This window comes from Hyperoodon ampullatus (assembly GCF_949752795.1).
Source record: "Hyperoodon ampullatus genome assembly, chromosome: 14".
In the NCBI taxonomy this organism is placed as follows: Eukaryota; Metazoa; Chordata; class Mammalia; order Artiodactyla; family Ziphiidae; genus Hyperoodon; species Hyperoodon ampullatus.
In genome coordinates this window covers 66,561,717-66,633,280 of record NC_136927.1, presented here as the reverse complement: position 1 = coordinate 66,633,280, position 71,564 = coordinate 66,561,717, and the positions used below count along the sequence as shown (strand labels likewise).

The following is a 71,564-nucleotide window of genomic DNA, read 5'->3' as shown; positions in this document are numbered from 1 at the left end:
TACTGGCATATCACTAGATTCATCCCCAGGAGTTCAATTGAAAGTTCTGAGCTTCTTCTAGAGCTGGGATGACAGAGGGCTTAAAAGCACAGACTTGGGACCCACAGATCTGGGTTCAAGTCCCATCTCTGCCCCTTTGTGGATATGTGACCTTGAGCAGGCCATTTCTCTGAGCCTCACTAGGTCAACCTGCAAAATGGGCTAAAGATAATGCTCCTCTCAGAAGGCTCACGTGAGGATGAAATGAAGTAACGTATGCCCAGTATGTCTGAGCCTTTTTCATACCCTACCCGCTCTCTTGGAGGAGTGGGGGCAGCTGGGACACAGCTTGGCTCTATGAGCACAGATGCAGCCTTCCACCTGGAGCCACCACTGGCTCGGCTCCGCGGCTGAGGTTCTCAGGAGGTCGTTCAGGAGGATGTGGCCAGCACAGTGGTTTCATGATTGAGCGCTGGAAGAGTTCGTTATTTTCAACCACCCCCTGGGCCTTCACTCAGGCTGTAAAACCCTACCAGGAATGCTTGCCCCACATCTCTAGCTGCCCAGCCCTCCCTGTCCATCAGGGTCCTAAGTAAGTGCCACCTCCTCCAGGACATGCTTCCTGACAAACCTCTGATGGAGACACACCCCAAGCCATTCAAGGTGCATCTGTCCCCACCCACAGGGCAGGGACTATGGCCTGGCCCGTGCCTGGCACAGGGCAGGCACTGCCCAGTTGGCCAGAGAGAGCACTCGGCCTAGGGATCCACATACAAGAGTTCCAACTCTTCCATTCATCGACTCTGTGACCCCACCCTCTCTGAGCCTCAGTTTACTCATCAGTAAAGTGGGAGCAACAATCCTACCACCTTCCGGGATTATGTAGATGCAAGAGTTGACAGTCTGGCCTGGTGGATCAGTAAGTGACTCTTGGTGCATTATTGTGCTTAAAAGATAGTTAGTCAGGAATAAAGACACAGACCTACTTGAGAAAGGACTTGAGGATATGGGGAGGGGGAAGGGTAAGCTGTGACAAAGCGAGAGAGAGGCATGGACATATATACACTACCAAACGTAAGGTAGATAGATAGTGGGAAGCAGCCGCATAGTACAGGGAGATCAGCTCGGTGCTTTGTGACCGCCTGGAGGGGTGGGATAGGGAGGGTGGGAGGGAGGGAGACGCAAGAGGGAAGGGATGTGGGAACAGATGTATATGTATGACTGATTCACTTTGTTATAAAGCAGAAACTAATAATAATTAAAAAAAAGAGATAGTAAAACAGAAACTCATTGCTTAATACCTGTAAATCATTCATCATCATTAATGGACAGCAAACACTTATTGACCACCGATGGTATACACAGTTTGAGCCGGGCCTGGAACGCCAAGAGGGATAATTTCCCAACCCAAAACACCCAGCAGATGACAGATGTTATTGATGTCAACACTGTGGAGACGGTGAGCACCAGCTGTATACAGTTCTCTGTCTCTGGAAACCTCCTCTCCCCTCCTTCCCCCCACCTGGGTCAAAGCCACAACTGAGGGCAGGATGGAGCGTGGGAGGTGAGGCCTGGCCTGCCACAACTGGCAGCAAACCTGTAGCAAGAGCTTTCTCGTGCCACGGGATCAGGGGCACCGCCTGCGCCTCACCCAGGGCCCTGGTGGCTCTGGCTCCCACCCACCCTGAGCCCAGCTCATCCTTGGAAAGCAACTGGGAAGCTGACCCATCACAGGCACTCGGTGGGAAATTCCAGACCAGCCCTGTCCTTCCCCAGATGGTTTGCTGTGAGTTGTCTATTCGAAGAACTGGGCTCAGGGCTACAGGGTAAGGTGGAAAAGTGGGCAGGCTCTGGCCTGAGGCTGTGGAGTGGGCTTGGCACCTCTCATGGCACTGCACTTTACAGTTTACACAGAGATGCCCAGTGCCTCAGTGCATCAGCCTGATCTGGCCCTTGCCAACTGCTCAGGCTTCGCTTGTGAGCCCTGGTCCCCTTCCCTCCTAGTCAAGCCTGCTTCCCTGCTGTCACTCCATCACAGAAGCTTATTCCGCCCTGGGGCCTCTGCACTGGTCCTCCTGCCTGGAATGCTCTCCAGCCACCAGCCCCTGGCTAAGCCTTACTCTTCCTTCCTCTGCTCAGTCAATATTTATAGAGCATCTACCACGTGCTAGGGTCTGTGCTCTATGCGAGGGATACAGCAGTGAACAAACCAGATCTGGTGTCTGCCTTGGAGTTGCTCACAGCCTGGAGGGGCAGGGAAGGGTGACAGTGTCCTAGGCACAAGCATCGGGGGCTGGTGGGGCCCGGAGGAAGGGGTTCTAACTCAGCACGTGTGTTGGCGTAGGAGGGCTGGTGAAAGAAGGAGGTCATCTATGGCAAGTATAGAAGCCGGAGGAAGCAGTTGCAGGTGAAAATGGGACGAAAGAGAAGGTGTTCTGGGTGGGGGAACAGCATGAGCAAAGACACAGAGGCCAAAAACACGCTGTGTTTGGAACCACGTGATGGGCGGGCTGGGGTGAGGGAAGGGAGGCGGGAAGGGAGGCCGAGGGGAGGTCTGAAGATCCTTGAATGCCAGGCTTGGCTTCTGTCCTGGAGGCAGTGGGGAGCCACGGAGAGTTGTGAACAGAGAAGGGCCTGGGGAGACGTGCTGTCACTGAGTGGGGGGCAGATTGAGGGGCAGGGAGGAGCAGTCTGGAGGCCTTTGGGCTGATGGCAACCACAGCTGAGGACCAGCAGAGGTGGAGCCCCTGGCTTACATCGGTGTGTGTGCACGGGCACCTACCTGTGACCCAAGGAGCAAGGCCAAACTGGCCCAAAGGCCTAAGACACAGGGCGCCAGGGAAGCCTCCCCAGCCCCATGAGAGTCGAAAGCAGCTGGGAGCAAATGAGCAGGTGCTTCCTCAGAGGCCAGCCTCCGGCAGGGGTGGTCAGCCACCAGCACGTTCCTCCAGCATCCTTCCACCTCCAGGGAAAGGATGGAGACAGTGGGCAACTGAGCAGGTGGAGCCCAAGTGATGACAAGCCAATGACAGTGTTGACCTCTGAGTGTCGCCACACACACTCACCTTCTGGGGCTGTACGGCCAACTCACAGATGGGAAACGTGCTGTTCAAACATTTTTCTCAGCTGGGAGTCTGGGGACAAAACAGGGGGGTGTCACAGGAGGAAAAGCCCTGTCCACGTGAAAATGGGGGAGACACCTGGCTGCCCCCCCAAGAAACTCAACCGTTCATCACATCACTCCCCTCAGGCCACAGTAGAGGCCCAGAGAGGGACAGACACTCTCCCAAGGTCACACAGAGAGTCACCGGCAAGCAGAGCCAGCCCCCCTCCAGCCCAGGCCTCCTTCCGCCATATCTCAGAATGTTTGTGAGAAAGGATAAAAGGAGCCAGGGCCCTTGATCTGCCAGGCCTGGCAGGAGGGCAGAGGGCAGGGCGGAAATCTGCAGCCAGAGCTGTGACCCTACAGATCAGAGGGGGTTAGAAACCTGCTGAGCAGAGAGGAGACAAGTCTGCAACAGGAGGTCTTCAAAGAATGCTTGTAAAAATAATCATCGTCACAACAGCCCACAGTCACCTTGTGCAGAGCTTCCTGGGCAGGGCCCTGTTCTGGGGTCCGTGTGTAGCAAGGTGTTTGTTCTTCACAGCACTACAATGTAGGAGCTATTGTTATCCCCATTGTACAGATGGAGAAAACCGAGGCTCAGCAAGACTATGTGCCGCGGCAAGGGAGGGCAGGACCTCAATTTCAAGCCTTCCTGAGTCTGGAGCTCAGGCTCTGCGGTCCTGTCCTGCCCAGACCTTGGACGTCTTTCACATCCAACAGGGAGAGGCAAGACCCACAGAGCCTGACCCAACCTCTGATCCCTCCCACCCTGAGCCTCTGCTTCCACCTCATGGAATGTCTCCATCTCCCACATTTCCCAGGCCTGTTGGGGAGATGGAATGTAGCAGTGTTTTGTGGGAGTACTTGAAAAGTAGATACTAAAGAAGAAAAAAATGCGAATACTATACTCTGCTCTCAAGGAGGGGTGTGTAACTCCCGGCTGCTTAGGTGTGGGCTGCTCACAGCGACTTTCTTCCTTCCCAAGAGGACAGCATGGGTGGGTGGAGGGGTAACTTTACCTTGGAGAGACCTGACAAACACTGCCTCCGCCAGGTGGTCAAGGTCGACACCAACAGGGATAAGTCACTGTGATAATATGTACCCTTGATATGATGTGGTGAGCATAGCACTTCACCTCTGTTGTCTTCCTCCCCAGAGCCCATAATCCCAGTGTAATCACGAGAAAAACATCAGACACATTCCAGTAGAAAGATACTCTACAGAATAGCTGACCAGTTCTCCTCAAAACTGTCAAGGTCATCAAAAACAAGGAAAGTCTGAGAAATTGTCATAACCAAGAGGAGCCTAAGGATACACGATGATTAAATGTAATGTGGCATCCTGGGTGGGATCCTGGAACAAAAGAAGGACGTTAGGGGAAAACTAAGGAACTCTGAATAAAGTATGGCCATTAATTAATAATAATACATCGATATTGGTTCATTAGTTGTAACAAATGAACCATATTGATGTAAGATGTTAGTTATAGGGGAAATTGGTTGGGGGGTATATGCCGTATCATGTTCTAGAGCAAAGGACAGAATTTTAGGACAGACAGGAAGCCAAGAGAGCTGTTGCTAAACATTTCCTTTTTTAAAAATTAATTAATTAATTTTTTTTTTTTTTTTTTTGGCTGCATTGGGTCTTAGTTGCAGCACGCGGGATCTTTCGTTGTGGTGTGCGGGCTTCTGTCTAGTTGTGATGCTCAGGATTCTCTCTACTTGTGGCATGCGGGTTTTTTCTTCTCTAGTTGTGGCACGAGTGCTCCAGAGCGCATGGGCTGTATAGTTTGCGGCACGTGGGCTCTCTGTTTGAGGTGCGAGGGCTCAGTAGTTGTGGCACGTGGGCTTAGTTGCCCCACGGCATGTGGGATCTTAGTTCCCCGGCCAGGGATTGAGCCCGCGTCCCCTGCATTGGAAAGCTGATTCTTAACCACTGGGCCACCAGGAAAGTCCCTAAACATTTCCTTTTAAAGCTTGGGAAACTGAGGACTGGGGAATGAAGAGATTCACCCAAGGTCATATGCAAGTTTATGACAGCTTGAACTAGGATCAAGGGTTCTCAATGTCACAAGTATTTATCAAATGCCTGCTGTATACAAGACACCAGTCTAGGTCCTCATGATGATGAAGGCAGGTTGAGAGGTTCAAAGATTTGTCCACGGGGCTTCCCTGGTGGCGCAGTGGTTGAGAGTCCGCCTGCCGATGCAGGGGACACGGGTTCGTGCCCCGGTCCGGGAAGATCCCACATGCCGCGGAGTGGCTGGGCCCGTGAGCCATGGCCGCTGAGCCTGCGCGTCCGGAGCCTGTGCTCCGCAACGGGAGAGGCCGCAACAGTGAGAGGCCCGCGTACCGCAAAAAAAAAAAAAAAAAGATTTGTCCATGGGTCAGTACCTCCCCTGAGCCTGGTGTCCAGGGACACAGACCCTGCCCATTGGGGGCTCTCAAACCAGAAGGGGAAACAGGTGCTGAAACACCCTGAGCAGGAGAGCCAGAGAGCTATGAGCTTCCATGTCCAGAAGATGCAGCCCCACCATCTGCAACCCATGTGATCTTGCTAAGCCTCACTGTGCTGCTGGATGAAAAGGAGCTGGTGATGGAACCTTCTCTCAGTGATGCTGAGAGAATCCAATAAGGTGTCAGAGCTGTGAGGCATCCAGCACAGCGCCTTGGGCACTGTAAGCACTCAATAAACAATGATTCTTTTTTTTATTTTTAAGGGCAGTCTGAGTGCTGGAGAGCTCAGAGAGGGAGCGATTTGTCAATCTGCTTTGGTGGGGATTTCCTGGGGGGCTTCCTAGATGAAGGACATTTGGGCTGGGTCTTGAAGAATGGAAAGGCGTTTGCCAGGCTGAGAGGATGTGGAAGCTGCAGCCCCGGCCTCCAGAGTTCACCAGCTGGTCTGGCAGAGAAAGAGATGCATCGGGCCACTCTCCAAGGGCATTCCCACTCCAGGGGACTTCCCCATTTTTTAGCCTTGATGCCTCCTTCCCAGCCTCCTTGGGCTTTGGGGTTCACCGTTGCCTGAGTCAAGGACAGAGGCAACAGGGGATGGGCAAGGGCGGGGGCGGGCACTGGAGCCGAACAACTCCAGGACTGTCTGGAAATGAAACCCAGCCCTGCCTCCCACTCACCAGCTGAGTGTCGCTTATACAACTTCCTCCTTCTGTTCCTGTTCAGGAATTACCCGGCCAGGGCTCCGTGCTGGTTGGGGGACTGCCCCAGATGCTGGGCCTGGAGCCTCCTGGGGTCTGCTCTGGTCTCTCAAAGACTCATAGACACTTGGTCTCGTGTCCCATTCCTGCCCTCCAACGTACACTTTCTCCTTCCCCGCTGCGTACATCTGCCCTTGCAGTATCGTCCACCATCTCCCCTCAGCTTGTGCAAACCCCGCTTGCCCTCCTCGGCCCATCCGCCACTCCTCCCGGAAGCCTTCCGCAGAGACCCCTCTTGGTCCTTGTATCCTCTCTACTCATTCATGCCTCCTGCATGCCAGGCCCTGTGCCGGGGTCGGGGACGGATGTAGCAGTGAGCAAGACTGAAACGGACCCTGTCCTTTGGAGCTGGGGCCTCTACCCTCTATGTCCTGTGCATCCTGCATGCTTTGTCCACCCTCTGGGTAGGGAATCAGAAGTCTGGTGCAGCCTCTACACAGTGTGGTCTTAGGCAAGTCCCTTCCCCTCTCTGGCCAGTGTTGTTTCCATAGCTGAGGGAAGAGGTTCAATGTCATGTCCCTTAAGGGACAGGCAGGAGGGATGGAAAGGATCGCCCCCACCCACCATGCCGACTCCAATACAAAGCTTCCCTCTAAGTGGAACAGGTGAAAGCATACACAGGACTTCAATTCATCAGAATATCTGAGTGGAAACGAACGTGGGAGCCCGGGAAAGGGGACTTACCAGGTGGCCAACATCATGGTTAAGAGCAACTATGGAGACAGGGCTTTGAATCCTGCCTGGATAGCTCTGTGGCCTTTGGCAAGGCACTTGACCCCTCTCACGCTCACTGGTCTATCTGTAAACTGGGGATAACTGTACACATCTCCTTTGGTTGTTCAGTGATCAGCGTGACACACACGTGCTAGACGCTCAGTAAATGGATATTGTTGTTGTTGTTATTTTTATTATTATTTCTGGTGTAGCCAACTTAAAGTTCCATTAGAAAAGTGGAAAACTGTGACAGTCTTAAAATTAACAATGTACATCTATATGTTTTGCCCTGGGAAGAGTTCATGCTATACTAGTAAATGTAAATGTTATAGTATTGGGCTTCCCTGGTGGCGCAGTGGTTGCGAGTCCGCCTGCCGAGGCAGGGGACACGGGTTCGTGCCCTGGTCTGGGAAGATCCCACATGCCGCGGAGCGGCTGGGCCCGTGAGCCATGGCCACTGGGCCTGCGCGTCCGGAGCCTGTGCTCTGCAACGGGAGAGGCCACAACAGTGAGAGGCCCGCGTACCGCAAAAAAAAAAAAAAAAAAAAAAAAATGTTATAGTATTAACACTGTAACCCATTTCTGTTTTTAAAAAAATGTGGGAGTAGGGCTTCCCTGGTGGCGCAGTGGTTGAGAGTCCGCCTGCCGATGCAGGGGACGCGGGTTCGTGCCCCGGTCCGGGAAGATCCCACATGCTGCGCAGCGGCTGGGCCCGTGAGCCATGGTCGCTGAGCCTGCGCGTCCGGAGCCTGTGCTCCGCAACGGGAGAGGCTACAACAGTGAGAGGCCCGCGTACCGCAAAAAAAAAAAAAATGTGAGTAGGGAAAACAAAAGCAATAAACACTACCATGTTTCTAGCAGTTGTCCCAGGGAAGTGGGGAGGGGGAGACTCACAGATGAGCTTAATAGTTTTTTCTTTTGTGCTTGTCTTTATTCTTTAAGTTTTTGAAAATGAGGTCATGATACGGGGGCAATAGAAAGGGATAGAGATTACTTGTGACTCTGATCTGCTCCCTAACTGCTCTGGAGGCCCAATGCAAGGCCTGGTCATGGACTCCACAGCTCAGGGCTCCCGGGGGGCCAAAGTCCACGAGGGTGAGCTGGCCATGCACTTGGCCACCAACCCTCACCCCACCCCCTGCCCCAGGTGCCTCTGCCTGGGATCCTGGCCCTGCCTGATGAGAAAGAGAGAGACTCCCAGGGGAAGTGCCCACTTCTCTTCCATGACATCCTGGGGCTCTGCTCTTCCCCTTTCCCTCAACCTTGGCTCAGCCTGTTTACGTCCGCACACCCTTCCAGGATGGGGCAGAGGCAGGTAATGAGGAGGGGGGCTCCTCTGCCTGGCGCCTGGCTTTGGGGCCGAAGACACAGCCAGTAGTAGCCCAGGAGGAGCCCACAGTCTGGTGGCTCCCGCTCGACTTTATCTTAGTCGGGTTCTCCCAAAGCAGAGCCTGAGACCAGTACTCATTAGGGAAGTGATCCCAGAAGCTGCAGTGAGGGGACAGGAAGAGACAGGGGAGGAGAGAGGCCAGTAAAGGAGGCTTATCCAGGTCACTGCCAGAGGCGACGGGAGCTCCATTCCTCCGGGACCTCAAATGAGTTTCAACATGCCTCCCACAAATGCCCATCCTACGGGGCCTTTGGTCCCAACTCCTGACCCTCTTTGGCTTCGGGATTCCCGCAGGGCTGTTGACTCCCTCACATTCCATAACCAAGCCTGCTCCCTGCCCCCAGAGAGCCAGAGGGCGACGATCTGAGAAGGGACCACCCACCCAGCCCCACCCCAGTCCCCCTCCCACAGCCTGGCCTCTCTCTAGAGCTTGGGGTCCATCTGTCCGTCATCCTCCAGACCTTTCCCCAGGACACTCTCCCAACCCCCATTCTGGCATCCTGGATACTCTACTTACCCTAAGCAGAGCACGCCCTCTGTTCCCTGAGGCCGGCCCCCATCCTGGGTCCCCAGCTTAGGAATAGCTCTTCCACCTTCTCAGAAACGCAGCACCTTCAGCCTCCCCAGACACCCACACACCCAAGACCGACTACCTCTACCACGCCCTCCTTAACCGCCCCGTCCGTGGGTCCCTCCGCCATGCTCAGGTGGGGCCTGGTGCATCCAGACACCTGCCTGGCCTCCTCCTGATCTCCCGGCCTCTGGTCTCCCCATCCCTGACTCATCCGCTAAAAGCCTTTATGTTCCTCTTTCCAGGACACAGCTCTTGTCCTTCAGGGGCTCCCCTGTGGCCTCAGGCCAAAGCCCATAAAGAAGGCCACAGAGGGCGGGACGGACAGCCTCTCCACTGCTGTCTGCATCTTCCCCCAGGGCTGAATTCCTGGTCACTCCCCACCAGCAGCACTGTCTCACCTTTGCTCTTTGCTCCACTTGGGATGTACCTCGCCCCACCTCTCCTCCCTGGTTAATCCTGTACATTCTTTGGCCCCTCCTCTGACCCCCCACCCCCCCACCCCCAGTCTGGGTCAAAGCTTCATGGACGCCCTCTGCACTTCTCACAAGGAATGTCAATTTTACCCATCCATTTGCCCCACTGCAGGCCAAGAACTCCAAGGGGGTATAGTTTGGACCTGGGTCATCCTTGTGCCACAGCACTGCCCCCACCAGGGCTTGACTCTGAATAGGCCCCATGCTTGTTGGGACAGGAATCTCAGGCCTGGATTCCCCAGGTCCACTGGAACAGTGCAAGGCCAGTCCCAGCCCCTGCCTGAGGCTAGCGCATTCCATCAGTCTTCCAGAACAAGAACTGAGTCAGCCACCCTTCCCCAGGACACAGCCTGCGTCTGGCCTCACCTTCTCCCCACACCCCTGCTGGCTCAGGGAGGGACTCAGGGGGTTTGGGATCCTAGCAGGAGCCAGGAAGGAAGCCAGCCCCTGTGCTGGCCCAGGCCTCAGCGCCCCCTGGGACCATGGTCCCTGGCTGAGACCTCTCCCATCCAGATGGTTGGATCTGGGGAAGTCACCTCCCCCCAACCCCAATTTGAACCAGGCCTCTTGCTGCCTCTTGCGATTTGTGGTCTATCCTCGACTTTCACCACAGCTACCTCCCAATAATTAAACATATTTAATCATCCAATAGGTAAACGAGCTCCCTGGCCCTTGAGCTAGCTCCCCTGCTGTCTTCTCATTCCTGGAGGTTCTGGAATCTGTATTTCCAGGACCTTGGTGCAGGGCCATTTGACTCAGTTCAACTCAGCAAACACTGTGGAGCACTGTGTGCAGCAGGTGATAGGGCCAGCCTCCCTCCCGCCTGCACCTTGGGCCAGGGTGAGGGGGAGGAGTCCATCACCAGCCAGACCCCTCTACCTGCCAGGCACAGGAAACTGAAGGCCCAGAGAGGCTGAGAAACTTCCCCAAGGTCACCGAGCCCAGGGGTGGAGATCTGGTTAAGGTCTTGGGAGTTGATGAAATATTTACCATCTTGTGGGTACACACTGGCTGATAAAATACACACAGCTCCCACCTTCGTGAAGTTCACAGGTTGGTGTGAGGGGTGGTGGATAAACCAGAGAACAAACCTGTTGATTCAGAAAGGCAGACTGTGCTACCTGCTAGGATGGGAGGAAGCCCGGGATGTGATGGGGAAGAGTGGGGACCACTGAGGACAGGAGGTCAGGGAGGGCTTCTCGGAGGAAATGAATTTTAGCTGAAGTTTGAAGGATAAAAAGAGTGGCCATACAAGGATCTGGGGGGAAGAGCTTTCAGGCAAAATCCCCGAGGTGAGAATGGGCTTCTCTGGGTGGAACAGTGGTGCGGTGGGGGCAATGGCGGGAGAGAATAGTGGGAGGTGAAGCTGGAGCCTGGAGCAGGGCCTGGAGCCTCCTGGGCTGTGGTGAGGGCATTGAACTTTACTTAAATGCACTGGGAAGCCTGTAGATGTTAAGCAAGAGGGGTGACAAGATTTGATGTATGTTTTCCCTCTGGCAGCTGCCTGGAGGGGGATTAAAGGGAGGCAGGTAGAAGCAGGGAGGTCAGCAAGGAGGCTGGGACACCTCCAGGAGGGGGTGAAGGAGGCTTAGCCCGGGCAGGGGAGGTGGCGGGGAGAGCATGATTCAAGTGCATTTGAAGGAAGCACCCACCGTCCTTGCTTGGATCGGGAGCGTGGGAGCACACAGAGGGCGGAATCGAGATTAATTCCCAGGCTTTTGGTTTGAGTGGAGGGAGTTGCCATTTGCTGAGATGGGTAGGAGCCCGCTGAGGGCAAAAAGTCACGAGTTCAGTTTTGGCTGAATTCTGTTGGAGAAACCTTTTAGGTATCCATGGTAATGTTGAAAAAATTAATACTTCAGCCAATACTTACTGAACACAGTCTGCATCAGACACATTTAATCCCTTCATCAACCCCTCAGAATAGGTGCCATTATTATGCCCATTTCACTGATGAGGAAACTGAGGCTTGGAGTAGGATGTTGTATATAGGATGAGAAGAAAGCCAGGCAGAGCCCCAAGGAGTGCTCACATCTAAAAGACTGCAGGAGGAGGCCTCCGAAGGGAGTTCTGGGCTTCCTAGAAGGGGGTTCTCCTGGGTCAGCCTGATGTCACCAGGGGTCACATAAGAGAAGGCAGGGACAACAAAGTCTCCAGGGTATTGAGCCACAGAGCAGCTAGAGCTGCCCCTGGGCAGCACGGTGGCCAAGGAGTCGGGTGGGGGATGGCGGGATCACAAGAGGTCAGGAAGGAATGGGAGGGGAGGAGGTGGACAGAGCAAGTGTCCCCACACTTTCCAGCATCTAAGCCTGGCTGGGAAGGGCAGAGAGAGACGGGAGCAGCTAACAGGGGTCTGAGGGTCCTGGGATGCTGCCCTGGTCATCTGGGTTCAGGGACTCCAGCCATTTGCCAGAGAGATGGAGACCTCAGAATACCTTCCTTTTTGATATTGTCCAGCCAGTGGTGTGCCTCAGTCCTGTGTTAGCACGGAGAGCTCTCTCCCGCCTGCAGCAATTCTCCAGTGGACCGAGGACAGGGCATGGGGTCAGGGGAGGCAAGAGTGACTCACTTTCACCTCTCTCAACCCCGGCCGTTCCCACACAAACCGGGACTTGGTCGGAGCCGAGAGGTCTGTAGGGCGTGGCGCCCTGATGCTCCCCGGGGGCTGTGGGCCTGTAGGAGACCAGGAGGGCCAAGGCCTCAAATGCCAGAACAAGAAGTCTCTCCTGGCTGCTGGACCAGGTGCCCTCCATGCTCAGAAACTAACATCAACACTTTCCCCACCTCAGAAGTCCAGAGTGGGGTGACCACGACCCTCAGCTGAGTGAGCCATCCCCCGCAAGTGTGCTCTGGGGAGACTTAGGCCCACAGTGGGGAAGGGGCTTGCCTAATGCCTCTTTCCGTTTGTCATCTCCTCCTTCATCAGTGCCACCAGATGTTAATCCTCTGGCATTGTCACCTCCCCCTGGAAGCCTTCCTTGACTCTCCTCCATCCCCAAAGCCCCTCAGGCATAACATCACCAGGTTTGCCACAGTCTATCGGATTGTCTGTGTGTCCATCTGGCCCCACAGATTGAAGGCAGAGGCCACATCTGATCCATCTTGGTGTCCCCAGTGCCCAGCTCAGGGTCTGGACAGAGCGAAGGTGTGGGTGTGTTTGTTGAATGGATCTCATCTGAACTGAACTGAACTGAACTGATTGTTGGACAGGCCTTGATCCTTCTCTGGCTCCCGGGCAGAGAACTACATTGCAGGTTAAGCATCTCTACCAAGCGGCTGTGTAGATGCACAGTGCCCCTGAATGATAGGAAACCAAAAGGGACATCAGGCTTCCCGTCCTCATTTTCCAGAGGAGGAAGCTGAAGCTCAGAGCAATGAAGGCACAATCCACGGGCTGGCGATCAGAGTGGATGAATCACACTCAGATGGCCTTGGCCCTGTTCCACGGCTCCCCTCCCGGAAATGTTAAAGCTTAGGTTTCCTCATCTGCAAAACCAGGCTGGACACAGCAGTCTCTGAATGCTCAGCCACGGTCCAGTTCTATGAACTCACAGGCGCCACAGTGGGGGGAGGAGGGATCACTTAAGAGGCTGTTTATCATCTTGTTGTACCCCCTTGAGCTCTTGGAGCAAAACATTCCCAAGAAGCAGGGTGATTCATTCACGGCACCATTTGCCAGGTCCAGAGAAAAGGCGGACCATGAAATACATGCTGCAACTTTTAAAGAGGAGACAAAGAAATTTCAAGATGAAGTTTCTCTTTAGTGGACAGAAACCAAGCTGGGACATATATATTTTTCCTCCCAGAGATTCAAGTTTTTGGGGGAAGAAACTATCATGGTTTGAGCCAAATTCTCCCAAAATGCAAGGTGGTAAACTTAACGAACACCAGGGACAACATTGCTTCATAAACAGCGCGATGGACTGAACCTGACAACAGCCGCTCTTAGGGTTGACTGATTGGTTGTGGGTTAAAACCAAATCAGAGTGGCTGTTTTTGTTGTTCTTGGTGCTAATCCATTCCAGAACTCTGACTGTCAAGGGGAAGATGAGAAACTCATGCTTGCTGCTCTTAAATTAAGCAGAGGGGAGCTTGCTGCATGTGTTGGAGAGTTTGGACATCTTGCAACCCAAGAAGACATGGAGGGAGGTAACAGGTGAGTCTGGTAAGGGGACCTAGGAGGGAGCAGGGTTTAACTGCAGGGAGACTGAATGGTGAGCTTCCACCCCTCACAGAAAACCACGGGAACTACTCCAGCAGTGCAAAGACAGACGGAGAACTCGATCTCTCATTTTGAAGTCGCAGGATCTCTACGCCCCGAGTGTGGGTCTCTTACAATATGAATGTTATACTCAACTCTTTAAAAATTGTACTTTTCGCTCCCAAGCCCCCGCTGGGCAGAAGTGGGAGTGAACTTGACCACTTTGCCCAAGCGAGGATGCGTGATGCACTAAGAAAGTTCCAGAAATTTGGGTTCTCGTTTGATTCTGATGCCAAAGAGCTAAGTGGCCTCTCTGGGACTCAGTTTCCCCATCTGTAAAATCACGGGGCAGAGAATGGGTAGAGGAGACCCCAGAGGCATGGGCTTTGGGGTCATACTACCTGGGTTCTAACCTCATTTTTCTAGCTGTGTGTTCTGAGGCAAGTTACTTAAACCTCCTGAGCCTCAATTTTCTCATCTGTAAAGCAGAGACAATAACATCTACCTGTGGGAATTGCTGACAAGTTAAATAACATGTGTACAAAGCACATAGCTTAGTGCTAGGCCCACAGGAAAATTTTTTATTAAGGTGTGATTTACACAGAGTGAAATGCTCAGATCTTAAGCATTCAATTTTGATGATTGCATATCAAGATACAGGACATTTCAATCAGCCCAGAAAGTTTTCTCATGCCCCTTCCTAGGCAATCCCTCTCCCAGAAACAACCACTGATCTGATCTCTATCACCACAGGTTAGTTTTGCCTGTTTTAGAATTCCATATGAATAGAACCAGACAGTATATATTGTATTTGTGTGTTTGTGGGTATGTCTGGCTTCGTTCCCTCAACATAACAGTTTTGAGATTCATTCATATTATCGTGTGTATGAGTAGGATGCGTCCTTTATGGTGTGCAGTATTTCACCATATAAACGCACTACAGCTCATCCACTCTGCTGTTGATGGGCATCTGGGCTATGTCCAGTTTTTGCCTATTGTGAGGAAAGCTGCTATGAACCTTCTAGCTAGAATTTAGTCAAGACTTTCAAGGAGAAATATTTTCTTTTCTCTTGGGTAAATACCTAGGAGTGGAATGCTGGGTCATAGGGTAGATATATATTGTACTTTTTAAAGAAACTCCCGAGAAAAAAGACCAGAAGACCCTCGGCTCCCCCACCGGGTCGCACGGCTCGCAGCCGCCATGGCAATGAGGCAGACGCCGCTCACCTGCTCGGGCCACACGCGGCCCGTGGTGGATCTGGCCTTCAGTGGCATCACGCCTTACGGCTATTTCCTGATCAGCGCTTGCAAAGATGGTAAACCTATGCTACGCCAGGGAGATACAGGAGACTGGATTGGAACATTTTTGGGTCATAAGGGTGCTGTTTGGGGTGCAACATTAAATAACGACGCCACCAAAGCAGCTACAGCAGCTGCAGATTTCACAGCCAAAGTGTGGGATGCTGTCTCAGGAGATGAATTGATGACCCTGGCTCATAAACACATTGTCAAGAGTGTGGATTTTACGCAGGATAGTAATTACTTGTTAACCGGGGGACAGGATAAACTGTTACGCATATATGACATGAACAAACCTGAAGCAGAACCTAAGGAAATCAGTGGTCATACCTCTGGTATTAAAAAGGCTCTGTGGTGCAGTGAGGATAAACAGATCCTTTCAGCTGATGATAAAACTGTTCGCCTTTGGGATCATGCTACTATGACAGAAGTTGAAATCTCTAAATTTTAGTATGTCTGTTAGCAGTATGGAATATATTCCTGAGGGAGAGATATTGGTAATAACTTATGGACGATCTATTGCTTTTCACAGTGCAGTAAGTTTGGACCCAATTAAGTCTTTTGAAGCTCCTGCAACCATCAATTCTGCATCTCTTCATCCTGAGAAAGAATTTCTTGTTGCAGGGGGTGAAGATTTTAAACTTTCTAAGTATGATTATAATAGTGGAGAAGAATTAGAATCCTACAAAGGACACTTTGGTCCCATTCACTGTGTGAGGTTTAGTCCTGATGGAGAACTCTATGCTAGTGGTTCTGAAGATGGAACGTTGAGACTATGGCAGACTGTGGTAGGAAAAACGTACGGCCTTTGGAAGTGTGTGCTTCCTGAAGAAGATAGTGGTGAGCTGGCAAAGCCGAAGATCAGTTTTCCAGAGACAGGGGAAGAGGAGCTAGAAGAAATTGCTTCAGAGAATTCAGATTCCATCTATAGTTCAACTCCTGAAGTTAAGGCCCGAGCATCAGGCAGATGTACACAACTTATGGACTAAAACAAACAGAGAAAAGCATCAGCCTCCAGAGTTACTCTCTGCGTAAGGCAAACATGAGCAGTAAATAATGAGGAATATGAATTAGCTCCAGTGCTGGAACTAACCAACTTGGTGATACCTGTAAGTGAAAACGAAAGAGTATCAGCTGAAGGCAGATGGAGTTATGCTCTTGTAGTACGATAGTCTGTTGTCTTTTTAATGAATATGTGCAAACCAACATCCAATTTCTCTTATTACAGGTAGATTTTTTGTAGCTGTTTATGTTATTATGAAGAGGGAAAATATATTGGCCTATTTTTCTGACTTTTCCCTTAAAGCAGAAAGCCATTTTTTTTGCTTTAGTTATAAAGAAGAGGGGGAATACATGATAAAGTAACTGGTTTGATTTCTCTCTCATTGTACACTGCTTCTGAACATCTAATTGTTTTTAGTTGTCTAAATAAAATGCCTCTAAAACAAAACAAAACAAAAAAACAACAAACAAAAAAAGAAACTCCCAAATGGTCTTCTAAAGTGGTGGTACCATTTTACACTTCCACCAGCGATGTATGAGCATTCCAGTCACTCCATACCCTGCCCAACATTTGGTGTGGTCAGTCTTTTCAATTTTAGTCATTCTGGTATCACACTGTGGTATTAATTTGCATTGCCCCATGACTAATGAACTCCTGTAATGTGCTTACTTCGTTTTTAAAGGTAGTTCCTCTCCCCTTCGTTGCCATGGAGCTTTCAACCTCCATGATTTGAAGGACTGTTGAACATATAAGGAAGGGAAAAACTGATGACAAAATCTACTAGAAATGTAAAGAGCTCTACAAAATCAAACGTGAGCTCAGCCCTGGAACCCTCCCATTGACTTGGGTTTCCCAGGACTGGGGAGCTAAGGACTCATTTTGTCTTCCAATGAACGAGTTGGGGGGCAAGATCATGGCTGACTTGAGGTCAGAATGTTTTAATGATAAACTTGTCCCTGATTGAATAATCATTTTCACTGCTGTCATTTACATAAACTGCCTGCTATGCTCCAGGTACCTTATATATACACAGTATATATATTTTTACAATAGCCCTGCAAGGTTGTTGCATGATCTCTATTTGGTGGACTCTGAACATCAAAGATGTGAATTTTTTTGCCTAACACCACACAGCTACACCTCCTTGAGATCCAGATTCAAAATGAGACTGTATGGATCCAAAATTTCCTTCAAGTTGCCTTTTATTCAGCTATAAAAAGGAATGAAGTGCTGATACATGCTACAACATGAACCTCAGAAGCATCATGCTAAGTGAAGGAAGTCAGACGTAAAAGGTCATGTACTGTGTGATTCCAGTTATACCAAATATCCAGAACAGGTAAATCTCCTTAGAGACAAGTAGTGCATTGCTGGTTGCCTGGGGCTGTGGGGAGAGGGGAAGGAGGAGAAACCGCTCAATGGGCATTTGGGGTTTTATCCTGGGGTGACAAAAATGGTTTGGAACGAGATGCAGATGGTGGTTGCACAACGCTAATAAATGTTTTAAATGCCAGTGAATTGTATACTTTAACATGGTTAATTTTATTTTATTTATTTATTTATTTATTTATTTATTTTTGCGGTAGGCGGGCCTCTCACTGTTGTGGCCTCTCCCCTTGCGGAGCACAGGCTCCGGAGCACAGGCTCAGTGGCCATGGCTCACGGGCCCAGCCGCTCCGCGGCATGTGGGATCTTCCCAGACCGGGGCACGAACCCGTGTCCCCTGCATCGGCAGGCGGACTCTCAACCACTGCGCCACCAGGGAAGCCCGGTTAATTTTATTTATGTGAATTTCACCTCAATAAGATTAAAAAAAGCAAACAGTTCACCCTGCAGTCTCTTCCTCATTAATGAGCATAATTTTACCATTAATGATTTAGTCCTCTGGTTAGTAAAGCCCCCAGCACCTGGGCCCAAGTTCTTCTTTCCCAGAGAACCCCCTCCCCGCTTGAGAATTCCAGCGAGGAAAGAGCAGCATGACCCAGAGTGGGCCGTGGAGTCAGCCTGCCTGAGTTCAATTCCAGGCACCTCCATGTCCTCACCTTAAAATGTGGGTGCTAATGCTACAACCTCGTGGAGTTGTTGTGAGGATGTACCGACATCAGACATGTAAAGTGTCTGGGCACACGTAATGTTTATTCTCTACTAAGCTGTATTGTCAGGGCTGGCCAGCTTCTCCTACTATCACCTGTGCTGCAAATAGTTAATGAGCACCTGCTATGTGCCAGGCAATTTTCTAGCCTCGGGGATTCATCTATAAGCAAGAACAGCAGTAAAATTCCTTTCTTCTTGGAGCTAACATTCCAATCGAGGTATAAGATAATAAATAAAGTAAAATACATATGTTAAATGGTGGTAAATACTAAGGAGAAAACATAAAGGGTGAGGGATAAGAAGTTTGGGGTGAAAGTTTAGAATTTTATTTATTTTTTTAAAGATTTATTTATTTGGCCGTTCCGGGTCTTAGTTGCGGCATGTGGGATGTTTTTAGTTGTTGCATGCGAACTCTTAGTTGCCACATGTGGGATCTAGTCCCCTGACCAGGGATCGAACCCGGGCCCCCTGCACTGGGAGCGGACCACCAGACCACCAGGGAAGTCCCAAAAGGTTAGAATGTCAAATTAGGTGGCCAGAGGTTTCCCTGAGTGATGTCCTGAGGGTGATGAGGTGTTTTCATTTCCTCTTGCTGCTGTAGCGAATTACCGCAAACTTAGAGGCTTAAAACAACACAAATGTAGTATTTCACGTTTCTTGAGGTCAGGAGTCCAAAATGGGTCTCACTGGGCTGAAATCAAGGTCCTGGCGGAGCTGCGTTCTTCTGGAGGCTCCAGGGGAGAGCTCATGCCTTGCCTTTGCGCTTCTAGAGGCTGCCCACATTCCTCGGCTCATGGACCCACATCATTCCAACCTCTGCGGCCCTTATCACATCTCCTTCTCTTTGACTTTCCTCCCTCCCCCTTTTCCTTATTAAGACCCTTGTGATTATGCTGGGCCCACCTGGACAATCCAAAATAATCTCCCCATCTCAAAATCCTTAATCACACCTGCAAAGTCCCTTTTGCCATGTAAGGTGACACAGTCACAGGTCCTGGGGATTAGGATGCGGACATCTTTGAGGAAGCCATTATTCTGTCCACCACATGAGGCACAGTATCCAAAGGACAGCAAGTTCAAAGGCCCTGAGGCAGGGCTTGCCAGACTTGCCTGAGGAAGATGGAGATCAATGAGGATGCAGTAGAGTGGGCAAGGGGCGGAGTGGTCTCTCACGAGATCAGACAGGTGAAGAAGGTAGAATGGCTCTTACAGGCCCTTATGGGTCCCATGAAGACTTTGACCTTTACCTGAGTGAGATGGGATCAGGTGAGGGATGTGATCTTATGGGTTTTAAGGATGCCCCTGGCTGCTGTGTCTAGAACAGACTAACCATGAGCAGGCTGCTGCAATATCCATGAGATGATGGTGGCTGGACTGTGGTAGTAGAGAGAAGTGGTAAGATGGGTCTCATTCTGGATTTTGAAGGTCAAGTTGCAAGGAACCACTTAAGGATCAAAAGTGGAGTGTCACAGAAAGAGGGGAGTCAAGGATGACTCCAAGGCTTTTGGCCTGAACGACTGAAAGGATTAAGATGCCCTTTAAGAAGGGGAAGACCTGGGGCGTCCCTGGTGGCGCAGTGGTTGAGAATCTGCCTGCCAATGCAGAGGACATGAGTTCAATCCCTGGTCTGGGAAGATCCCACATGCCGCGGAGCAACTAAGCCCATGCACCACAACTACTGAGCCTGCACCCTAGAGCCCACGTGCCACAACTACTGAAGCCCGCGCGCCTAGAGCCCGTGCTCCGCAACAAGAGGAGTCACCGCAGTGAGAAGCCCGCACACCGCAACGAAGAGTAGCCGCAACTAGAGAAAAGCTCACGTGCAGCCACGAAGACCCAATGCAGCCAAAAATAAATAAATAAAATAAATTTTTTTAAAAAGAAGGGGAAGACCACAAAAATCAGACTTGGGGCTGCTGGTGTCAGGACTTTACTTTGAGATGCCTGTTGGGTATCCAAATGGAGATACCGAGTAGGAAGTCATCTATATGAGTCCGGAGTTTAGGAGAGGTGTCTGGTGGGATTTCTTTGGGAGACATAGGCATGTTGGTGGTATTTAAAGCCATGGGCCTGGATGAGATCTCCCAGGGAATGCGAGCAGAGAGGTCAAGGACTGATACCTGGGCCCCCTTTGATGAGGAGGAACCAGTGATGTAGGAGGAAAACCAGGCGAGGGTGGGGTCCTGGAAGCCAGGAGCGCCAAATGCTGCAAACTCTGTCCAAGCAAGTGTGGAGTGAGGGGTTGGTAGAGCAGAGGGTGACCACCTTTACTTTCCTAGGGCTGTTCTCTGGCAAACAGCCTCTACAGGAGACAATTTAAGGGAGTGAGACCTACCGAGGCGGCCCTGCTCCTGTGATTCCAGAGCTGTCTCCCCTCCCGTTAGCTGGACGGGTCTGCTCTAGAGGTCTGGCCCCTACTCTCCCAGCATAATTCCCCTCCGGTCTCAACTCCAGCTGGGCCCTTAAGACTCAGCTCAGTTACTCTACTCTGCCAGGAGGCTGTGTTGCCTGCCTCAAGGCCAAGCTGGGGGCCCCCACCCAGCTCCCACAGCACCCACTGCTCCCTCGCTGGACAGCCCTCCACACCCAGGCTGTGTACACGTCTCAGTCTCCCACTGGGCCAGGCTCACTTTGGGCTTCTGGGAGCCCTCCTTATTTCTGCATCCCCTGCCCTAGCGTGGCATAAGGCATCTAAGAGACTCTGAGTAAATGTCTGTGAACAGAAACACTCAGCAGAAGCCCCTTCTGCTAGGATCTGGCTGTGCCTGGCCCTTTGTTGTACAGGCACTCCAGTCCCCGGGCTCCTCCTGAAACCTGGGGTGCTGGGATCCTGCCAGGCCCTCCGTGGCAGGCTGGCCCCTCACAGCACCAGCCTGCTGACACTCACTGAATATTTGTTAAATGTCGAAAAAAGGGCCAAGGACTGGGCCCAAGTCCGAGTTCTGGCATTCTCAAGTCGTCAGGACTTCAGTCTCCTGTCTCTAAAAGGGAGATGACACACGCTCATCCCTGAAGTTCCACTTCATCAGTTGTGACAACATTTGGGAAAGTGTTCGGCAAACTGTAAACCAGCCAGGCGTTCAGAGGTACCATAGATCAAGGCTTCTCCTTGGTGGCTGATTCAGGGCACGTGACAGGACCTGTGTGACCCACCCCATGCCACGTAAGGCCTCCAACTCAGTTTTCCTCAAGCTGCTTTGAAGACAAGCAGCATCTTCCTCAGGCAGCAGGAACCAGGGACTGAGAGGGGCCCGGTCCCGGTGGAAACTCTGACACACACACGGACGTTCACCGCATTTCCAGTGACTAAGGGCCACACGAAGCAGTTGGCTGGACCCCTCCTAAAATTCGTCCCGGAGCTGCTCTGACCAGACGGCCCCCGCTCCGGCCATCCCCGGCCCCACTGTCCCACTTCTCTGGGGGTGCGCCCTTCCCGCACCCCGCAGGGGAGGGACCAGCGCTCCCCCTCAGCACAGGCGACACACAGGCAGCTCAGCGTGTGGGGCCGTTTATTAACGTTTACTTCCCCAAATGACTTTTCCTCACCGGTCAGGGCCTGAAAGAACTGGGGGGTGTGGGAGGGGGCACAGACAGAAGCCAAAAGGTACACGTTGAATGTGCTGTGATGGGCTGAAAAGAGGGTGGTCTGAGATTGACAAGCCCTCCCCCATTTCAGATGCTCAGGAAGTCTGGGCCCAAGAAAACACACTCATTCAGCCAAATCCCTTCCATGTGCTGGAGGAGGATGGGGCATCACCCCAGCTGGGTCTTCCACTGGCTCTCACTCCAGGCATCTTTCAGGCCTGGCTGCTGCACTAGTGGGACCCCTAGCCCTGCAGTGGCTTTGGAACCTTGCTCTAAACAAACCGGGGAGGCCTGGCCCAGCTCCATCTGCACAAGCAGAGACAAAGAGGACTGATTAGCAGATCTGATCTGCGGGGCACAGATAATGGGAGATGGGCGGGGCTTGTCAGCATTAGATAATGACTCGAAAATGTAGTGTAAATCGACAACGTGGGTGACTAAGGGCGGGACACGAGGATTCAGTAAGAAAATGCAACTCTGTGAGCTGACCCAACTTCTGAAGAGACCTCCAAGACAGTCTCTGCTCACAGGGTGTTTTAGTCCCCTTGGCCCTAAACCATCATGGAAGCAGAAGGAAGAGGAAGTGGTGGTCTGCCCACCGGGGCCTGGGGACTATCGTGACTGTCTAGATCTCTGTGGTCAGAGGGCATCCCAGCCACCTCAGACCCTGAGCCCGGGACAAAGTGAGGGAACAGAACGTTGAGCCCCGGGAGGGCTGCCCCCAAGGCCCTTGCCCGCCCACCGGGCTCCACAGACGGCCTCTTCTACCGCTTCTTCTTGGCCTCCTTCTTGGGCCTCTTGTTTGCAGAAGGAGCAGTGGCCTTCGGCTTCCTCGTCACCTCCGCACTTCGGGGCTCAGATGGTTCTGCCTCCTGTGTGGTGACAGAAAGGAGAGTCCTGCTTAGACAAATCAAGCCTGACACCAGCAAAATGAGATCATGTCTGAGGGGACTTTGCAAACGGAAGTGTGCCGCACAGACACAAAGGATGGAAACCGTCACTGCCAGGCCCCAGGATCCACATGTTTTGGGACTGTCCCCGGGGAGCAGGTGAAGGATAAGGGAGGAGGGAGGGGAGGAGGCAGCCTTTGGAGTCTCACAGTCCTGGGGGAATCGAGGCTCCCCCAGTTCCAGTCAAGTGACCTTGTGGGCAACACCCTTCCCCTTTCTGAGCCGTGGCTTACCCACCTGTGATAATGGAAACAGTGGCGCGCAACTTGGAGGGCTGATGTGAGGAGGCAAAAATGCATGGAAAGCCCCCAGTAAGTGCAAATGCACCCCACGGCCGGCGGGCCACCGTGGGCAGGGACTGGGCAGACCTACTGTGGCTTGCTCTCCTGCCAGCCCTGCTACTCTCCTCCGCCCATTCAAGCACAGATGCCAGGGCAGGGAAGGGTGGAAAGCGCGGCCGGGCAGCCACTACACAGAGTTCTGCGGCGCCTGGCAGAGGTGCCCTGTGGGAAAGGGGAGAGGGCAGCCTCAGGGCAGAACTCCACACTCTCCCTACATCTGGGGCAGCTCTGGTTTTTATCTGTCATGTACACTGTGATTTGTTCCCTGTAAGATTTGGTTTAAACAAAGGTTCTGCTGCTGAAAAAAGGTTCAAAACCACAGAGCCAGCCCTGGCCTTCACTGAGCTGATAAAGAAAGTGGACTCTGGGGAAGGGACTCGGCCTCTCACAGCCTCACAGGCTCATGTCAGAGGAGACTCTGGAGTGGCCTCAGTCCCGTCGGGTGTCCCCTCCTCCCTGGGTGATAAATCACACTGTGCCACGGCCAGGCAGGATGTTAACAGAGTCCCATCGAGCCCAGAGAACACGAACCGCAGTCCATAGGCCTCGTCCGGCCCACAGGCAGACTTCACTTGGCCTGAAGTGTTTATTTTTAAGAATTTGAGCCAACTGGGAGATTTCCCATTCGATCTGGAGTCCTTGCTTTCCCTGAAAACTTTAAACATCCAGTGACACTGGCCCCGAACCCCCTCATGGAAGAAACGAGCTGAGCAGTGGCTGCCCCTTTACTCAGGTGCCCTGACCCCCGCCCCCGCTGTCCCCAGCACTAATAGTAAGGAAATGTTTCCGGTACTTGTGTTCTTTTATTAAAAATGGGAAAACAAATAGCAGACTAAGAATACGAGGAGGGAGCACGCTGTTTCTAGAAAAGTATTTCTTCGTGTTGGACTGGCCAGCTCCGAGCTGCCAGCTTGCCTTACTCTCTGTCCTTCCCTGCTCACCGTCAGCCCCTGGCCCCAGCCTCGAGTCTCCGTCAGACAGAAGAGGCAGGACCATGGCTGTGGAGGGGCGGTCCCCACCCAAGGCCCAGTCCAAAGGTCTGTCAGCTCCCTCTTATCGGCCATCATTGTCTGCTCTCCACCCGGCCTGCCTGCCAGCTGAGACACCAGGTGTAAAGGCCCAGCCCAGTCCCAGGCACCCATGGGGGATCTTCCCAAGATAACCAGGGGACTGGCCCCTCCCCTGGCCAGGTCTCTGATTGCGCTCTGGACTTCCCCAGCCTGTCCCCTTGTGCTGATACTGTTTTTGTAACTTGGCAAAAAAAAAAGAAAAGAAAAGAAAGAAAAGTAAAAAGTTAGCCCATTAGAAAAACAAACAGACAAAACAAAACCTCAGAGGAGCCAGTGTGTCAAGTGCACAGGCTGATGGCTGCAGAGCCCAGCAGGAAGGCTACTGTTTAAGGCAAACCCCATAGGGCACAATGCCTTTGCAGACTTTGGGAGCTGGAAACCATCCCCAGCGCAGTACCTCTGCGGCCAGTGGAAACCAGTCAGTCCCTGCATGCCCTGGGCAAACAGGGCCTGATTAGACAAAGGGTTTATGCACAGGGAACTTGCCGAGGCCCACCAGGATCTCCAGGGATGGAGCCCCCCTCTGAGCTCAAGCTGGGCGCCTCCTCTGGTTTCAGTGGGGCCAGTTCAGAATCCAGAGATGAGGACGCCCAGCTGTGTCCCCAGTGCTTCCCTTACTTCCCTTACGCCACAGACCTTCTCTCATTCACCTCATCCTTTCTGTCACCTCCCAGACCTCTCTCCTGACCCAGCTGTCTGTCAGATGACTGGAACTGGCACCTCCCAGGCACCTCCAACTCAACTGTCCCAGACGGAGCATGGCCCCACCTCCATGTGGCCTGGCCCTCCTCCCCACCCGTGGTCATAGCAACCAGGGTCCTGGCAACCCCACCCTCCCCCTCCTCCCCTCCGTCCAATCAGTCACCAAGTCCTGCTGATTAGACCTCCTCCACCTTGACCTGGCCACTCTCTTGAGCATCAAAGGCCCTACTTCACTTCCCCCACTGCCAACCAGCCTCTCTGCTCTATGCCGTGCCTTGTGCACCTGCCAAAAGAATTTTTCTAAAATGCAGATCTCCCCACCTTACACCTTCCAGTGGCTTCCATCCCCCACAGTCTCATGTCCTGCTCCTGGGATGGCAGCTTAAGGAGACCACCTCTCCAGCCTCCCCTGGGCTCTCCTCCACCCCCCACACTGGGCCAGGCCCCAGGGCTTCTGCTGCTCACCCCTAAACAAGAGGAGCACCCTTCTTTCCTTGGCCACCCAGTAAACCTTTCCCCATGGTTTGGCCCAGCCCAAGGGCTGCTACTCACTGTCTAGCCTTCCTCCTCTGCGCCTCTTCCTCTGCGCAGGTGCATCCCCTCCTCCACCCCTCCACCCCAGGCACCCAGGAACCTTACAATGCCGCTCATTTTACCTAAGCTACATGTGCTCATGATGGTCTCCCCTACTAGTCCTTGGACAGCTTCAATTGTTCCTGAATGAATGAATGAATGAATGAAAGAAAACACAAGATCTCCCATAAGCATGGGAACTTCACTGCTGTTCATCATCATGAAGATGTAACACTGTAGACTAAGCCTCACTTATCCCATAAGTAGAGAGGACACAAGCAGATTTTAAACCCAATATTCATAGCCTAAAGCATGGCTAGATATAGCCACCAATAAGAATACTAATAATAACAGCCACAACAGCTGCTAGTATTATTTACAACATGCCAGGCCCTGTGTTCTGAGGCCTGGATATATCTTATTTTTGCCTCACAAAGTGCCATAACGAGCCCCATTTGATAGACGAAAGAAGAGACACTCAGAGAGGTTATGTGACCTGCCTAAGGTCTCAGCTGGCGAGCGGCAGGGCCAGGATGAACCTAAGCTCTCAGTGGCTGTATGGTATAGCCTCTCCCGGGTTTCCTAGGGACCTCGGCGCTGATGGAAACCAAGAATTAGAGTTAACTGTGACATCTACTTTCTTCCTAGGTAGCAGCGCCTAGAAGCACAGGTGACTGTGGAATGACAACAACAGTTTGTTCCGGATCCTGCCAATGGGTCGCTCAGAACCCCCTTGCTTGTGGCAGGAGTCAGGGAAGTGGGTCAGCACTCCTCGAGTCAGGCTTTGCTCCTACAGTTGAGAGCAGCTCTCTGTGGGCGTGTGGACAGAGTACAGCCACTGAGTCATCTGAGCACATTATCTGTCTCCTCCTCACCCCAGACCTCCTCCTCTCTCCCCCAGCTCAGTTTCTGGCATCGTCACCCACCCAGTTACCCAAGCTAGACACCGCCGAGCCATCTCTGAGTTCTCGCCATTCCCTGTGTGCCTCCACATCCGATCTGTCCCCGTGGCCAGTCCACTCTGCTTTCCATGCGGCTCTCAACTCCGCCTGGTCCCCCTCTGGACACATACTACTGAGCCGGTTCAGAGCCCCCAGTCTCCTGCCTCTCCCTCCCAGGGTTTTCCTCACCACCCACCACACTGCTTTCAGAGCCTATTCTTCTAAAACGACCATCCTGACCAGTCTGTTTTCTGCTTTAAACGTGTTGCTGGTTCCCTCTTGGTATAAGACAGATTCCAAGAGCCTCCAGGTGTTCCTATTTGTATAAATCAGATTCCAAGAACCCCCGAGTGGCCTCCAGAGCTATTCCACTGCAGCCTTGGCCCTGTCCCAGGGCATGCCCTCTCATGCAGCCCACCCTGTCACTTCTGGGCTACTGGCCAGCCAGTATCTCCCAGATGCTCTGTTCTCTTTCATGCTCTGCACAGGTGCTCGGCACCTGTCACCAATCTATCTGTGCCCCGTGCATGCAGCCTCTGTGCCGGGCAGTGCAGGTAATGAAGAAAAGGATGCACACTTCATGATGTGCACCACGTGGGTGCTTCACAAACATCAGCTGCTCAGCCTCCCATCACCCTGATAAGCCCATCTCCGTGAGCCCCATTTTACAGGCAAGGAAACTGAGGCTCACCAAGACATACCAACTAACCCAGTGGGGCACATCCACCTTCCCCCCAAGGGACAGGGAAGCAAAGGCAGCTGTTACACACGTGATTCGAATGCTGGGGTCCTAGCCACACAGAGATGTAGCTCCTAATTCTTAGCTGTTAAGAATGACTCAATCAATGGCTGACTTAATCTCTCTTCAAATGCATGTGCTGGTACAAGCCAGGCAGACGGCGGACCCTGAACACTACGGCCCCACCTTTCAATCGCGCCTTCTCTGAAGCAAATTTTCAGTTCCCTCAGCAATCTCACTTTGGGGAGTAAAAGAAACCACCCCCCACTCCCCACCCCACCAGGTGGTTCTGCGGAGGTGTTCTCTGTGACGCAGGCCTCATCAATAATGAAGCAGCTCCACAGCCACTTACAAGGCCAGAAAATTGCTGCTATTCATCAGATTCAAATAATCGAATCTGTGCCACAATGCATCAAATCTCTTCCAGCAGGGAAAGCACACAGAATTTTATGATTTCCACTATACAGTTCAGTGTGTATTTGGTCCACTAAATCAGGACAAAATGTCATTCTACACAGACTGAAACTCTTCTCTCCTCTAAAATGGTCCAGGGAAAGAAGACCACTGTGCTATGCTCAGGTAGCCTCACGCACCTTGCCTCACTTGATCCTCAAGAATGGCGTGGGTCGGACATGAATGCCCTCCTATTCCAGATTGGGACACGGGCTCAGGGAGGGGGAGGCGCCCAGTGCTGAAGCTCTGGCCCGTCCTGCTGCACGCTCTTGCCCGAGGCCCTGGGCAGGGTGGGAGCTGGGAGACCTTGCGGGGCTGGGACTAGCACTGGCCTTGAGAGGAGGACAGGACTAGCTGAAACCAAGCGGGGGAGGCCGTCCATGTGGGCTCCACAAGGCGAACGGAGACAGAGTCCAGGATGCGCTTGGCAGGCGAGGAGAACTGTGATTAGAGAGAACAGCCTCGGGAGCTCATTCCAGACGCGATTCAGCACCACCGCAGGCCCTGCCCACCGGCTGGTCTGCGGCTCCGTGTGTATTCCGCCGTCTCTCCCATGAGCCGGTACACATCTCGAGACCATGTTTAGACCTTCGCCCTGCCCACCGCACAGCAGTCTCTCAAGAACTGCTTGTTAAGCAAAAAACACCCTGCCGCCCAATTCAACTGCAAACGCCTCCCAAGCTTAAAAAAAGAAACACAGGGCAGAACTGCAAAGTTGCTTCTGTGAGACCGTCTCCTGAGGTGCTGAGAATGGGTGTACACCTGCCCGAGTTACTTATTTACTACGGCAGCCTTCACTGGCAATCGGGGGTCCAGTTTAAAATCAAGACCCCCTGAACATCTAGGCCACTGCCCCGCTGCCCCCGGGAAGGCTCCATCCCTTTCAGGGCTCCAAACACTGCAGGGCTTTCTGGCTGACAGTGAAGTCTACGTGGGCGTCACACAGAAAGCCACCACTCCTGCCATCAACTCTGGTGAGCTCTCCTCTGCCGGATCACAGTGCTGGGCATCAGCTGTCTTTGTCTGCCCAGCACCCACTCTCCATCGGGGCCATGCCCTTTCCCTGTCCCATGTGGTTCTGGGGGACTCACTGTGACCACAGGAGTGGCCAGTTAAATGTGGCCTGGCCAGAAATGGACCCAATGCCCCTTCCCACCTATGGGGCAAAGTACAGACATGTGGCCAAGCCAGAGCCAAGCAGAGGTCTTCAATGAGATCTGGAAAGTGAGCATAGGCAGAGAAATGGCTTCTCTTGCTTGTAAATCATGAGCGATAAGGACACAGACTGGGGCTGCTGTATCCTCCTGACACGTGGCAAGGGCCTCAGAATGAACCCAACACTCCTAGAGAGCCAGGAGATGGAGAGACAGACAGAGCCCTGAAGACCTTGCGACCTTCTGAACCCAGGTGTGCCTTGAAATTCCCAGTTCTAAGAGCCAAAACAGTCTCTTTCTAAGGAAACTGATGGAACCCAGTTTCTGAGCTTTCAACAGAAGAGACTGAGGCAATCACGCAAAGACGGCAGGGTGGAAGTGAAGGTACCTGCCCAGGGGCTGGCATCTGGCTGGGCAGATGTGACATAAACATATGAAGACATGAGAATAGTCAACATTTAAACTACTAGGAACAACTAATTGCCCGATGAACAAATACTACCTGCTACGTGAGTCACTGCACTAAGTCAACACCCGCTTGCTTAGCGTTGACTGGAAAAGATACAAAAGAGGCTCGGGAGGAAGCTCCGGCAGGCTGTGGGGGAGGGGCAGAAGGGCTCCCGACCTTTGCTTCCTCACTACCTACTCTTCCACCCCTGGAATTTGGCTCCCGCCTCATTAAAACTGCGGCTCTCCACTTTGAGAAAAGCAATTGACTATCCTCCCAGAAAATGTGCCTAAGCATGAAAACATCACATTTTTGCACACAACTGCAGGGAGCTCACAGACTTCTGCAGTCTTTATCTAGGGATGCCCTAGGGATCTGGGAACTCCCTAGTAAGAACTTAGTTCTCCTGAAACCAAACTTTGAAGAAGAGCAGCCTGAACACAGCATCACTGTCACATTGAGCAGCCTTTCCTCCATCACTCAGCCGTTGTTGCCCAATCTCTGTGCCCGCCTTGAACCACTCGGGGGTTTTCAGGGAGACCACAGTCTCCTAGCCCTCTGCCCACTAGTCTGCCCATCTCCGAGAGAGCTAAAGGAATGGAGACCCCCAGCTTCGTCTGCACAGCACTTCTGCTCCTTTGGGAAATGACCTTCCCCTCCACCCCTAGAGGTCATACCACAGGATGCTCCCCTCCCCCACAATGGCCATAGCAGTCCCAAGCTGGGTCAGCTACAGTTCCTTCTCTAGGGAATTTGGAACTGGGACCAAGCAGAAAGGCAGCCTCCAGATGCTGCAGCTGAAGATGTAAACTTTGGGAGCTGTGAGTGGCCATGTTTCATCTTACCCCAGGGACAGTGAGCAGAGGAAGCAGGGCAAGAGAAGTGAGAGACGGGAGATGAACAGAAGGGGAGGCAGAGGGGATGCAGACGGTGAGTGAGGGGGCCCCTGGTGCCCACTCCCTCCAGAGGCCCAGCTGCATCCCTGCTCTGGGAGAGCACCCGCATCTTTTCAGTACCTCTACATTGCACAGAAACTACCTCAAGGTTGGGCGTGCCCCAAGTTCAGGCCTTCCCTGAATCTTCATTTCCCTTGAAAAGCTTAGCAACTCATTCTTAGGGTTTCAAGAAATAATACTACGTTGGTTAAAATAATTCCCAGGTCTCCCTCCCCAAATTCTCACTGGCTCTTCCTTTCCCATTTGGATGTCATGCTATTATTACAAACTTAACACACGTATAACTGAATACCTCCTGTCCTCCCCAAATTGGTTTGTGCTTCAGGGAAATTCCAGTCTAAGGACCAGACCAGTGGCTACATAACAGAATCACCTGGGCACTTTAAGAAAACACTGATCCAAGGCTTCAGAGAACAGCTGAAACAGATTCTCTATAGGTATAGCCCAGGCCTTTGAAAATTCCCCAGGTGGGTGCAGCCAGATAGAGAAACATACACCAGCCCAAGAACAGGCAATTCACGCTACCACTCCCCAGTCCCTCGCTCAAGGCAGACATCAATGAGTAATTTCTTTACTCTGGAGCCTAGAAGCAGCCCCAGAATCCTTTCCACCATGGCCACCATACAAACAATCAGACTGGGCATGAGAGATGAAACACAGCTGCATCCTGGAATAGACAGAAACAGTACAAGGATCTACCATCTTATATTTTAGAACCTAGCCTACAAGAAAATGCTCGGATTAAGTGTGACCCAGGCCTCAATCAGGCTCAAACAAATGTTTTTCTCAGGTCTTAGTTTAATGAGGTGTCAATGAGAAAATGTTCTCATTTGGCTTAGGATTCTAGGGACTTTGGTTTTAATTTTATGAATTAGTTCTTGCTCCTACTATGGAAAAGAAAGGGGGTGGGGTGGGAAGCATTTGTATGTGTTCCTTTTTTTCCTCCCTGATTACCCCCAAAAGAGCTTTCAAATAATCTGCTAAGTATTGAAATACTGAAGTCATAAACTAGTTGCAAAAAATCAGCTCACTAGAACAACAGGAAAGACATTCTTTTGCTTTTCAAAGCCTTTCCCATCATCTGGAGCCTAAAATATTATCTTCTGACCCAAAAAGCCACTAATAAACCTTGCTTCTATAGGCTAAGCAAGAGGGGTGATTTTGCCCTAAGTGAAGTGACAGAGAGAAAGATTGTTCTCTGGATCCACCTTCTCCCACCTCCTTGCCACCTTCCACTTTCAGGGACCTCCCTCCTGCCCTTAGGCTGCCTAGAGCCCCCACAGCTGTCCCCCCTCTGCCATAAGAGCTCCCCAGCCCCAAGTTAAAATCCCTTTCTTTTTCCCTCCCCATCCAAATTCCAAACCCAGCTTGCTACTAAGCACAACCTCTAAGCACAGTCTTAGCACTCACCCTCTCTTTGTAAGACTGTTTATACACACAGAATACTGTTTTTCCTTTCCATTTATTTATTAGTTCGAGGGGTGAGAAAAGGCTGCCTTATGGGGGCATGCAGAGGAAAGCTGGCAGTAGAATCCCTGAATAATTGAGGACCATTTGCTGGCATGGTGCATCAATAAAAAGTTAAATTAATGGTACTGTATTTTTTGCTACTGATCCATTGAAAAACTAACAAACAAAAACAGAAACAAAAACAAAAAAATGTAATACAGTAACCTTCAGTTACAAAGACAATTCACTTGTGTGAGCCTTACTCCTCTAAACTTCAAGATAAATGAAAATGAGATATTCTGTACCACACTTATATTTTAAGAGATGAGGCTGTTGATATCAAAACCAGACAAAGATATCACAAATAAAGAAAATTACAGGCCAATATCACTGATGAACATAGATGCAAAAATCCTCAACAAAGTATTAGCAAACCAAATCCAACAATACATTAAAAGCATCATACACCATGATCAAGTGGGATTTATCCCAGGGATGCAAGGATTTTTCAATATCTGCAAATCAATCAATGTGACACACCATATTAACAAATTGAAGGAGAAAAACCATATGACCATCTCAACAGATGCAGAGAAAGCTTTTGACAAAATTCAACATCCATATATGATAAAAAACTCTCCAGAAAGTGGGCACAGAGGGGACATAACTCAACCTCATAAAGGTCATATATGACAAACCCACAACTAATGTCATACTCAATGGTGAAAAGCTGAAAGCAGTTCCTCTAAGATCAGGAACAAGACAAGGATGCCCACTCTCGCCACTTTTATCCAACATAGTATTGGAAGTCCTAGCCACAGCAATCAGACTAGAAAAAGAAATAAAAGGAATCCACATTAGAAAAGAAGAAGTAAAACTGTCACTGTTTGCAGAAGACATGATACTATAGATAGAAAATCCTAACGACACCACCAGAAAACTGCTAGAGCTCATCAATGAATCTGATAAAGTTGCAGGATACAAAATTAATACACAGAAATCTGTTGTATTTCTATACACTAACAATGAACTAACAGAAAGAGAAATTAAGTATTGTTATCCCATTTCCCATCACATCAAAAAGAATAAAGTGGGCTTCCCTGGTGGTGCAGTGGTTGAGAGTCCGCCTGCTGATGCAGGGAACACGGGTTTGTGCCCTGGTCCGGGAGGATCCCACATGCCGCGGAGCAGCTGGGCCCGTGAGCCATGGCCGCTGAGCCTGCGCGTCTGGAGGCTGCGCTCCTCAACGGGAGAGGCCACAACAGTGAGAGGCCCATGTACCGCAAAAAAAAAAAAAAAAGAATAAAGTATCTAAGAATAAACCTACCTAAGGAGGTAAAAGACCTATACTTGGAAAACTATAAGACACTGATAAAAGAGATGGAAGATGACACAACTGATGGAAAGATAACCCATGCTCTTGGATCGGAAGAATTAATATTGTTAAAATGATCATATTACCCAAGGCAATCTACAGAATCAATGAAATCAAACTACCATTCTTCACAGAACTAGAACAAATAATTTTAAAACTTGCATGGCAACACAAAAGACCCCAAATAGCCAAAACAATCTTGAGAAAAAAGAACAGAGCTGGAGGAATCACACTCCCTGACTTCAGACTATACTACAAAACTGCGGTAATTAAAACAGTATGGTAATGGCACAAAAAGAGCCACATAGATCAATGGAACAGAACAGAGAGCCTAGAAATAAACCCACACTCTTATGGTCAATTAATTTACGACAAAGAAGGCAAGAATATATACAGGGACAAGACAATTTCTTCAATAAATGCTGCTGGGAAAACTGGGCAGCTACATGTAAAGGAATGAAATTAGAGCATTCTCTAACTCCATATACAAAAATAAACTAAGAATGGCTGAAAGACCTAAATGTAACATGGGAAACTGTAAAACTTCTAGAGGAAAACACAGGCAGAACATTCTTTGACATAAATTATAGCAATATTTTTTTACATCTGTCTCCTAAAGCAAAGGAAATAAAAGCAAAAATAAACAAATGAGACCTAATTAAACTTAAAAGCTTTTGCACAGCAAAGGAAACCATCAACAAAATGAAAAGACAACCTACTGAATGGGAGAAAATATTTGCAAATGATATAACCAATAAGGGGTTAATATCCAAAATATATAAACAGCTCATACAACTCAACATCAACAAAATAAACAACCTGATTAAATGGGCACATTTTTCCAAAGAGGACATGCAAATGGCTAACAGACATATGAAAAGATACTCAACATCACTAATCATCACAGAAATGCAAATCAAAACCACAATGAGATATCACCTCACACCTGTCAGAATGGCTATCATCAAAAAGAACACACACACAAAGAAGAAAAAAAAAAGGATACAAATGACAAATGTTGGCAAGGATGTGGAGAAATGGGAACACTTGTACACTCTTTGTGGAAATGTAAATTGGCCACTGTGGAAAACGGTATGGAGGTTTTCTCAAAAAAATGAAAACATAACTACCGTACAACCCAGCAATGCCACTCCTAGGTATATATCCAAAAAAAAAAAAAAAACCCATTAATTTGAAAAGATACATGCACCCCAGTGTTCACAGCAGTATTATTTACAATTGCCAACATATGGAAGCAACCTAACTGTCCATCAATAGATGAATGGATAAAGATGTGGTATATAAAATATATATGATGGAATACTACTCAGCCCTGAGAAAGAATGAAATTTTGCCATTCACAACAACATGCACAGACCTGGAGGGTATTTCGCTAAATGAAATACGTCAGACAGAGATAGACAAATACTATATGATATCACTTATATATGGAATCTAAAAAATAAAACTAGTGAATATAACAGAAAAGAAGCAGACCCACAGATACAGAGAACAAACTAGCAGTTACCAGTAGGAAGAGGGAAGAAGGGGGGGCAAGTTAGGGGTAGGGGATTAAGAAGTACAACCTATTATGTATAAAATAAATAAGCTACAAGGATATATTGTACAACACAGGGAATATAGCCAATATTTTATAATAACTATAAATGGAGTATAACCTCTAAACACTGTGAATCACTATGTTGTACCCCTGTAACTTATATAATATTGTACATCAACTATACTTCAATAAAAAAGTAATAATAAAAAAATTATAAAAGATGAGGTTGTTGTCCAAAATTAACCTCTAAATGTCTAAACAGAAGGGCTGGCTGGGGGGGGGCGGGAGGGAGAAGCATACTGTTGAGCCCTTTGTCAACCCCCTGCCTTCAAAGACCTCAACCTAAGATGTCACTAAAATCCTCAGAGATCAGTAAAGGGCACCTCTTTTTCTGAAAGTTTGATAAATGGACCTGGGCCTCTATGGCTGGCCTCAAAGGGTTAAGAATACAACAGAAGGTGAGCTGTGGCTCTCCGTAAGACCACACACTTCTGAATACATCTCTGCCTGTAAAACAAGAACATTCACCACCTCACTCCCTCGGGACTCTTGGCAGGCTTCATCAGTGGCCAATGACAATAAAAATTTTTGTTATTTATAATGCCCAGCAGCACGCTGCATCTGTGAGGACAGAGCCACAGAGCACAAAGATTACGTCTTTAGAGTGTGATACAATTGTGGGCAGAAAAACTCCAATCACGACCTCCTTCTCAAAACCCCAAAATAAGAAATGTAGATGGAACAGAACAATCCAGAGCCCACATGCCTATCTATGTTTACCAAGGTTTTCCCCACCTTTGCTGGCTGTTCTTTCCTGCTGGTTCCCTGAATGCTGGAGCTCCTCAAGGCTCTCCCCATCTTATTCCACATTCCCTTTTAAGAGACCTCCTCCTCTCTCATGGCTTTAATTACATCTTATTGACTCTCAAGCATTGATCAACACTCAGCACAGACCCTCCTCCTGATACAGACCAGCAGATGCAACTACTTACTTGATAGAATCACCTGGACATCTTAAAGGCACCTGTTTAAAACTGAACCCAGCATGCTCCTTCCCCATCCCCACTCCAAGCCTGCCCCTTTGCCAGGGTTCCTCCCAGTTACACCAGCAGGATCTCTGGTACATAGTCATCTCCAGATAGGTATCTTCAGAATATACTGTATATCGTTAAGTAAAAAAAGAAACATGTAAAACTGTGTTTAGTAGGATGCTACCTTTTGTGCATCAAAGGGAGAAAATAAATGAATAAATAAATATCAGGCACACATACTCATTTGCGTACTTCTTCAAAAAGAAACAAAGGAGGGATAAATCAAAATAAAAATGGTTGCCTATCAAGGGAGAAAGGGAAAAGGGTAGAAGATATTGAGATTAAAGGAAACTTCTGTGACTCTATCCTGTTATGTAGTTTTAACTTTGGGAAATGTTGTATATAAAAGTTTTATATAATTTTTAAATTAAATCAAAAGGAAAAATCTCTAAAAATTAAAAACAAATTGAGGCAAATTAATGTATGTCATGGTGGGAGTATACTTCTGTGAAGAAAAGACTTTACTAAACATAGTACTCTGAATTATGGGACATATTTTGGGGCCCAAAAAGAACCACAAAGAAATCATAAATTTCACTCTGAGTCTTATTGTTAGTAGAGAAAAAAAACACATAATTATTTGAAAACTGTAATAAGTATGCTGTAGATGTGCAGAATAGAGTTTACATTAAAAAAAAAAGAAAGAAAAGAAAACGGCTATCCTTAGAAAAGCCAGCTTGCAAGGGTGGTCTTTGGCTGGCATCTGGGAAACTGGATTTTGGGTGGTTCCCACAATTCCCAGAACTGATAAGAATGGTTCACTATGGGACTTCCCTGGCAGTCCAGTGGTCAAGACTTTGCCTTCCAATGCAGGGGGTATGGGTTCGATCCCTGGTCAGGGAGCTAAGATCCCACATGCCTTGTGGCCAAAAAACCAAAACATAAAACAGAAGCAATACTGTAACAAATTCAATAAAGACTTTAAAAATGGTCCACATCAAAAAAAAAAAAAATCTAAAAAAAAAGAATGGCTCACTATGCCTAACCTGTTTGTGGAAACAATATGGTTTATGCTGAATACCTGCTTTCTTGCTGGAAGTCTGGAATTTTGGTTTGTGCTAGGCAGAGGGTGCTTATGTGACCTGTCCCCAGTAAAACCCTAGGCAATGAGTCTCTAATGGGTTTCCTTGGTAGACAATATTTCATACAACTTGATGGGGTTCCCACTGAAAATCAAAGCTTTATTGGTCAAGATTGGAGGTTGCTAGAGCCCAAACTCACTATTATGAACACTAATAAAGGGTAAAAAGAACCAAGCGTTTATCCTGCCTTTTACTATGAACAGCATTTCAGAGTAACCATATAGGCATGAGGAAAAGGTCTTCTTCATTGAAGAATTCCAGCTAATAAAGGCCGAAGGAAATAATGGATCTAAGCAATGATCAGTGGATGCTAAAACCATTTAGGTGAAAGAGTTATAAAATGAAGATTTTATAACAGAGGGATCAGCTATGATCACCTGAACCCACAGATATCTTAGAATCTCTGTGTGACAACCAGACACCAAGTGCTGACTGATGACATGGAATAAGGACACAGCAGGGCTTCCCTGGTGGCTCAGTGGTTGAGAGTCCGCCTGCCGATGCAGGGGACATGGGTTTGTGCCCCGGTCCGGGAAGATCCCACATGCCGCGGAGCAGCTGGGCCCGTGAGCCATGGCCGCTGAGCCTGCGCGTCCGGAGCCTGTGCTCCGCAACGGGAGAGGCCACAACAGTGAGAGGCCCGCATACCGCAAAAAAAAAAAAAAAAAAAAAAAGAAGGACACAGCACTAGCTATGAGGTGTTCTCACTAAACAACTTGATCTGAATCGAATCAAGCCTCTAAACTGAATTTCTTGTTGATAGGAGATATGGGGAACAAGGAAACATGTCAAATGACACCACAGAGAAGCAATCAGCCAAGTCCTGGATGTGGATGTGGCAGATGACAATGACCTGCTTTCTCCAGCAAACCAAGGTCGTGAGAAAATTGGGAGTGGGGTGGTGGAAGGAGGGTTCAGAGCTACAGAATACAGAGACCTATAGAACAAGAGTCAAAACAACAAAAAAGTCAATCTGATCATGTCACTCTCTTCCTTAAAACCCCTGGGGACCCGCCACTCCTCTGGCTGTTCTCATTGTGTCCTTTCTGTGCTCTGGCCACAGTTACCTGCATTCAGTTCCTAGACCATTCCTTCATTCCTCGGGTCCTTACACACACAGTTCCCTCTCCTTGGGGGAGGGGGAACAACCCAGCCCCTGCCCCAGTGTAAGATTAGGTCCTTCCCCCTTGTTATACACCCTCACAGTACTCTGTACTTCTCAGGGAAACATGTGTATTTGTTTCATATCTGCCCTTCTCCCAAAGACCAGAAGCTCCTTGAGGGCACACACCACATCTTTCAGCAGAGTCTGACACACAGTAAGTATGTGCTAAATAAAAATCTGCTTAACGCACATGTGAACAAATAAGGTATGAACCATATGGCCCAATGCCACCAGGTGGGAATTTAGGGACACTCTAAATCAATAAAGCCCCGTGTAATCCCTGCTAGTCTTCATTGCTGTGATATCTATTTTCAGTACCTAGAACCCAGTCTGAGGAGCGGAGGCTCACAGGGAAGGACTCACCGCCTCGTGGGACTTGGGAATGGGTACAATGATGGCCAGTACACAGATGAGCTGGAAGATGGCCCCCAGGAAGAGTCCATATCGCAGCAGGTTCTCCAGGAATGTGGGTTCAGGCACCTCGGGAGGGGAGAAGTCCAGGTCGGAGGCCATGGCCCCAGCTGCCTGCTGCCCGAGGTCCCCTCCGATTCACCACTCTCCAGAGCCAACTTCTAAATGCAAAGAGTTAATGTCATGTTTCTACAACTGACGTTTAAATGGTTTCACTTCCACAAACACACCCACATACATACAAGAATATATAAAGCAACTGCGATGAAATGTTAACATGGAGAGTCATTGGACCATTCTTTCAACTTTTTTGTATGTTTGAAATTTTTCCAAAAATGAATAAATGCAAACATTTCAACAAAAATCTCAAATCAACATACATTTGCTGAAGGCCTGCTCTGTTTCAGGTTTTATTTATTTGTTCATTTATACATCCAGTCATTCATTCAGCAAATACTTATTGAACATCAAGCACTGAAGAGTAAAACAGACAAATCCCTGCTCTCTCGGGGCCTACCTCTCAGGACAGAGGCGGACAAAGAACACATCCAGATGGGACATGCCATCTAGTGATAACTGTTTTGAAAAAAGCTTCAGAAGGGCATAATTTTATTTTGTATAGGGTGACAGGAAGGGCCTCTCTGAAGAAGAGACAGGAATGACGTGACAGAGAAAGGAAGTATGAGACTGAGCCAGTGGAGAATCTCAGGGAAGCATATTCCAGGAAGAGAGAAAAGCAAGTGTAGAGGCCTCAGGGCAGGGATATGAGGCCAAAATGGCCAGAGGGGCGTACAGGAGGGAGAGTAGAAGAAGGTAAGATCAGAAGGAGTGGTGACTGACCTTGTAGGACCCTAACACTTCTGATTTGATTGGGTAAAATGTAAAGCCACAGAAGGGTTTTGGGCAGAAAAGTGACATAATCTGATTTACACTTTTTTTTTTTGGCCATGCCACATGGCTTGTGGGATCTTAGTTCCCCGACCAGGGACCGAACCCAGGCCCCTGGCAGTGGAAGCACAGAGTCCTAACCACTGGACCACCGGGGAATTCCCTGATTGACATTTTAAACGGGGTGTGGGGGGGTGCAGAGTGGACATAGGGAGACCAGTGAGGGAGCTACTACCAGTAACCCAAATAAGAGATGCTGGGAACATGGATGACAGGGGCAGTGGTGGCCAGTGGTGGCAGGTCTGGCCTCAACCCACCTCTCTAGCCTCTCACTTCACCAGAGTCTCCCACTCCTAATACCATGGTCAAGCTGAAAGACCTGCCTGTAATTCTCCAAGAGCACTGAGCTCTTTCAAATTCTGGGCCTCTACCCAAGTGGCACACTCTGCCAAGAATGCCCTTTCCCATTACGACTGCTTGGCGAAGCCCCTACTCTACCTCCAAGGCTGAGCTCAGGCCCCCCCCCCAGCATGCCTTTCTTACTGCCCTCCTCCTACCCTGGTAGGACTGAACTGCTCCCCCTCTACCACAGCACCCACAAGTGGCTTCCTTTGGCCCACCCCAATGAGAAAGGGGAAAACTTACTTGGGAACCAGGCCCACCTGACTCCAAAGCCCTAGGTGTTTTCAGGGATCTGTGCCACAAGGCAACTTTCCACTAAATCTGAGTTGTCCAATATGGTGGCCCTGAGCCACATGTGGCTATGGAGAGTTGAAACACACGTAGTCCAAACTGAGATAGCTGTTCAGTTAGGTCCACACTCAATTTAGAAGATAGTATGAACATAAGAATGTATCAATAGGGCTTCCCTGGTGGCACAGTGGTTAAGAATCCACCTGCCAATGCAGGGGAATGGGTTCGAGCCCTAGACCTGGAAGATCCCACATGACACAGAGCAACTAAGCCCGTGTGCCACAACTACTGAAGCCCACACGCCTAGAGCCCACACTCTGCAAAAAGAGAAGCCACCGCAATGAGAAGCCTGTGCACCGCAATGAAGAGTAGCCCCTGCTCGCCGCAAATACAGAAAGCCCGTGCGTGGCAACAAAGACCCAATGCAGCCAAAAATAAATAAAAATAAAAATAAATTAATTTAAAAAAAAGAACATATCAATAAAATATCTCATTAACAGTATTTTATACTGACTGCATGTTGAAATAATATACTGGGTTAAATAAATTATTAATTTCATCCGATGCTGAAAAAGAACTAAGCTGGAGGATTCATTTTCTGATTTCAAGACTTAGTATAAAGCTACAATAATCAAAACAGTGTGATACTGGCATAAGGATCTAGGCCAATGGAATGGAATGAAGAGCCCAGAAGTAAATCCTCACATATATAGTCAACTTATTTCTGAACAAGGGTGCCAAGACCATCCAATGGGGAAGGATAGTCTTGTCAAGAAATAGGGCTGGGAAAATTGGATATCCACATGCAAAAGAATGAACTGAACCTTTATCTTACACCGTATACAAAAATTAACTCAAAATGGATCAAAGAACTAAACTTAAGAGCTAAAACTATTAAACTTATAGAAGAAAACATAGGAGGAGTCTTCACGACGTTGGATTTGGCAACGACTTCTTAGATGTGACACCAAACCACAGGCAACAAAAGAAAAAATAAATTGGACTTCATCAGAATTAAAAACTTTTGTGTATCAAAGGGCACTATCAAGAGAGTGAAAAGACATACTGGAAAACAGTTTGGCAATTTCTAAAAAAGTTAAACGTAGAATTACCATATGATCCAGCAATTCCACCCCTAAGTATATATCCAACAGAACTGAAAGCATGGACTCAGATACTTGTACACCAATGTTCACAGCTACACTATTCACAGTAGCCAGAAGATGGAAACAACCAAGAGTCTATCAACAGATGAATGGATAAACGAAATGTGGTATAGACAAAGGACAAACAACATTCAGGTACTAAAATGAATGAAATTCTGATACATGCTACATGGATGAACCTTGAAAACATGCTAAATGAAATAAGTCTGACAGAAAAGGACAAGTATTGTATGATCCCACTCATTAGGTACCTAGAATCGGCAAATTCGTAGAGACAGAAATTAGAATATAGGTAACAGGGGCTGGAGGAGGGGCAATAGGGAGTCATTGTTTAATGAGTACAGAGTTTCAGTCTGGAATGATGAAAAAGTTCTGGAAACAGTGGTGATGGTTACACACACTGTACACTTAAAAATGGTTAAAATGGGCTTCCCTGGTGGCACAGTGGTTGAGAGTCCGCCTGCCGATGCAGGGGACACGGGTTCGTGCCCCGGTCCGGGAAGAACCCACATGCCGCGGAGCGGCTGGGCCCGTGAGCCATGGCCGCTGGGCCTGCGCGTCCGGAGCCTGTGCTCCGCAACGGGAGAGGCCGCAACAGGGAGAGGCCCGCGTACCGCAAAAAACAAACAAACAAACAAAACAAAACGTTAAAATGGTAAATTTTATGTTATGGATATTTTACCACACACACATACAAATTGTACCTGTTTCTTTTTACTTTCTAAACGTGGCTACTAGAAAATTTTAAATTACCCACATGGCCTGCATTATATTCCTATGGATGGCTCTGGGCTAAGACACTATCCTAAAACCTTCCTCCACTTCGGCTCTGCGGCTTCATTGCTTTGCAACATTTTTCCAACACGAAGGAGGAGTGACTAAAGGATGACCAAAAACAACCTTCCAAGTGAACAGACTGGGGTTTGTGCAAATGCGCATTTGTCTACCTTTCAACCTAGTCATTTAGGAAGGTGATGTGCCCGAGCCGACAAGGTGGCCACTGTTTCCCACCACTTCTGTCTCCTTTGCGAATGGCTTTCAAAGCCTGAGGCTCATTGTTTTTCCCCCCCAAAATCCTCAGAGCTGGCAGATCTTCATCCTCCCAGGAAGGATTTGATTTCTGGAAGGAACCCAACATCATCTGGATCCAAGTGTGGTGAATCAGGTGGAGCCTCAAGCCCAGGAATACCATTTTTGGTCAAATACAAGGTTATGACGCTCAGACCCTAGGCAGATTGTTTGGGGTGGCTCAGAAACTGGCCCTGAAGTGAATTCCAAGGCTGCTGCAAGAACAGCTTTACTGGAGGAAACGTACAGCCCAGACAGGACACTATATCCTGACACCATGTGAATAGCAAGGTATAAAAAAGTTCTCTCATTTCTTCACAGTTGCACCTCATAAATATACACTTTTTAAAAATGCCCTTGGCCCTAAACTTTACATTTAAGGCTGTAACAAGCTTAGTGGGCTTATCAATACTTAGATTTATTAGTGTTACTCACAGCAACATTGTTAAGAATATTTGTAGTACAATAAAAACATGGGGCCAAGAGTCAGGCGGGGGAGGGGCACAAACCCTGCTTCTATCAGCAATTAGCTACACTTTGGGCCAATCTCTTAACCTCCTACAGACTTGATGTTCTCAGGAGCCAAACAACAACAATAATATCTATTCAACGCTATAATGCATTTAGGCTTTTTTTTTTTAATGGCAATTAGGCAATATAACAAGAGCCATAAAAGTGATTATATCCTTTGACTGAATAACTCACTTCCTAGAATCTACAGTAAGGAAACAATTCAAAAGAAGAAAAAGGCTTCAGGTACAAAAAAGTTCATGGCACTGCTATTCATAATACTGAAAAGCAGGAAGCAACTGAAGTGTCCAACAATAAAGAAGCAGTTAACCCAATTATGGTACATCATGGGATATTCCCCGTTGGCTAAAATGGCAAGTATCAGGTCAGCAGAAAGTCTTTGCAAAATTATATTAAATGAAAAAAGAAAATAATTACATAAACACTGACTGCAGCCATGTATAAACTATGATTTCACTGGCTAAAGATCAAAAGAGGCCATAAGAAAGTGTAAATAGTTGCTGTTAAAGTGTAGGGCTCATAAGTTTTCATTGTGGGGGGAATATCACTGAAAAAAACTGAATACAATCTAAAAGAAAAATCCATGCCTATCTACTCCTCTCACAAGGCTTTTATAGGGTCTAATGAAATGCTGCCCAAGAGAACTTTCTGCAATGATGGAAATGTTCTATACTTCTGTTCTCCAATATGGTAGCCACCAGCCCCATGTGGCTATTAAGCACTTAAATGAGGCTTAAGGAACTGAATTTTTCATTTTCATTTTACTTTATTTATAAATAGTTGCATGTGGCTAGAGGACTCCCACATTGGACAGCGCAGGTACAACCAGAGGGTGGTTGTAATAAAGTTCTGGAAAACATAAAATGCTCTATACATCTTGTGTCTGCTTTACAACTCCTGTCTAATCTTCTCTGTACCCCTATGCTTTACTTCCCAGTCTGCTGGCCAGGATTTCTGGGTTTTCCTTGCCTGAATACAGAAGTCACAAGAGTCCTACTCATCCTTCAGCTCCCAACAAGGCGGCTCTTATCCCCCAGACTCCTTGACAGGCTTTGCTCCCCACACCCCACCCCTGACACTGTCACAGCAGTAGCAGTAAGCGAATCATTTGCCAGATGTGCACAGCACTTTACAGTCAGCATCTCATTCATTTCACAACCACTCTGGGAGGCGGGTATTACTAATAAGGATGAGGAAACCGAGGCTTGGGAGAGGTTACGTGACCTACCCTGGGATTACTTGGCTGAGAAGTGGCAAAGTTAGGATTCAAACTGGCTGGTGGGTACGACTGAAACTTAGCTGGTGGTCAATGGTTTTCGAACTGCAGGCTGTGGCCAATTTGTGAGCCATGGAAACCATTAAGGGGGCTGCAGCTGACATTTTTTCCTCTTCAATTTTATTAACCAGTACTTATAATTAATTAAGTAAATGACAATAGAAAATATCATATCAGTAAGGGTGAGTATTGTGTTCTGAAGCTATTTTTTTTTAACCAGTTATATCCATCTACATCCAAGCAAGGATGTTCTGGGTCAAAATTCAAAATGTATTTCTTATTGTTTGAGAAATACTACACAGTCTAATGTTTTTACCCGCTCCACTATAAGCTACTGGACAGCAGGGACCCAGGGTCCATCTTGAGTTTCTTCCAGGGCCTGACTCAGATATTTGGTAACTGATGAAACCTATGGTTGTTTCCCACCTTTAAAGTAAGAGCAGATGTCCCAACCAACAGCCTCATTTAACAAGGAGGAGGGGGAGTGGAGAGGCACGGTGCTTGCTGAGGCTCTACCAGTGAGTCAGGGCAACACTGAACATCCCGCTAGGTCTCTAACCCTGTGATGCTCCAGACTTGCTCTTTTAAGAGCAAAGGTTTTTACACATGGGGGGAAACTCATACTCCCACCAGAATTTCATAAAAAGTACAGAGCCATTTATTATCAAACACAGCAAATAATTTCATAATGTTATCAGACCCCTTGAGGCTCATCTGTGAATGCCAGATACCAGTGGTCTGAAGCATTCATTCACTGGACACATATTTACTGAGCATCATTCTAGGTCCTGCCATGGAGTTTTCATCCAATCAGAGGCACTCAAACACACACATATAGATATGTAATGGCAGCAGTATTATCAGAAATATAAATAGGGAGATAAGGGGTGCTATTTTATATGAGGTAGTCGGGGAAAGGCCTCTCTGAGAAGGTGTCATTTCAGCAGAGGCAAGAAAAAAGTGAAAGAACAAGTCATTTCAATTCCTGTTAGGTACCCCAAGGTGAAGAAACAGCAAAGGATAAGGTCCTGAGGCAGGAATGAACTTTATGACCAAAGAGAAGAGAGTAGAGTGAGCAGCTGTGTAGGACCAGTAGAACACTGGGTCAAAGGGGAGCCACTGGAAGGTTCTTAGCAAAGAAACAACATGATCTGACTCATTTTTAAATGGTCCCTGTGGCTGCTGTGTTGAGAACAGAATGTAGAGGGGCAAGAGTGGAAATAGGGAAGCCAGTTAAGAGGCTACTATATAATAGTCAAAAAGACACACTTGCACCAGGTAGCAGTACAGGCGGTAAATTCTCAGGTTGTAGATATATTTTGAAGAGAGGGCCAACAAGATTTCTGAGATGAAATCTGAACGAGAGAAATTAAAAATAAGACCTGAAGGTGAAACTATTCTGTATGATACTGTAATGGTGAATACAAGACATTAAGCATTTGTCAAAACCCATAGAACTGGACTTCCCTGGGGTCCAGTGATTAAGAATCTGCCTTCCAATGAAGGGGACGCGGGTTCGATCCCTGGTCAGGGAACTAAGATCCCACATGCTGCAGGGCAACTAAGCCTGTGCAACACAACTAGAGAAGCCTGCGCCCTGCAACTAGAGAAGCCCGTACACCACAACGAAGAGCCTGCATGCTGCAACTAAGACCCAGCAAACTTTACAGCACAAAGAGTAAACTTTAATGTACATGAATTTAAAAAAAATCATTTAGGTATCCAGGATGGAATGCAGAATGTGACATTCTGAATCTAAATGTATTAGAAATGGATGAAGCGATTTCACTGAAGGGGTAGGGGGAACCAGGTGCTGACCTCAGTAACTTTGGAAACGGATGGAGTTTGTAAGACTAAAGGCAAAAGGAACTGTATATGTCACTGTACTGTAGTTAATAAAGTTGTTTCCCACATGGGATATAGGTTACCAATTCTGAAACAACTATACATGTACACTGGAATTGAACAATTAAGTAAATGGATGGTAGATGGTGGGAGCTAGGTTTGTTACAGTTGGAGTAGAAGGTTACAGTTAAGCCAGAGGAGGCTAGAATGATCCATGTGAAATGGACGAGTGTTGCAGACATCAGTATAAACTCATATTTAGATTAATATAGATACAGAAGGCTACATATTTATATATATACATATATGTGTGTGTGTGTGTATGTATATATATATATATATATATATATATATATGTAGAGAGGGAGAGGAGAGGGAGATTAGTCTACACACATACATCTCTTGCTCTTTTGCTGAGAGAGTCTAGAAACATGGGCATACCAGTAGCAGTGAGCACACCTAGCACCCAGATCTTGGTGTCTGATACCATTCTCCAATAAAAGGAACCAGGGCTCCTGGGAGAAATGGTTAACTCTAGGACTGAAGCAGGAAATACACAAGATGAACCTGTAACAGGAAGTAAGGAAGTGTTCAAAAAAAACCAAAACACATTGATCGGGGCATGTCAAAGGGATATAGAAGCCACTTCAAAGAGCTCCCAATCGCCAAAGCCAGAACAATTTGGACAACAAAATAAATTAAGTAGTACTGGATTATAACCCAAAGTATGAAAAGAAATATCCAAGACTATACTAATATAAATGATTTAATAAATACACAAATTTCCCATGGAGAATTTCAAATAATTTATGTAGATAATCTGTCTTAAAGTGTGACGTATAATTCCACACTCCTTAAGCATGGGCTGTGCGTAATGACTTCCTTCCAAGAGTACAATATGGAAAAGTGGGGGAAGGGGAGTAACTTTACAGTGGAAGAACTTGACTACCTCAAGCTAGTGATCTGGGTTAACATCAACTGTGGTAACTTATATTGAAAGTATATACCCTTGATGTGATATGATGAGAATGGCACTTTACCTTGTGGTCTTCCTCTCCCAAACCTATAACTCCAATCTCATCATAAGAAAAACACCAGACAAATCCCAGATGAGGGTCATTTTACAAGATATCTGACCAGTAATACTCAAAACTGTCAAGTTTATCTAAACCAGGAAAGTCTGAGGAACTATCACAGTCCTAGAAGCCTCAGGAGACACGACTAAATGTAATGTGGGATCCTGGAACAGAAAAAGGACATTAGGAGAAAAGTGAGCAAATGTGAAGAGATCATGGACTTTAGTTAATAATAATTTACTGATATCAGTTCATTAATTGTGACAAAAGTATTATACTACTGTAAAATATTAATAATAGGGAAAACTGTGTGGGAGATATATGGGAACTCACTGCAGCATCTTCACAATAATTTTGTAAATCTAAAATTGTTCTCGGGACGTCCCTGGTGGCGCAGAGGTTAAGAATCCGCCTGCCAACGCAGGGAACATGGGTTCGAGCCCTGGTCCGGGAAGATTCCACATGCCGCGGAGCAACTAAGCCTGTGCGCCACAACTACTGAGCCTGCGCTCTAGAGCCCGCAAGCCACAACTACTGAGCCTGCACTCTAGAGCCCCTGTGCCACAACTACTGAGCCTGCGCTCTAGAGCCCGCAAGCCACAACTACTGAGCCTGCACTCTAGAGCCCCTGTGCCACAACTACTGAAGCCCGCACGCCTAGAGCCCGCGCTCCACAACAAGAGAAGCCACCGCAATGAGAAGCCCACGCACCACAAAGAAGAGTAGCCCCCACTCGCCGCAACTAGAGAAAGCCCACACGTAGCAACGAAGACTCAACACAGCCCCCCAAAAAATAAAAATAAATAAAATAAATTAATAATAAATAAATAAAATAGTTCTCAAATAAAAAGTTTGTTGGAAAAAAAGTCACTATTTCAAAATAAATAAATAACCCCTAAGACATGTATAGCTGTCCAGACTTAGCAAATAGAAACTAAGTCTTCTCTTAGATTGAAAGAAGCAGATTCCAAGGATGTTGGTAGGGGATCCTTGGCTTCTAATGAAGTGATTTAAAAATTCTGTCCTGAGAATTCAAAGGAAACAGACTGGGGAACAGAAAATCAGTGTCAGGAATTACTGCCTTACAGCCATGGGCTGTATACCCAGACCTGTCCCATTACAACAAATTCCCAAAAACTGCTCAAAACTGGGTTAGAATTTTGTCCTGTGGAAAGGTAAGCCATCTCCTAGAGCAGTCAAAACTGGCAGCCAGTAGGCTGAAGCTAGTGGGCAGATGTCCTACAAAATGTAATTATTAAATCCGAATTTGTTGCCACCACTTAAAAAGTGAGGTTTCACATACTCATTTCCCACTTCCCTTTAAAAGAAATAAATCAGTGAACATGCACTGTGCATTTACTAAGCGCCTTGCATTCACCAACTCATTTAATCCTCAGATTAACCCTATGCGCCCATTTTACAGAGGAGGAAACTGAGAACCAGAGAGGCAACCAGAGCTCGCCCACGGTTACATAGCAATAGGCGTACACTCAGGGGTCAAACCCCAGCCAGACTGACTCCAGGGCTCTGGCTCCTCCTAAAGCTCCGTCAGTGGGAAGAAAGGCCAGGTCACAACTGTGAGGAGCACCGGGTTCTGGCCCTGCTCAGAACTAAAGCGCTGAGGGACAGCAAGACAGGCTCTCCGCCCCACTGGGACTCAAACTCCCCTCCCAAGTAACTTCCGAAAGAGCGACCCAGGAAGTTATTTACGCCGCGCACGGAGTGGCCCCCGGGCCGGCAGAACAGCGCCGCTCGCGGCGCCCGAGCTTAAGCCCCTCTCCGTACCTCAGCACCTGCGACTCCAACCCGCCCCGAAGCCCGGTGACCGGCCACGGCATCACCGCACTCACCTCCAGCGCCGCCGCACCGCGCCCCCGGAAGTGGTTCCTTGCGACCTCGGTCCCGGAAGTGACGCTCCTGAGCAACCAGCGAGCTCAGCTCCGACCGCCCTCGTTGCTACGGTTGGTGGATCCGGGCCGCTGGGCTTTGTCAGACCTTTGTCCGACCTTTGTCCCAACCCAGTGGGTTTGAGCTTGAAGGAGAGGACTACGGAAGTGAGATCCAGACACCGTCGATTCTTCAAGCCCCTTTATCACAGCCCATTTCAGCAAATGTTTATACACATTTATAAAAGCCTTTTTTTTTTGAAGTAGATCTATAATGTTGTGTAAGTTTCAGGTGTACGGCAGAGATTCTGTTATATACATATATACATATATATGTGTATATATATATATATTCTTTTTCAGATTCTTTTCCATTATAGGTTGTTATAAGATATTGAATATAGTTCCCTATGCTATACAGTAGGTCCTTGTTGTTTATTTATTTTATATATAGTAGTGTGTATCAGTTAATCCCAAATTCCTAACTTATCCCTTCCCCCCTTCCCCTTTGGTAACCACAAGTTTGTTTTCTATATCTGTGAGTCTATTTCTGTTTTGTAAGTAAGATCATTTGTATCACTTTTTTAAATTCAACAAAGAGGTGATATTATATGATATTTGTCTTTCTCTGACTTACTTCACTTAATATGATAATCTGTACGTCCATCCATGTTGCTGCAAATGGCATTATTTTGTTCTTTTTTATGGCAGAGTAGATGGTATATATGTACCACATCTTCTTTATCCGTTCATCTGTCAGTGGACATTTAGGCTGCTGTCATGTCTTGGTTATTGTAAACAGTGCTGTTGTGAACATTGGGGTGCATGTGTCTTTTTGAATTAGAGTTTTCATCTTTTCTGGACATATGCCCAGGAGTGAGATTGTTGGGTCATATGGTAACTGTGGTTTTTTAAGGAAACTCCATACTGTTCTCCATAGTGGCTGTATCAATTTACATTCCCACCAACAGTGCAGGAGGGTTCCCTTTTCTCCACACCCTCTCCAGCATTTATTATTTGTAGACTTTTTGATGATGGCCATTCTGACCAGTGTGAGGTGATGCCTCATTGTAGTTTTGATTTACATTGTATAGAAGACTTAATTCTATGCCAGGCCCTGAGCTAAGAGCCTACAATGAAATGCAGAGAGGAGACAAACAAGCACAGTTTTGTAATTCAGACAGAAGCAAATTATTAAAATTCATTCAAAACATTCACCGAGTACCTACTCTATGGCTTGTGCTGGTTGTTGAACCAGACAGATGGAGTCTCTGCCTTTGTGGAGCTTAAGTTTGAACATATTATCATATAATGTGATAAGTGTTTGGATGGCAGTACAGAGTTCCTGACTGAGTATTGGTGGGGCAAGTAATGGGGAGAAAGGAGATCTAGTAGGACTTGGTCATCAGCCTCCACTATGAACCTAAGTGATTCTTGACTCCTGGTATCCATGCCTTTGTATAGCCCCTTCCCACACTGAATAGGGCTGACAGATATAGTCAATAGGATATTGTGGAAATCATGGAGTATGAGTTCCAAGATGAAGACATAAAAGACATTGTTCTTCCTCATTGCTCTCTCTTGATCATCCATCAGGGATCCATGTTGTCAGGACACTCAAGCAGCCCTGGGGAGAGGCTTGCATGAATAATAACCAAGCCTCTTGCCAACAACCACCTCCAACTTGCCAGCCATGTGTGTGAGCCATATTGGGAGTGGATCCTCCAGCCTCAGTCAAACCTTCAGGTAACTGCAGCCCTGTCCAAAATCTTGAATATAATCTCATGAGAGACCTTGAGCCAGAAACAGTCAACAAAATCACTCTTGAATTCCTGACCCATAGAAGTTGTGAAATAATAAATATTACTACTTTAAGCTCCTGTGTTTCAAGGTAAATTTTTTTCAGCATAGATAACTAGTACAGAGAAGATCAAGGAGGAGGGGTTGGATGCTAAAGATTCAAAAGAGAATGAGACCTAGGGCTTCCCTGGTGGTGCAGTGGTTGAGAGTCCGCCTGCCGAGGCAGGGGACACAGGTTCGTGCCCCAGTCCGGGAAGATCCCACATGCTGCAGAGCAGCTGGGCCCGTGAGCCATGGCCGCTGGGCCTGTGCGTCAGGAGCCTGTGCTCCGCAATGGGAGAAGCCACAACAGTGAGAGGCCCGCATACTGCAAAAAAAAAGAATGAGACCTAATCTTAGCCTCAAGGAGCTCACTCTCTCCTGGAGGACACAGACAGAAATAATTATAATTCATTCAACATCCACTAATCCCATACTATGTGAGATGATATGGAGGATCCAAAGATGTATTATTTATTCATTCATTCAACAAATGTTTATGGAGTTTCTATTCTGGATCATACACTATGGAATCAGGAAGGCAATAGTGAGTAAGTGGGTCCCTACCCTCACTGTGTTTACAGACCAGGGGTTATCTGACACCCTCATTAATCAATCACAAAGAAATGTATATTTATGAACCATGAGGTGTGTAGGGAGGAAATAAGAGGAAACCATGAGAGAATAAGTAACATGGGAGATACAATCAAGAAAGGGTGATGGGGGAAGGCCTCTCTGTGGAGGTAACATTTAAACTTAGAAACAAAGAATGAATAGGAATTTGCCAGGCACAAAAGGAATAAGCATGGTGGGAGGTGGAAAGGCTGTCAGAAAGGCTTGGCGCATAAGACAGTGGGGAGAAGCTGAGGCCTGAGAGGTACAGATATTTAGGGAACTTCCCTGGTGGTCCAGTGGTTAGGACTCGGTGCTTTGACCGCTGTAGGCCCGGGCCCAGGTTCCATCCCTGGTAGGGGAACTGAGATCCCACAAGCTGCGCTCGACACAGTCAAAAAAAAAAAAAGGAAGGAGGGAGGGAGGGAGGAAAGAGAGAGAGAGGAAGGAAGGAAGGGAGGGAGGGAAGAAGGAAGGGAAGGAAGGAAGGAAGGGAGGGAGGGAGGAAGGAAAGAAAAAGAAATGAAGAGAGAGAGAGACGGAGAGAAAGAAAGGAAGCAAGGAAAGAAGGGAGGGCGGGAGAGAGAGAAAGAAAGAAAGTAAGAATGAAAGAAAGGAAAGAAAAAGAAGGAAAGAAGGAAAGAAAAAAAGGAAGAGAAAGAAAGGAAGAAAGGGTGGGAGGGAGAGAGAGAGAGAGAGAAAGAAAGAAGGAAGAAAAGATACAGATATTTAGGACAAGACTTGGTACTTGTCCTGGAGGGGCTCACTGTGGGGTGTGAATGAGGAGGGTCATAGGAGACAGAGATGTCTTACATGTTGAATTGTGTTCCCCCAAAAAGATTTGTTGGAGAACTAACCCCAGTACCTCAGAATGTGATCATATATGGAGACAGGGTCTTTGCAGAGGTAGTCAAATTAAAATGAGGTTATTAGGATGGACCCTAATCCAATACGACTGGTGTCTTTATTAAACAGGGAAATTTGGACACATATTTGGATGCACACAAATTTGGACACATATTTGGATGCACACAAATTTGGATGCACACCTAAGGGAGAATACCATGTGAAAATGAAAGCAGAGATCAGGGTGATGCTTTTACAAGCCAGGGAATGCCAAAAATTGCCAGCAAACCACTGGAAACTACGGGAGAGACATGGAACAGATTCCTCCCCACAGTCCTCAGCCTTGATTTCTGATTCCTAGCCTCCAGAACTGTGGGAAAATAATTATCTGTTATTTAAGCCACCCAGTTTGTGGTACTGTGTTATGGCAGCCGTAGCAAACTAATACAGACGTGCAGGTGCTTTGAAACCTGTTACTATCTGTATCCAAATGTGAAAGATCCCCAGCACGGCTGCTGCAAGCACAGCTACTTTCTTACTCTCTGGAAGCTTCTGGAGGGATCCAGCTGAGTCTTACTCATCTCTGTGCCCTGCATGGCTTCATTAGCACCACAGCATGGTGGAGAGCTCTGTGGAGTGCTTGTTCCTATCCATAATATCTATGCGAGGCACACTGCTTGCACGATGAAAGAGAAAAAGTTGAAAAAGGCATGGTGTCTGCTCTGAGAAAATTTTCTAAACTAGATTAATATGACGGGGTGAACCAGTTTGAAATGATTAATTATAGCTGCCATCTATTGAGTATTCACCAGGTGCACAGCACTTTACATATATCAATATTCTCCCCCCAGCAAACCTGTAAGGCAGGTATTATTCCCATCTACAGATGAAGAAACCTAGGGCTGGAGAAGTTAGGCAACTTCCCCAAGTCCCCACAGAGACTGCATGCATAACCTCTGCACTACCCAACTAAGCTGTTCAAGCCAGATGAGCACTCCAGGCATGAGTGCTCTAGGATGAAGGGAGGCATCAGCAGAGAATGAGGTATCTGGGAAGGCTTCATGAGGGAGGTGGCTCGATGTGGGTCCCGGATGATGGGCTGGATTTGGATATGGGCAAAGGAAAGTAGAGGCGCAAGACTTGCTTTTTCACCTCCTAGCCTTTGCCTTCGTTGGTGTCTTTGCCTGGAATGCTCTCTTCTCCCAGCTCTTTACAAGACAGGCTCGTTCTCATCCCTCAGGGCTCGGCCCAAATACTACTTTTCAGAAAGGGCTTCCGTGATCGCCCTTTCTAGCTAATTGTTTTTTCTAGAAATGGCTCCAGCAGTATTGCCCATCCCCTTTCTAGCTAATTGTTTTTTCTAGAAATGGCTCCAGCAGTATTGCCCATCCCACAGGGGCTCTTCTGCCCCATGACTGCTTGGACCCATAGTGTACAGTGGAAGAGATGTCGCGTCCATTTCAGGCATGGCACTTAACTGGCCTGGAAGTCAGTCACCATGTAAGAAGTGCAACCAGCCTGAGACCACTGAGCTGGGAGGAGCCCAAGCCACGTGGGGAGGAAGGGAATCAGCGGAGCATCAGATACCAGACCCCGGGAATGAAGAAGCCATCTTGGAGAGGTGGAAAGATGGACAGGTGTGTGATAAAGCAAAGACGGTAGAATGTTAAGTGTAGAATCTAGGTGGTAGGTACAGCGTGTGCTGTATAATTCTTTCAACTTTTTTTTGTATGTTTGAAATTTTTCACTACAAAGTTGTGGGCAAAAAAGAAACCATCTTGGAAGTGGACTCCCCAGCCCCAGACACCTCAGCTGATACCACATGGAGCAGAGATGAACCTCCCAGCCCAGTCTTTCCCAAATACCTGACCCACAAAATCATGATCTAAATAAATGGGTATTTTAAGCCACTAAGTTTTGGAGTATAGATTACAGAATTTCTCTTTCTAAGTAGACCTTCCTTACTTTTTATCACAGCTTCCTGCCTGTTTCTTTTATAACATTATCACAATCTGTAATTGTCTTATTTGCCTGTTTATCATCAGTTTCTCCCCCTCTAGAATGTAAACTCTATTTCCTTTGTTCACTCCTGCCTCTCAGCACCTAGCACACTGCCTGGTACATGTAGGCTCAAATGAATGTTTGTTGAGTGACTAACTGCGACCAGGAGATGGAGCCTTTCTGAAGAGTACCAGAAGACAACATGGAATTCACAGAATAGGGGGAAAGCTGGTATTTGTCACTGGGGGTGCCCAAAATCTGAACCCCCATTTGTGGGAATCCCAAGAGGTAGGAAGAGGCAGATGGATGGGATGCACACACCCTCTCCTCAGTCCCTGCTGGAGCAAAGATACTGAACTTAACCACGGCCCGTCAGAAGCCCCCACCCCAGGCAGCAATGCCAGCTGCAAGGGTCAGCCAGAGACTGTGGTGAGTTCCGAATCCAGGACCTTGTTCAGAGCAGGGATCTTGGCCACACCTGGCCTTGGGTGGGGTTCCTGCCTGAGCCCAGTTCTGCAGTGTTCCATCAATTCCTTCTCTGCCCTTAGGTTCAGCTCCAGGGAGAAACCAGAATGCTGAGCATGGTACATCCTGATGAATCCAGAATGCAGGACCAAAACGAGGGGCCGCTTTCCTCCAAATGGTGAGGACACCTTCTACGTGCCAGAAAGACCAGCAATACATTCATCTCAGAACCAGCAGAACCCAAACAACAGTGGAGGCTCACCATATTCTGGGCCTTTTTCTGGGCCTCCAGGAGCCTTCTAGCAGATAACCAACCTTGATAGTTCAAGGCCTGTCCTCTTGCTTTCTACAAGGTGTGAACTAAGGGCTGGATTCCACACTTGGGTGTCTATAAACCCATGGTACCCAGGTCCGATTCCTGTGCTGTAGGATCTTCCAGGAGCAGGTCTGCTACAAAGGAGGTGCAGTTCACATTTCAATGCTGGGCTCATTAGAGAGGTCATCAAACAGAATTTCCATCAGAAGGTAGATTACACGTCAACACCACAGAGGGTTTGCCCTTCCCAGGAAAATCCAAATGCTATAACTTGTTCTTGAGACCCAAGGTTTCCCACAGTTTTGAAATCTGAAAAGCTTTATCCGGCAGACATCCATTAAATGCCAACTGTATGTCAGGGAAACACTGGAGACAAGATCTTGGGCTCTGGTGGGAGAGACAGACGTAGACACTAACACAGTAGGATATTTTGAGTTCTACAAAGGAAGTCTGTGCAGAATGACATAAGAACCCGGGAGAAGCATCAGACTCTGCCTATGACAATCATGGAAGGCTTCCCAGAGTAGGTGACATTCAATCTATAGGAGGAGGTTACAACTGAAGCAAAGGCCCAGGCTGGAGCTCATACTTCCAAATCCCCCTGAGGAAAGAGCCCAGAACTTCATCTCCCTTCTTCAGCCATGGAAGCAGCAAAAGCTTCACACACAACCAGCATCTGGATGGTATTAATTACCTCCACGTTTATGAAGTGCCTCATTAAACTTGACTCAAACCAACAGCATAGTTGGCTCCCTGGGTTAAATCCACGCTAAATAGTCAGTTACACACAGCACAAGTGAATCATATTTGGTGGGGTTCAGTTCGCTTGTCCTGTGAAGGTGCTTTTCCAGCTGAATAATGGTGGTGCCTTTTAATTGCGTGCTGTCTTCCTCCTGGGGGACTTTAGGTGGGACCATCTTCCCAGAGGGAGCCAGAAACTGGGTGTCGTCATCTCCATTTTATAGTTGCATGGACTCAGTAAAGAGATCTGGCCCCAGCCGCATAAACTGGAATCTTTCTCCTCCCTCAGGGCCCAGCTCAAATTACCTCATCTTAAAAGATTTTTTGGTTCCCCCATCAGAATTTCCCTGCCATACATGACCCTGGAAGAAGCTGAGAGAAATGGCTGAGCCCTCACTGTGTACTGAGCTCTGTGATAGATAGTTGACAGCATTGACTCACTTGATCCAACAACACTGAGGGTGTGTTCCCATTTCACAGCTGAGGAAACTCAGGCACAGAGAAGCTGAGTGATGGGTCTTGGATTACACAACTAATTAGTCAGGATTCAAACCCAGGCCTCTAAGCCCATTGTCTTAACCACACACAATCCTGGCACATTCATTCATTCATTCAACAAGTATTAACTGAGCACCTATGGTACACCCAGTGCTTGCCAGGAGTATAGCACTTGCTAGGGATGCAGTAGGGAAGGAAACATGATCCTTGCCCTAACAAAGATTATCATCTAGCAGGGAAGACAGATGTGAAACACTTCCACAATCATTTATACCAGGCATCAGTCCATGTTATCAGAATTTAACTAAGACATTAGCAGGGCAAGAAAAGAAATCAGGTCTCTGGATGGCTCTTTCTTTTTTTTTTTTTTTAAACATTCAGCTTATTTATTTTTTTATTTTTTTAGGTGTTGGGGGTAGTTTATTAATTTATTTATTTTTGCTGTGTTGGGTCTTCGTTTCTGTGCGAAGGCTTTCTCTAGTTGTGGCAAGCGGGGGCCACTCTTCATCACGGTGCGCGGGCCTCTCACTATTGCGGCTTCTCTTGTTGCAGAGCACAGGCTCCAGACGCGCAGGCTCAGTAATTGTGGCTCACGGGCCTAGTTGCTCCGCGGCATGTGGGTTCCTCCCAGACCAGGGCTCAAACCCGTGTTCCCTGCATTAGCAGGCAGATTCTCAACCACTGCGCCACCAGGGAAGCCCAGGATGGCTCTTTCTTGTCTGCAATTCAGGAGTCAGTCAACTCTTCCTTTTTTCTTAGATTCTGTAGCTAAGCAGTGCCTACAGAGGCCCACAATTGCTTTGGGAGTTTCCAGAAGCCACTTCCCTCTCTGAATCACAGCTTTCCCAGCTGTAAAATGGGGATGAAAATAGCAAAAGACTGGAAGTAACCCAAATATCCATCAACAGGGGACCACTTAAAGAAGTGGTGGTACATCTACACCCTGGAATATGCAGCTATTAAAAAGCATGAGGCGGGGGCCTCCCTGGTGGCGCAGTGGTTGAGAGTCCGCCTGCCGATGCAGGGGATACGGGTTCGTGCCCCGGTCTGGGAGGATCCCATATGCCGCGGAGCGGCTGGGCCCGTGAGCCATGGCTGCTGAGCCTGCGCATCCGGAGCCTGTGCTCCGCAACGGGGGAGGCCACAACAGTGAGAGGCCCGCATACCACAAAAAAAAAAAAAAAAAAAAAAAAAAAAGCATGAGGCGGGCTTCCCTGGTGGCGCAGTGGTTGAGAGTCCGCCTGCTGATGCAGGGGACACGGGTTTGTGCCCCGGTCCGGGAAGATCCCACATGCCATGCTCCGCCCGTGAGCCATGGCCCGTGAGTCATGGCCGCTGAGCCTGCGCGTCCGGAGCCTGTGCTCCGCAACGGGAGAGGCTACAATAGTGAGAGGCCCGCGTACTGCAAAAAAAAAAAAAAAAAAAGCATGAGGCAACTCTAAATGCTGGAGAAGGATCGCTAAGACCTGGACCCCAGGGAGTCATGGGGTGACCTACTTTTTTTTTTTCTTTTTTTTTTGGTCACGCCACATGTGGGTTCTTAGTTCCCTGACCAGGGATCGAACCCGTGGCCCCTGCATTGGAAGCACAGAGTCTTAACCACTGGACCACCAGGGAAGTCCAACTTACTCTTAATGTGTGCCATTTTGTACCTTTAGAATTTTGCACTCTGTGCATGTACCTTATCAAAACATAAATTCAAGGACATTTTAATACAACATTTTGATGGGGATAAAAAAGCAGTCAAATAGCCAGGCTCACATGGGCCCATTGGTGGTATTATTGTTAGTTTCAAAGGAGAGGTTAGATTTGGCAGCCCTTGGAAAATCTAAAACAATTAGAGCACATGTTGCTCCTAATGAGATGAGGGAGGAATAAGGGCCAAACGGAGAAGAAAGGAGGAGGAAATGAGGAGTAAAACAAAGAGGCCAGGCAGAGGCGGACAGAGAAAAAATCCACAATTACTTTAGCGCCGCTGAGACCCCAAGGCAGCTGTGCTACCTGCTTCTTTCTAGCCAGCTGCCAGGTTGCCATGGTAATGTAATAGCCAGTGGTAAGCTTATTTATGATTCTGAAAACATAAAAAAAAAAAAAAGCCCACCAGCAAGCTGCAGATTTGCAGCAGTGAGCAGAGAAGGTACCTGCATGAGAGGAGGTGTCAAGGTGACCTTCCTGGAGCTTGAGGTCCCCCCTTGAAAACTGGTGGGGTCAGCCTAGAGCAGCGGGTTGCAAACGTGAGCTTGTAGCCAAATCATTTGGAAGGCCGGTTAAAACACAGATTGCTCCACCCATCCGCGGAGATTCAGATTCAATAGGTCTGGGCTGGAGCATTTCGAACAAGTTCCCAGGAGGTATGGAAACCGACGTTTGGGGACCACCATCCTAATGATCTCTAAAGGCCTCTCCAACTCAAGATTCCATGAGCTGTGGGCTCCACCTTCCGCTCACCCTGAAATGGATACTGCTTAAGTATTTAGGGGTAAAGCACATCCAGCCCCTCTATCAGTTCCTCTATTAACTAAGTAGTTACAACATCCTGACAGAGGACCCACGTGGGTTGTAAGGTAGCCCAGAGTACCTGGTGGGCCAAGGGCTTAGAGGGCAGTTTCCGAAGCCGAAGACAGCACCTCATACGAGCAATTGCTTGGGAAGATTGGCCAGCATTCCAGCTGTCTTTGCCAGAACTCTCTCATGGGGCCAGTTAACTGCGTGTGATGGCCAACAGGTGCCACTGGGCCAGAGGAAAGACGTCTGCCAGTCAAGACTGTGGCTGAGCAAGGGCCAGAGCTGGTGGGAGAGGATTTGAAAATGACAGAAGCCAAATCTTCAGGCACTATAATTTACCGCAGTGGGATTCTGATTCCCCACAGAAATGGAGGCAAGCAGACAAATCCAAACACCCAACCCCATCCAACGCACACAGCATCCCAAGTGAGAAAGTTCATGGCTGGGGCAGGATGCAATATGTGTGACAAGTCCCTTCAAATTCAGGATTTCTTGTACATTCAACAAATGTTTTTAGAGCACCAATGTTGTGCCAGACACTCTGCTGGGTGCTGCACACATGGGTGGTGGGCAAGAGTGGCCCCTGCCCTCATGGAGCCTACATTTAAGTAAAAGGAAACAGATATTATTCAGAGAATCAGATGGTTTAATTGTGCTGTGGTTACATAAGTGAATGATTTTGTACTTAGGAAATAATACTTAAGTATTTAAGGGTAAAGGGGCAAGATGTCTGCAACTTATTCTCAAGAAGCTCAGAAAAAAATAACAATCAATATATTATCTATACATGTATGATTATATTTAACACACACACACACACACACACAGAGAGAGAGAAAATGATACAGCAAATGTGACAAAATGTTAATTGTTGAATCTGGGCCAAAAAGTATACGGGAGGGAGTTCTTTGTATCATTCTTATTTTTCTGAAAGCTTGAAATTATTTCAAAATTAGAAATTTAAAAAAGGATCACATTCTGAAATTGCAACTTGTCCTTTCTCTTAGCATTACAGATTTTGCCAAAGGAACTTTTTTGTGTCAAATATTGATGTGTGGAAGTGAAGGAACTGGTCTGCTGAACCAGGAGTAGTTTGAGATACTGAACTGTCATTTTTGCACCTTTGAATACTTTGCAGGCTGGCTTTGTATAAACGTATCCTCTGTCTTCCTATATGTTGTAAATATTTAGACCATAATTTCATTATAAATAAGTGAATAAATATTCAAAAAAAATTTAAAGGCTCACATAAATACATGACAAATTATAAACAGTGAAGAGTGCTTTTTTTTTTTTTTAGTATGTAGTGGTGTAAGGATCTAAAGACAGAGTGGTTTGTCTTAGATAGGGAGGTCAAGGAGGGCTTCCTGGAGGCAGCAGGTTTGAGCTGAGGTCTAAGTGAAAGTTGATCAGAGGAGGAGAGTTGCCTTCCAGGCAGAGGACACAGCTCCAGCAGAAGGTCTTCATGGGAAAGAGCAGAGCACGCTGGAGGAACCAAAGGAAAGAAATCAGGGCAGCTGGAGCTGAGCCCCACACATCCTCTCCTTCCCAGCAGAATGGCAAGGAGCTGGGTCCGGGACAGGGTTTCTGGAAAGGGCTGCTATTCTGGCCCAGGATGAGGTCTGTTTTGTTTCTCCCCTACACTTTCCGGCTCACGTTCTCACGTATCTTCCTCTGGCTCCCCTCCGACCCCAGGTCTTAAGATTCTGCTCGACTGCAGCTCCCCAGGCCAAGGTCCAGAATCCCAGCAACATATGGCAATGTGAGCTGACAGCTTCTCACTGGCCCCTTCCCTTTAGCTCCATCTCAGCCCCAAATCCCTGGTTGCCATCCATCAACCCCTTTACCTGCCATAAAAAAACCTACTGGGGGCTTCCCTGGTGGCGCAGTGGTTGAGAGTCCGCCTGCCGATGCAGGGGACACGGGTTCGTGCCCCGGTCTGGGAAGATCCCACATGCCGCGGAGCGGCTGGGCCTGTGACCCATGGCCGCTGAGCCTGCGCGTCCGGAGCCTGTGCTCCGCAACGGGAGAGGCCACAACAGTGAGAGGCCCGCATACCGCAAAAAAAAAAAAAAAAAAAAAAAAAAAAAACCTACTGGGCTGTCATTTAAACTTATTTCTACAATTTGCTTCCTGGGCCTCAGGCAACCAGCTCCATCTGTGGATGGCTCTGTGCAGTTTCCATCTGGTCTCCATCCACCGCTGGTTTCCTGAGAGCTCATATGGAGCTGCCTTTTGGATTTCCTTCAGGGTCTCAGCCAAGTGCAACCCCAGGTGATTCTGGAGCATGAACCTGTATGGTAAAAGCGTGGTGTCTCCATGGCATCCTTCATCTAGGTTAGCCAAGCATTTTGCAGACATGAGGTAACATGGAACCAAACCCTGGTAACATTTTCTAAACTCCAGGGGATGAGCGCCATTTCATTAGGTGTTCGTTGAATCACAGAATTAAGAACTTAAAAGGCAATTTTGAGATCCTGGGGTCTAACGCTCTCATGATGCAGATCAGCTCAGAGAGGTGAAGTAACTTGGCCAAGGTTACAGAGCAAGTTTGTAGAGGAGCTGGTCCTATAAACCAGGTTTCCTGAAGCTCAGTGGAAAGGCAGAGTCCAGTTAATGCACCAGGTAATAAACAATATACATGACCTCCCAGGAAGCTAACGTTCTCACAGCAGCAGCAAGACAGTCCTTATCTAAGAAGTGAGCGGTCTGGAGAGGCTTGGTAGGAAACCGGCTCAATGAATCTGTCTTGTTACCTTTAACAGCTACTTGTTGTGTTATTTTTATCCGTTTGGTTTAACTTTAGACCCGGTTTCTATTTCACATTTATGACTACAGGCCCTTGGGTGAGGAAAAGGAAGTCAGGAAGAAGATTCTTTTCGTTTGTACTCTGCAAACCTTTCCAGACTTTTTTTTTCCTTTATAACATTTCCTTTCCAGGGCCCCCAAAGCTTCTCAAATCTCCTGCATTTCCAATCCCCTGTTCAGCCCTCACTGTAATTATCTTGGGAAAATTTAAATTCCTTATCGTGGCTTTGTGACAATACTGGCTCAGGATAAGCACATTCTGAGGTCTTGTCAAATTGCCCTCAATAGGTTCACTTAATAGGAATTATGGTTAGATTTTTCTTTAAGTGTGATAATGGTATTGTGACGCTGTTAAAGAAAGAGCCCTTATCTTGTTGAGATACAGACTGAAATACTTATGGATGACGTGATATGAAGTCTGGGATTTGCTTCAGAATACTCTTGTGGGGAGAGGTCAAGAAAAACACACTCCCTTAATACACTGTTCTCCACTGCCTTTCTCTCGCAAGTTGGTTTTTTGCTGAATCTGCCCCTCCCCCAATCTATGAATCTGTCTATTTCATATCTGGGGATGGGATTTGCCTCCTGGGGTTGAAGCAGAGAAGAGAGTATATAGGTGCTGGAGCCAAAGAGGCTTAGATTCAAATCCCAGCCCCACCCTGATGAGCACAGGGACCAAGGACGTGGCATTTAAGTGTCTGTCTGAGTTCTAGTTTTCCCATCTGCAAAGTGGAGATAATACATTGACAACAAAGACCCTACTTTTCTAATTTGTTCTTTTCCTCCACTTTTTCCAATTCTGCCTCCACCTGCCCTGAAAATGTGTCTTCTCTCCAGGAACCCCCCTTGGCTCTTAGCGGTCCCTCCCACCACCCCCACTGCCTCCTCTGTGCCGGCTCCCCACACCCCCAGCCCAGATGGAGCTCCAGACTGGATCCAAGAGCCTGTTACCCACTTCCTCCTGGAGGCGCCTTGAGTCCGGAAAAACTCAACATTTGTAAATTGGAACTCATTGCTCTTCCTCCCAATGTGCCCCCCAAAGCATCCGATCAGCCCTCAAGGCCCCCAGCCCCTCCCCCTCCTCCCCCTCCCTCATCCCGTCTACCTCAGGCCCGTGGTCCCATCTTCCAGAGAGCCCTCTCAAATCCTCCTCAGGTGCCCCACCCACCTCCTCCGTGGGCCTTGGCTCAGGACCTCAGGACCGCAGGCCTGGCCAGCTGTAATAGCTTCCTACCTGGGCTCCTTCCCTGGGGCCCCTCTGCTTTCAGTCCCCCATCCAGGCTGCTGGCAAAACTCTCCTTCCAAAACCATCACTCTTGGGTTTGAAGGCCTCCCATGGGCTCTCTCCGCTGAGAAGAGAAAAGGCCCAAATTCCCTAGCAAGGTATTTGACACCCTGCACAGCTTGGCCTCCACTTATTGTTCCAGAATCGTCCTCTGCATTCCCTGCAGAGGAAGCATTAGGCCTGGGTTTTTCAGACTGCCATCTCTCACATCTGCACCATAATCATCTGGGGCCTTGGTGGAAAATGCAGAACCCTGGCCCCTACCCCAGACAACTGCATGGGTGGGGGGGTCTAGGCCCGATGCACACAAAAGCTGAGCATCCTCACTCTAACCAAAGCAAACTGCTTGCCTGGATCATGCCTCCAGGCCTCTGTTCATGCTGTATTAATGTTTCCCGTCTCTTCAAGCTTAACCTAAATGTCATCTCCTCTGCAAAGCCTCTCCTGCTCCCCAGCAGAGTGAATTCCCCACCCACTCTGCTCCTATAGCACCAGGCACACACCTCTATTGTAGACCGTGTGTATCACACTGCATGTAATTATCTGTTTGCTGCCTGCCTGCCTTCCCAGCTAGAATGAAATCTCCACCAAAGCAAGTCCACAGAATGCCTGGAGCCCCCAACACAGTGAATGGCACCCAGCAGGCACTTGATAAATATTAATTAATTTAAATTGTATCTTATTATTTCTTGGCTCCTGGATCTTAAACATAATGCTTAGCTCCCGGCAAGGTTTTACTACAATGATGTCTGATGGATGAATTATCAAAGGAAAGATGAGAGCCTGAAATGAATGATGAAATATGTAAATAAAGCAGTGATGAATTTTCATCATTGATTAGTATTCTGGAAAGCCTGTGTGTGCCTGAGACCATCTCTAACCTAAAGGACGTGTGAATCGGGTCCGATGTGAGCCCAGGACTTTTGGTTCCAGGTTCACTGCTGAAATCACCAAAGTTCTGATATTAATCAGAAATGTCACTATCACCATGATGAGTGCCATGTGAAAAGTACAGGGCCATCTCCCATCACAACTTCCCTGGCATCAGCCATAGGAAATTCTCACTTATCACACTTATCATTCCACCTCACAGGGTCCACAGACAGCCTACTGATACTGCTCAAAGGGAAATCTGATATCTGTCACGAGGAGCTGGCAGAAATCAGCCTTCAGATGCTGAGTCTGGGGAATTCCCTGGAGGTCCAGTGGTTAGGACTCTGCACTTTCACTGCCAAGGACCCGGGTTCGATCCCTGGTCAGGGAACTAAGATTCCCACAAGCCACACAGCATGGCCCCCCAAAAATGCTGAGGCTGGGGTAGCGGGTAGCACTGCTGGAGCGAGGGCAGTAAGGCTTGTCTGGAGGGAGACGGGTGCCGCTTCTAGCCCTGGCTTCCCCATTTACTGTCTGTGTGAGGTTGGACAAGTTACCCAATGGCTCCAAGCCCAATGGCTTCTTCCACAATAAAATGAGATCACTTTATGCTCCTAACCCTTAAGGTTATTGAAGATCATGTATGTTACATGACTAGCACATAGTAAGCATCAAGAGATGATACTCCTATGCTGCTGTGACCCAGGACAACTAGATTCCTGTAAATGATTGGGTGGCGGTGAGTGGGGCTGACCCAGAGGTTGGAATGACAGGAGTTAGGAAGCCAAGTCTCTGCCATCCACTAGGGATGGATTCCCAGTTTAGAGGAGAATTCCAGCTCCAAGGGTGATGCTGAGTATGGAAACAGATCTTCATTCTGCTCTGTAGCCTGGATGTTCAGAGAAAAAATGATGCAGGGTGAGGGAAGGCCAGGAGGATATGGCCAGATGGGGAGCTTTAGCCCCAGAGGGAAACCCCAGCAATTCTGCTTCCAGTCTGTAGTAAGGGCTCTTTGGCCAGGCTTGCTGCATCCATGGCTAATGGAGCTCCCTTAACTGCACTGTAACCACAGAGGGGAAGTGAAGCCATAACCCCGCCCCTGGCACTGGGCACCGATTTCAGATGGGAAACTGGAAACTAGAGTGCCAGGCGGGCCTTGGGTTTTTCCTATAGACACTCGACTTTCTCTCTCTGTGTCTGCAAGCCCTGTTGTCACTGAGATGCAACAATTCAGACTCCAAGTGAGAAGGGGCCTCCCAAAGGATGTCTTCGTCCTCACCGGGCCATGTTCTTGCCTGATGAGCCAGACCCTAGGGAGGCTCCAAGGGCTGAGTTTTCTCCTTTGGGCTTCCTCCTGGGGATCCTGGGGCAGGGGCTGGGCTTGGGGATCACACAGCCTCTCCTAACTGGAAACACAGGTGAGAACCCAGGGCAGGAACTGGGCAGAGAAAGATGGGGAGCCTGGGTGACTGAGGAGAGGATGGCCTGGTGGATGTAATTGACCTGGACCCCTCGGTGTTCCCAGGCTTTCAAAAGGGACAAAGCCCTGGCTTTGGGGCATCTGGCTTTCTTCGCAAAGCCCGACACAGCCAATGACTGGGGAAGAGCGACATCTCCTGGCTGCCTGCGGCCACGGCCCTCCTCCCTGGTTGGAGAATCCCAGGGCGTTCCGAGACCATCTTAGGTGCCCGATGCCTTTAGAATCCTGGAACAAAAGGGAATTTGGCCTCTGATTCAGTCGCCTAGGGTGGAGCCTAAGATTCTGCATTTCTAACAAGCTGCTGATACCACTGGTCTAGGGACGGCACCTTGATTAGAAAGTTTTATATATGTCAATTGTATCTCAATAAAGCTGGAAGAAATTAAAAGCTTTGGGGGGTTCAGATATGAATCCGATCTGGTCTGAGACATCCCAAGGGTCTCAGAGAAGGAGTTGCTTTACCACATATAAAATTTATGAATCACAAGGCAAGACCAGTAGGGAATGCTTCTGGGAGAGGCGGGATCCAAAGGGTGCTTTGAAGGGTGGTCACCCTTCAAAGACCTTCACCAAGGAGAGCTTGCCTAAAGGATCAGCTGGGGACAGCCTTCCTGTCCCTCATGCCTGGCACCTGCACTGTGTCTACCAACCCAGAAAACCAACCTGACTAACAGCCATAATAACTGACTTGGGACAGGCCCAAAGATTCCAAGCAAGGTGACTGTTTAAAATACTCATGCGAGTAACATTTCTGAGCAACCCAGAGTCACTTAACTGACTTGCTAAGTATAATCGACTTTACCTCTTTAAAAGAACTCTTCAAATGACCTTCCCAAATGCAGACTTTTCCAGAAAGAGATGAACCTCTAACGGTGATTGGATCACCCTCCAATCACAGGCCCTCCTGCTTGGGTAGGACGTGAAGTAGGAGAAAGGACCCCACTGGCCCTGTTTCACAGAAGAGGAAACTGAGGCTCAGGGAAGTCACATCACTTTGCCTGAGGCCACCCAGCAAGGCCAACCACTAGCCCCTCACTCTGACATAGCATTCATGAGCACTCCTGTGCCATCTGCTGCCACTGACTCCAAAAAACCAGTCCCAGAAGGCACGGAGTGGGGGGCAGGGGATGTCAAGGGAATCTGGGAGTCTGGGGTCCAGGCCTTCCGTCCCTGCACGGTGGCCTCGGGCTGGGAACGCTGCCATCATCCAGGGAGGGCAATGAAAGCAGCTTTTACAAAGCAGGGTCCGAGGCCCTCGGACAGGCCCCCTTTGTCGACTTCCTCTGTCCTCCCCACCCCCAAGCCCCTTGCCTTCAGCATCACCCTCTTTGAATGGCTGGCTCCAGCACACTGCAAATTTGCAACACAAATGCACGGCTTGTCTCTCAGCGGAGCCTCACTGCCCCAGCCTTTTGGAGCCTTTTAAAGCCAGCCTTTCTCTGGGGCGCTTTCTTTGCACAGCTCAAGCCCCCAACCCTTACACACAGGCCCGATCTCGCTAATTAACGCTGGATGAAAACCCACCCTGGGAAGAGAGCCGGGTGGTGAGCGAGCTGTTCCCACCCCTCTCGGAGGATGAGGACGGAACTGGTGGAGGGGGCTGGGCTCTCAGTCTCAAGGCTCGTCCTGGCTTCCTCCCTCCATCCTCTTCCTTGATGGGTTTGAGAATTTACAGCAAGTTAAGCTCATCACCCAGGATGGCTCCCAGCTCTCCCTGCCCGGCTTTCAGAGCTCAGCTCTGATCATAAGAACTACAGTAACAGCTGACACTGGCCAAGTGTACCAGATACTTTGCAAGCATATTTCTGATCCTCACAACAACCTGGGGAGGCAGGTATTAGGGTGCCCATTGTACAGATGTGGTAACTGAGGCTCAGAGCAATTAAACACTTAGTGTGTCCCTCTCTAGGTCTACCTGCCTGAGGAGATGGTGGCACAACTGGATAAACTTATGAAAACTCATTGAACCGTAGACTTCAAACAGATGACTTTTATGATGTGTGAATTGTACTTCAATAAAACCATTAAAGTTCTTTAAAAAAAAAAAAGTAGGAAAATAAGAACTGGTGGACCATGGAATGTTAGCTTGTTGTGGAGCACTGAATTTGCGAGTCAGAAATCTTTGAGTCCCCTGCCCAGCTGTGTGACTGTGAGAAAGTGGGCAGCCTCTTTGTGGCTGTTTCCTCATTTATAACAACAATGATAGCAGTGGTAAGAGCTACTTTATGAGACTTACTCTATTCCAGGCCTGTACCTTATCCACTGTCACATTTAATCCTCATCCAACAGCCTCACGAGCCTCACTCCCACTTTACAGATTAGGAAACTGAGATCAAGCATGAAGTCTTTAGCTTAATCCCTGGCACAGAGCTTCAGCTGGGGTTGAATTCTGAGTCCCATGGTTTCTTCAGCCAATTCCGTGTGTCCTATATCTGTCCCCTGGCCTTGTGTCCATTCTGGGCGCCCAGCTCTCTGTGGTCCCCACCTTGTGTTGGCTGAGATAACCCCACACCTCCTGACTGTATGAGAGCCCATTGCCCTGGGGGCTCCCAACTCCTCCATCTGCCACCTGCTGCTGTGACCTGTCAGCCTATTCTTAGTCCCTGGAGATCTGGCCTGACCTGACCACTTTGTGTCCAGGCCTTCAGGGCAACATGCCACTCAGTCCCAGCTTCTCTGGGGAACAACCCATGTTTGCCAAGAACATGGCTCAGTGCAAGCTAAGAAACAGGATCACAAATGTTGCTGCTAGGAGGTTCCTTCAGACATTACTGGTTCTAAATGTGAACCATAGAGTTGTCCCAAGGGCAGGCAAAGACAGTCTTCAGCCTCCATTCTTCAACCAGAGCAGCCCCGTTTTAAAAAAATCTGTTTTATATACTGCACTTTCATAGAAGATTTCCAAAGAAAATCCATGTTTCAAACTCTTTTAAAAGTTTGAAAGCTACTGTTCTCTGCTGTTTCGCTGGGGGTGCAAGTGGGAATTGATGGTATAGAAGCTGAGGCTTGGAGGGTAGAAGTAGCTTGCTGAGGGTCACTGAGGTCATGATGGACAGGCACAGGAGGGCCAGCAGGTGTCTGGACTCTTACCTTAGGGCTATTTCCACTCCTCGACAACAGCCGTATGGGAAACCAGAGCTTCTGCCTCGCACACTTTCATGCCATTCTTTTTTTTTTTTTTTTTTTTTTTTTTTTGCGGTAGTTGGGCCTCTCACTGTTGTGGCCTCTCCCATTGCGGAGCACAGGCTCCGGACGCGCAGGCTCAGCGGCCATGGCTCACAGGCCCAGCCGCTCCGCGGCATATGGAATCTTCCCAGACCGGGGCACGAACCCGCGTCCCCTGCATCGGCAGGCGGACTCTCAACCACTGCGCCACCAGGGAAGCCCTTCCATGCCATTCTTGAAGACTCTTTAGCTATAGGCTAGAGAAATCTGGAAACACCACTGTCTCAAGATTTCCATCTCTTCCCTCTCACTTCACACACCTCTGAGGCAACTATCAACGTTTGGCTGCTCCAACACGCGACTATGGATGCCCCCCAGGCTAGCTGCCTACACCAGTCTGTGACCACAGCGGGTTAAGTCAAATAGAGGGAAATCTTGATAATTGGATAAGGGAAATCGCAAACAACTCTCCTCACTAAGGGGAGAAAAACACAAAACACTTAGTCTGTAAAGTTGACTGCCCTGAAGTGAAATAAAGTTGCACACGGACAAAACAAGATTATATGAACTTTTCAAAAGGCTCATTTATCTCAGAGAGTAAATGAACCCTTGGTGTTTCACTGTAAGGAGTACTCCAATTATTAGAGGAGCAATATTAGACTCTCTATTCCTCTTGGAATAATATGATAACTTTCCGCTCTGTCTGTTCTCTCAAAGATAAAGGGAAAGTTCATTATGAGCCTTAATTTGCAAGGGGCAAAACCTCTTTCCCCTATTAGGGTTTGTCAGTGTGATGCTAAAAATGATCCTTTGGTGGACTTGTGAGTAATTGATTCTCTGACGCTGACAACGCTCGGGAAAATGAAGGTATAAATGGTGGGAGCGCCACGCAGCCGCCGTAGCAAACGCCGAGCGCGGGGCCCGTGGAGCTGGAGCAGCGTCTCAGAGCAGAGGGAGACCCACCACCTCGGAGGTGAGAGGGGAGCGGCCCCGGGGGCTGGGCTGGATGGGGGTGCGAAAGTTGAGAGCAACTCAGAGACTCCACGTCCAAGAGGCCACTGCCATCCTCTTTGCCCGTGGACTGGTGAGTACATTTTAGGCCCCTCGTTAGGGGCTCTGGAATATGCTTTTGACGGTGGGTGCCATTTTGAGGTTATCTCGAATGCGTGGACCTCAATCCCTGGAGAGGTGGCAGCAGACACGTGTCAGGTGTCTGTCTGGGGCAGATGAGGTCTCAGTGCTCCTTCGAGGGTGTGCAGGTGGGCTTCTGGGGCAAGACATCACCTGGCTAGATTCTCCTGTCAAGCACGGGATTCTGCCATGGACCAGAAAGGAACCAAGTGCCTGTGCAAATCAATACCGCGCACCGATCGCTCAGAGCCGATTCAGCATAATTGCCTGGAAATTGATAACGTTTTGCTTTCTTGCTCAATTGCAGCCTCGCTCCTTACTCTAGGTTTTAGATACAATTATCTGCCCTTGGAGCACTCCATTACCCCCACGCTCGTCTCTCGACCCGGGCTTTAATGGTCCTGAAGTATTTGTATCTTTTACCATAAACCACCTCAAACCCTTTCTGGAAGGAGGTGGGGTGTCACTCTTTTGAATGACCATTCAAGATGCTTCCTCATGAAAAACTTAGATCTCCTTTGACTTGGAACACTATCGGTGAAACAGTTTATAAACTGAATCAGGATGCCAATGCTTTGGGGTTCTTAAATTACACAGCAGAATATTTAAGAAAGGTAAAAGATTTTTTTCCAGGAGCTCAAAAATGGCCTTGCTAGTTTGGCACTTGAGACCTGACCTCTGCTGTTAGCTGAAGGTTCATCTGCAGAATTCCTGTAGCAGTCCTGGCATGAAGTCTGGCAAAAAGTGCCAACTGATGTAAATCAAATGCCCATTTATCCTGAATCCAGACGACCTCAAATATATCTAATCACAGAATTAGTTTGTAAGCGCTGCGGAGAGCTAACTGATACTCATCATGATAGATGATAAACCCTAAAACGCCTTCGGAGCCATCAAGGGGGTGTCAGTGGTGCTCTTGGACTCATGCTCGATTTAATTCAGTGAATTCTAGCTCCTTAGACTGGCCAGGTGGAAGATGTCTGCCAATAGCTATTTTAGTCCTAGTGACACAACCTCTATTCTCATCATACCAGAAACTGGATAATTCTTGTTGTTTTCCCTCTTTGTCCAATGGGATTTTGCCACCCCATGGATTAGGTTCTCATACCCCAGAGGTTACAGTGGTGGCTTGACCCATCCCTGGGGCAAGCGGTTTATGGCAAATCTTGTGCCTCTTGGTTGACCAGATTATGAGGTTGCCCAGCCTCCTTCTGCATGACCACGGGTTACTAGATTTACTATGACTTGCCCCCCAAAGTCTGCCAACATCAGGTTATTTTCAACTCCCTAAAACCATCGGATGTGCACAGGGACACACCAACCAAGCAGGTGTTCCTGTTTGTCCCCCTTGTTTCTTCCCCAGAGACCCAGTAACAAAGAGCAAAAGCTTTCAGTCTTCTCAGAACCGTTTCCCATGTGCAGGTGATGAATTCTGAAGCACCCCATGAATAGGGAGTCTTGTGAATAAGGGCTTGTTTCTGAGAGGCCGCCGTGCAGATCAGGAGGCCCGTTCTGAAGTGCCCACTCCGAAACTAATTTGATGGAGGACCATGGAAAAAGGCCCTTCTCCTCTCTGGGCTCATTTCCTTGGCTGTAAAATTGGAGGTCGTGATACCTGCTCCCGAGGGCGAGTGTGAGGGTGGGCTGTGCGGGCCGGGTGGGCACAGGGGCTGGGAATCACTTGTGCCAGCCCTGGGAGAAGGGGCAGTGGGTGGGGAGGCTGAGGTGGAGCTTAGGCCAAAAACAGAGGTTAGGGCTTCGCTCTGGAGGGGCTGAGGTGTCACGGGCTTCGGAGAGGTGAGTGAGGTGACTGGGGGCCTGGATGTGCTCAGGTCATTACAAGATCAGCAGGAAAGAAGGCGAGAAAGCCCAGGATGCAGCTGGGAGACAGAAGAGCAGTGGTTATGTCAAGGAGACCCCTTTGCCTCCAAAGATCTCCTTACTTAGGAAACTCTAGCAGTGGACCAGGTCGGGAAAGCGGGGCCAGGTGTGATAGTGTGTGGTGAGGACAGAAGACTGAAGATCCTTGGTCTGGGGGGGCCAAGTTCTAAGTCAGATGCAAAATGCATCTAAAGGGCTTGTCGTGTTGATGAAGGCACAGAAGGTCTGGGAGGCACGGCAGGTGGATGGCAAAGGGGCAGCAGCCCGTGGGGCCGACACGACGGTCTCATCTTTTCTCTAGCCCCGATCCTTACCAGAATAGTAAACGCTTAACAAGTGTTTGCAGGATAAGGGGACTTGGACTTGGTGCAACGAGAAAAACTTCCTAACAGGAAGAGCTGCCTGGATATCGGACAGACTGGCTTAGAGTTAGTGAGCTCCCTGTCACTTACCGGCAGCAAGTGTTTGAGCGGAAACTGGAGCATTGTCTCTGGGCGGGGAGGGTGAAGGGGTGCACATCAAAGAGGGGCTGATGATTGAGGCCTGGCTGGCTGCTCCCTCCAGCTCTGGAGGTGCAGGGGTCTCGGGCAGCATTG

General features: G+C 48.3%; 2 protein-coding genes across 3 annotated transcripts; one reads left to right on the top strand and one right to left on the bottom strand.

Moving 5' to 3' along the window:
* Nucleotides 1–14,852: 14,852 nt before the first annotated feature.
* On the top strand, nt 14,853–15,939 carry LOC307063116 (serine-threonine kinase receptor-associated protein-like; the record flags this gene model as incomplete). Its single annotated transcript, XM_079719095.1, is given in 2 exon segments — nt 14,853–15,383; nt 15,385–15,939. Coding segments are annotated over 2 exon segments (1,086 nt in total).
* Nucleotides 15,940–21,539: 5,600 nt separating this feature from the next.
* Nucleotides 21,540–48,506, bottom strand: MANBAL (mannosidase beta like). Of its 2 annotated transcripts, none has more exons than XM_079720096.1 (3): nt 48,487–48,506; nt 38,046–38,254; nt 21,540–22,504 (listed from the first exon to the last, which is right to left on the bottom strand). In XM_079720096.1, exons 2-3 carry the CDS (start codon nt 38,193–38,195, stop codon nt 22,397–22,399), a joined length of 258 nt encoding a protein of 85 aa, XP_079576222.1. In that variant the 5' UTR covers nt 38,196–38,254; nt 48,487–48,506; the 3' UTR covers nt 21,540–22,396. The 2 variants fall into 2 exon arrangements, with proteins under 2 accessions (XP_079576222.1, XP_079576221.1); XM_079720095.1 differs by lacking the exon at nt 48,487–48,506 and adding an exon at nt 48,422–48,474.
* Nucleotides 48,507–71,564: the final 23,058 nt, after the last annotated feature.

Coding starts and splice junctions, on each gene's coding strand:
- MANBAL (XM_079720096.1), bottom strand. CDS start 38,195: ATGGCCTCCGACCTGGACTTCTCCCCTCCCGAGGTGCCTGAACCCACA. Junction 22,505..38,045: donor TTCCCAAGTCCCACGAGGCG/GTGAGTCCTTCC, acceptor GTCACCACACAG/GAGGCAGAACCATCTGAGCC.